This window comes from Vulpes vulpes, chromosome 4 (assembly GCF_048418805.1).
Source record: "Vulpes vulpes isolate BD-2025 chromosome 4, VulVul3, whole genome shotgun sequence".
Lineage (NCBI taxonomy): Eukaryota > Metazoa > Chordata > Mammalia > Carnivora > Canidae > Vulpes > Vulpes vulpes.
In genome coordinates this window covers 58,972,074-59,044,162 of record NC_132783.1, presented here as the reverse complement: position 1 = coordinate 59,044,162, position 72,089 = coordinate 58,972,074, and the positions used below count along the sequence as shown (strand labels likewise).

Sequence of the window (72,089 nt, the reverse complement as noted above, 5' to 3'; positions counted from 1 at the left end):
ATAAGTGATCAGTGAAAGTAAAGGACTAAAGCCAGACATAGCAGCCCAGTCTTTTGCCATTAACAATTCCTCAGATAACGAGCCTCACTTGGTTGAGGTCCAGATGAAGCCAGCACTTCCACAGACCCAAAAACAGCCCCATCACATCAGCCACATCTCCCCACAGGCCCACTGTGCCTTCTCATGAGATCAATGCCAGTGCTTGATGATCAGATCACAGTTTGTATTGTCCCACCTGGGACCCCGGGTGCAGCCCTATGCTGTGCCTGTGAAATCTCAGATTTCCTACAGGCAAAGATGGGTGGTGATGGATGTTTATGACTCCAGAGGGCCACTGTGAAGATTGATGACTTATGTTTTGCAAAGTGTTTTTATCCCCAGATGAGAGCTGCTCCTTCAGCTGGCTGCTGCATGATTAGCATTTGCTTGCTTTAAATTGGTTGCTCTTGCCATATTTCAAGACCCCAAGAAAGACCAAGATTAAAAGAAATGCCCAGGAGTCCACTGATGACTCTTAGATTGCACTTCCCCAGAGGCTGATGGGCTGACAGAGATGGAACACTTCTTTTCAACACCACCTTTACAGAGACACACTGCATCTTGACTTTCAGATGTGGGATCAAGATCACGAAAGTCACATTTGAACCAAGATCTGATGTGCCCCTTGAGGCCACGCTGCAGACTGCCAGCACACTGTTCTGCTTTGGGAACATTTCCAGGCTAATAGCAAAATGATTTCTTATGGGACTGCTGGAGGGGGAAAGACTGAGTGGAAATTTATCTTGCAATTTAGAAAAATAGTAAATAAGTTTGAGTGATAATCACAGAAAATCCAAACTGGTTTAATATGCATGGTTTCTAATAATGTGAAAATTGATTAGAAACTATACTTACTATCTGATTATCTTTAGAAAACCTAGAACAAAGACCAGTTTTGGAATTCTCTATTATTTCAAGACTGATTTTTTGGGGGGTTGGCAATTTGAGCAACTAACACTTTAAAAGATAAAAATAAATTGCATTGATCCAATAAAGAGAAAATAAAATTACTGTATTCCTTTTCCCCTGTGAAGCATTTTCCCTGGCCTTTCAAGTTTTGTTAAAGAATATTAAAAGCATCGAAATGAGCAAGAGGTATAATTTATAATTACGTGACCCATGCACACTCTAAAATGTTTCCGTAGTACCACTAGCACAGGTATGGAAGTCAAACTTGAAGTAGTTACAAGTTCAGTGAAAATCTGCATTTGAGAAGTTCTAATGGCTAGTGGAGTCAGAGTTTTCACAAAATACACAGAGTAAACCCTTGCCCTACAGATAAATTAGCTTTAAATGAATAGCTAGTAATAACGCATGAAGTAGTCACATGAATATTAGCAAAGATTCTTGACTAAATGTACTAAATGTAGAAGTACATTAGGAAAAATGGTGACTTCATCATGGCTTATTTTGAATTTTCAATTTTCTTAATATTTAGTTAAAGTCCAAGTGGCTTAAGGAATAATAATAAGTTTTATAGCCTTTGGCTTCTAGGTTACTCTCAGCAGTCCTCACTGAAGTCTGTATTAAGAATGAAAAAGATAAATTTACAAAGGCTGCCCTTTGACAATATCTCCCTATATTCCTGGATAAATTTCACAGGTGACTAGGAATAATATTGAATGGTTAGGCTTCAATAAGTAAATCAGTGAATATCCTTCTTTTGATCAGCTAAAAAGGAATCAGGAATTATCTGGCACTTAGTTATATTTTTACCATTTAGAAGTAGCAATTTTCACCGAGACACAGAAGCCCTGAAAGTGAGGGACAAAGCTACATCCACTCTATTCCCAGTCACAGTGCTGGGCCACAATATAGGTAGGTACCATGGGAATGACAGATGGGACCAGAGTAATCCAGTAAGCACATAGTCTTAACTAAGAATGTGACTACTACAAGTCCAGTGATAGGGCCTTAATACCAAAGAACCAAGTTGCTACTAACCTAGAAACCCTGGAAAATGGCCAAATAACAATAATAATACTTACCACCTCTTCTTGAGTGTCCACAATATGACAGGCACATTGCAAACATTATTATTATTAATATTCACAACTCCATAAGACCAGAATGACTATCCCCATTTTACAGATAGAAAGTCAAAGACCAAAAAATTAAATCATTTGTCCAGTTCGAAGCAGCACAACACAGGAAAAGCATAATTCAAACACAAGCTACTCTGATAACCAAGCCAATGTACCAGACCTCTCTACAAACTCAGTGAGCCTGAATCCAGAGCTGCAAACACATGTTTATGCATCCTGTATATTTACACACTTGGGTCTATGTCATGGGCATAATCTTTAGGGGAAAAAAGCACAGAAGTCATATAAAAAGGTGATAATATTTTACACAATACATATTGAGAGCTATCATCTGCAAAATTACTTTTGTGACACTTTCCAGGTGTGATAGTCTGCATGTGGTCCTTGAACCATCAGCATTACTTTGAAGCTTGTTATGAATGCCCCACCCCACACCCACTGAATCATATATTCTAGAATAGATCTCAGCAATGTTTAACTAGCCCTCCAGGTGAAAGAGACATATGCTAAAGTCTGAGGACACTTAGGCTTTGACCAGTTCTGATTCGACCTCTGAAGTTAGAGCATGATCACATCCCTGAGGATACCTAAACAAATGTGGGGCTCTGACAGCAAAAGGGTGTCTGACACAGAGTCTCTGAGTCAAATGCTTCAGGAGACCAGAAAAGTTTAGAGGCTACAAGGGAAATGACCTATGACTCAGCCAGCAGCATGGGGAGAGTTTAACAGGACCATAAAAGGCACTTCAAAAAGTGGAAACAAACAAACAAACAAAAAAGTGGAAACAAAATGAGAGAAGGAAGTCACTATAGTTCCTTTAGCCCAGAGCCACTTAACTGATTAGGATTCATTTGTTGCAGATGAAGTAAAAATTCATTTCCCCAAATGTCAATCTAATATACATGAACACCCCCCAAGTCCTTCTTTTTCAATTATAAATATGCCTAAAGGGGAATTGTAATTTTAAAGTACCTCAATGTGAACAAAGCAACTAATTCCCTTGAGGTTATTTTTCATATTTAGATTAACTTAGTGAGACCTTATATTACCAACATCATAGTTTCTCTGTATACCTAAATTATTACTACTTTTCTCAAATGGCCAGTACAAATTTTAATAATAGCTGGGGTAATACTTTCAACTTTGGGGTTTTCTAATGTGAACAAGAAATGAATACCAAAATGTGGCAAATAAATAGGTTACAGATAAGTAAGAGACTGGAGAGAATATTTGTAATACATAGACTAGAAAAGGAATTAATATTCACAATATATAAAGAGCTCCTACCAATAAAAAAGAAAAACAACTTAATAGAAAAATGAGCAAAGGAAGCAAACGGGTCATTCATTCATCATTCAACAAATACTATTTTTTTAGATTCAGTATCATTTGCATCCTGGCTCTATTCTTTCTAGTTGTGTGACCTTTAGCAGTTTTTTTTCTTTTTAAAGTAAACAGAGGGATTGAATTCACGACCCTGAAATCAAGAGCCCCTTGCTTTACTGAGTGGGTGAGCCAGGCACTCCTGGGCTTTAGTACTTTATTTAACCCCTGACTTAGTTTTCTCACCAGTCATAAGCATCCTAATAACAGTACCTACTTCACAGGGTCTTTGTAAGTATAAAAATATACATAAAGTATAAGAAGGCTCAGAAACTGCTAGATATTGCTATTATTATGTTACATATTATATGATTAACACTGCTAGGCACTAGCAATTCTCAAAAGAAAAATAAGTGGAAAAAATAGTAAAAGATGTTTACTAGCAAAGATATGCACAGATGTGTAGGAAAATAGCATTCCCATACTTTGTTAGTATAAACGGGGGGCAAAGGTTGTGGAGCTGGTAGACAGTATCAACTTTAAATGCACATACCCTTCAAAAATAAATAAAATAAAATAAAACAAAATAAAATAAATGCACACACCCTTTGATGTCTAAATTAGAACACTAGGAATTTACCTGAGAGTACTCAACAAAAGCATGAAAATACTCATCACAACATTTTTATAACAAACAAAAAATTGAGGGCCCCCTGGGTGACTCAGTTGGCTAAGTGTCTGCCTTCAGCTCAGATCATGATCTCAGGGTCCTGGGATCAGGTCCCACATCGGGCTCCCTGCTCAGCAGGGGTCTGCTTCTGCTTCTCCCTCTACCCTTCCTCCCTCTTTGTGTTCTCTCTCTCTCTATCTCGCTTGCTCTCTCTCTCTCAAACAAATAAAATCTTTTTTTAAAAACTGGAAATATCCTGAATTCATATACAGAGTTGATTAAAAGAAATAGGGTATTCAAATTCTGGAAAACCCACTGAGAAAAATAAGATAGATGTGTAAGTACTGATATGAAGACATCTTCAAAATATATTGTTTTTCAAAAGAGTGTAATGTGATCTTTTTGTGAACATCTTAAAAGGATTTACACATTATATTGCATATGCATGAAAATTTTCTAGAATAACATGGTCACCTTGGGATGAAGAACTAGAGATTAGGGGTTATGGATGTAAACTAAACTTATTGTGGCAAACATTTCAAATCTATACATACATCAAATCATTATATTGTACACCGTGGACTAATATAGTGTAGTATGTCAGCTATATCAAAATAAAACTAGGAAAAAAAGAGAGAGGAGATTATCATTTTAATTTTTCCTTTTTATACTATTGTAATTTTTCTGGGAATAGATATTATTCTTTCTATGAAATTATGGATTATCTTTTTTCTCTTCTTTGTTTTTCAGTATTTTTTAAATCTGATTTTTAAAAAGCAAATATTTATTCTCTCACACAATTTCCAAGATTCAGAAATCCAAGCACAGCTTATTATGGTGCTTCTAGCAGTGAAGATGCAGGCAAGATGTAGACCGGGGCTACAGACTCACCTAAAGGCTTGGCTGGGACTAGGGATCTGACTACGAGGTCACTGACATGTCTCTTAGCCAGGGGCTTCAGTTCTTCCCTCTGTCGTCCTTCTCACAGGGAAGTTGCCATCTCTTTCACAACATGGTCTCTGTATTTATACACCATTGCTTCTGCTTCATTCCAATTCATTAGAAGTCAACCAGCCCAAATTCATGAAGAAGGGAAGTAGAAGTATTAATAAATTTGTAGACATTTCAAAACCACCACAGAAGGGCAATATTTGGGAGGCAGATTTCAGAGGGGAATGAAGCTAGAATCACAAAATACTGAAGTAGATATGTGGAAAGAATACTGGCCTTGAATCAGGGGAGCTGGTGTCTGTTTCCTGACATACATACAGCCAGCACGTAAAAAATGTTTGTTATATAAATGCATAAATAACTTTTCTGAGATTGCTTCCAAGTCTTTGGCCACGGGCATAAGAGCACATTACCACATTACAGGGCTCTCCAGAGGGCTGAGTGGAATAATGGATAGCAGAGCTCTTTATAAACTCAACACTTATATTCAATGACACCTGGAGGTGAACATGGCCTGGACCATGAAGAAGGGGCTCCAGCGCACAGGAGTCCTAGTCCATCCCACGCATCTCCTCTACCTGTCTAGCACCTAGGACCTTGGGAACAGCTCCGATTCCAGCTCTCTATCTCAGCCTGAGTCCAGACTCCTTACAGTGTCCTACCACCAGTTAGGTGCTAGCAACCTAACATTTTATTTTATGAAACACTACCAAACTCTTCCAGTATTCCCTATCTCAATAAATGGTGACTCCATTTCTCCCACTGTTCAGCCCAAAAACTTGGAGCCGTTCTCAACATCTCTGCCTTTCTCACTCCTCATATCCAGTTCATCAGCAAGTCCTTCTAACTATATTCAGAATCCAGCAGCTTCTCGCCATTTCTATTACTACCACGCCCTGCCAAACATGACACCTGAGATACCAACATGATTTCTTTATATGATTGCAAAAACTTTTTTCAACAAGCCATTTTCCTGGATCTAACATCCACCTCTGGATACAATTTCTTATGCTGCCACCAGCATCATTTGCAAAATTTTCCACAGGTTATAGAACACAGCATTATATAATAACTAGGCATGATGCATGCCTAATGGCACTATATTACAACCATATCATGATAAGCAATCTGTGAGCATCATCTGTCTCCTGCATCCCAAGACCCAGGCCTGACCAAGGTCTACCATGGCATGTAACATCTAGACGTACTAAACTATTCATGATAAGGAGGGGACATTGCCAAACACAGAGGTTTGTAGAGCAGTAAGATAAAGTATACATGGTCCTCTAGGATATTGTTGTATCATCTAATTTAATCAAGCCTTGAACTGCCAGGCTTGGTCATGTCAGATAATAACGACTTTATTGCTTGAACTATTATTATTGGCTTTTCTTTTGCAGCAAAAACATCCTTATCAATATAACAGCCATAACTAAAAAGGGCGGTGGCAACTAAAAATAACAACAAATACAATAGGTCAGTTAAAAATAGGTCATAAAATGATTTTAGAAACCCAGCAGAAGAACAGAATTGATGACACCACCAAAAATCTGAGATCAGGTAAATGTCAGCATTAAATTTAAAGTTCCCAACTACAAAGAGAGAGAGAAAGGTACACCAACTCTTTAGAATAAGAAAACTTTTTCCATAAATATCTCATGGATGCTAATTCCATGAGATATTTATCACAAAAAGATAAAGGACACAGAATAACAAAATGAGGCAGTCTGTCTGTAGCAAAAATTGTTGATGCTTCACCAAATATCCACGTGCTTCTCTCTATTTCCCAGCCCCCATGAATCCAAGTGGATCATGTCACTAATTTTTTTTTAATGGGAAAATTTGTAGCTGCCACTGCTTTATTTAAAACTATCTTTTAGTTCCAGGGCACCTGGATGGCTCAATCAATTAAGTGTCTGATTTCGGCTCAGGTCATGGTCTCAGAGTCCTGGGATCAAGCCCTAAATGGGGCTCCTTGCTGAGGAGGGAGTCTGCTTCTCCTTCTCCCTCTGCCCCTCCCCCAACCTGTGCTCTCTCTGTCTCTCTCAAATAAATAAGTAAAATCCCTAAAAAACAACAACAACAACAACAACAACAACAAACTACGTTTTAGTCCCTGAACTGTGTCAGGTTGTTACTCTTTTTTTAAATTCCATTTAGCAGTTAACATATAGTGTTATATTAGTTTCAACAATTCCATGCATTACTCAGTACTCATGATAAGTTTACTCTTACTCCTATTCACCTATTTCACCCAATCCCCCATCACCTCCCCTATGGCAACCATCAGTTTGTTCTCTATGGTTAAGGGTCTGTTCTTTGGTTTGTCTCTTTTTTCTTAAATTCCACATACGATTAAGATCATATGGTATTTGTCTTTCTCTGACTTATTTCACTTAGCATTATACTCTCTACTTCCATCCATGTTGCAAATGGCAAGATTTCATTCCTTTTTATGACTAACATTCCTATATATATGTGTGTGTGTATATATATATGTATATATATACATACATATAGATAGATATATACATACATATAGATATATATAGATATAACACCTTCTTTATCCATTCATCTATTGATGAACACAGGGATTACTTCTATAATTTGGGTATTGTAAATAATGCTTCAATAAACATAGGGGTGCATGCATCTTTTCAAATTGGTGTTTTTATATTCTTTAGGTAAATAAATACCTAGTAGAATTACTAGATCATACAGTAGTTCTATTTTCAATTTTTTGAGGACCCTCCATTATGTTTTCCACACTCTGCACCAACTTTCATTCCCACCAACAGTGCACAGGGGTTCATTTTTCTCTACATCCTTACCAACACTTGTTGTTTCTGACAGGTGTGAGGTGATCTCATAGTGGTCTTGATTTGCATTTCCCCGATGATGAGTGATGTTGAGCACCTTTTCATGTGTCTGCTGGCCATCTGGTCATCTTCTTTGGAGAAATGTCTGTTCATGTCTTTGGCCCATTTTTTATTGGAGAATTCGGCTTTTTTGATGTTGAGTTCTATAAGTTCTTTATATATTTTGGACACTAACCCTTTATCAGATATGTCATTTGCAAATATCTTCTCCTACTCAACAGGTTGTCTTTTAGTTTTGTTGATGGTTTCCTTTGCTGTGCCGAAGCTTTTTATTTTGAGGTAGTCCTAGTAGTTTATTTTTGCTTTTGTTTCCCTTGCCGGTGGAGTCATATCTAGAAAAATGTTGCTACAGCCTATGTCAGAGAAATTACTGCCTGAGCTCTCTTCTAGGATTTTTATGGTTTCAGGTCTCACAGTTAAGTCTTTAATCCATTTTGAGTTTATTTTTGTGTATGGTGTGATAAAGTGGTTCAGTTTTATTATTTTGCATGGTTGTCCAGTTTTCCCAGCACCATTTGTTGAAGAGACGGTCTTTTCCTATAGCATATTCTTGCCTCCTTTATTGAAGACTAATTAATCATAAAATAATGGGTTTATTTCTGGATTCTCTGTTCTGTTCCACTGATCTACATGTCTGTTTTTGTGTCAGTACCATACTGTTTTGATTACTACAACTTTGAACTATATCTTGAAATATGGGATAGTGATACTTTCATTTTTTCTTCTTTTTCAAGATTGCTTTAGCTATTCAGGGTCTTTGTAGTTCCATACAAATTTTAAGATTATTTGTTCTAATTCTGTGAAAAATGCTGTTGGTATTTTGATAGGGATTACATTCCATTTATAGATGGGTTTGGTAGTATGGACACTTTAACAATATTAGTTCTTCCAATCCATAGAGTATCTTTCCATTTGTATTATCTTTAATTGCTTTCACCAACATTTTATAGTTTTCAGAGTATATGTCTTTCATCACCTTGGTTAAGTTTTTTCATGGTTATTTTATCATTTTTGGTGCAATTGTTAATGGAATTGTCTTAATTTCTCTTCCTGCTACTTCTTAGTAGTATATACTTCTTATATACTTCCTGCTTCTTCTTAGCAGTATATACTTCTTATATACTTATTAGTGTATAGAAATGCAACAGATTTTTGTATATTGATTTTGTATCCTGCAACTTTACTGAATTCATTTATCAGTTCTAGTCATTTTATGGTGGATCTTTTAGGGTTCTCTACATATAATATCATGTCATCTGAAAATAGTGAAAGTTTTACTTGTTCTTTACCAATTTGGATGCCTTTTGTTCCTTTTTCTTCTCTTTTTGCTGTGACTAGGACTTCCAGTACTATGCTGAATAAAAGTGGTGAGAGTAGACATAGTGATTTCATACTTATATATCACACACTAATAAATAAGCTCCTTTTTAAAATTTAAAAATGCTACATCCTTCATCTTTATCCTTTAACTCTGCCTGAATCTATTGGGGTTCAGAGCAAGAAACAGAACCCCACCTTACCTAACGGGGAGTCTGCTTCTCTCTGCCCCTCCCCAATGCTCATGCTCTCTCTCTCTCTATCTCAAATAAATAAATAACATATTTTAAAAAGAAAAGAGAAGAAAAGAAACAGAAGCCCCTAGGAGCACCTGGCTGGCTCAGTCAGTGGAGAATACGATTCTTGATCTTGGGGTTGTGAGTTTGAGCTCTACATTGGGTGTAGAGATTACTTTATAAATAAATGAATATATATATATATATACATATATTTTTTTAAAGAAACATTAGCCCTTCAAGACATGTTAAGCAGAAATGAATTTAATACAAAGAATTAGGCTCTTACAGAATTGTCAAAACAAGTGAGTAAGCTTCCTAAAGTCCAGTCTGGGCAAATCTATAGAGATAGAAGGTAAATGCCTCATTTATTACTAGGGCTGGTGTGGGGGTGTAGGAAGTGACTGTTAATAGGATAAATAACTTCAGGGCACCTGAGTGGCTCAGTCAGTTAAGCCTCTGCCTTGGCTGGGTCCTGATCTCAAGGTCCTGAGATGGGTCTAAGCTCAGTCGGGAGTCTACTTCTCCCTCTCTCTCCAGACTCTCTCATTCTCACTCCCTCTCAAGTAAATAAATAAAATCTTTTAAAAAAATAGACTAAACAACTTCACTGGAACACAGCCCTGTCCAATCGGCTACTATCTGTGGCAGCTTTTGCACTATAAGGAAGAATTGAGTAGTTGTGACACAGACTATGTGATCCTCAAAGTCTTAAAAATTTACTACCTGGCCCTTTAAAAAAAACTCTGCCAACCTCCCTTTTATTCAAACATGCAGTGTTGAACTGTCTGAAATAATATGTAATTTTTCATCTTCTCTTCTTGAAATGAAATTAAATAAGCAAGCACCCAAGGCAAAGATTGAGGCACTGGGGAAAGCAAGTCCTTACCAAGCTGTTGCTCACTCCTAAGAATTGTAAAAATACAGAATGGACCTCCTTGCAAGCTAGAATTTCCCAGCATGCTTCTTTACGAACTTTAAATATTTGAAATCTAAGAGAGATAAACAGTAGTTTTACTTTTAAATGGTAATATTTATAGTACACCGGAAATTGCATCTTTTGCAGCTATTTAAACTTACGATGAGGGCAGCCCGGGTGGCTCAGCGGTTTAGCACCTCCTTCAGGGCATGATCCTGGAGACCTGGATTGAGTCCCGCATCGGGCTCCCTGCATGGAGCCTACTTCTCCCTCTGCCTGTGTCTCTGCCTCTCTCTCTCTGTCTCTCTGTCTCTCATGAATAAATAAATAAAATATTTTAAAAAATAAATTTATGATGAAAAATTTTAGATGTAAACTTAAGAATGTATGTGGAAAACATGGCCAGGTTTGTTGGTTTGTTTGTTGGTTGGTTTCATAATTTTTAGAGAGGACATGCAAGTAAAAAAAGTTGAAAGTCCACTGGCCTAAAGAAGAAAGTCATCTTTGATTTTAAGCAAGAGACTTAGGTAAAGATATAAACTCCCCCTCCCCAACTGAAACTATTAGAATTGCTCTAAAAGTTAGCTATCTTCTTTTATTTGTTTTAAAGATTCATTTATTTTTAAGAGAGAGAGAGAAAGAGCACATGAGCATGGAGGAGAGGGATCGAGGAGCAGAGGAAGAGAAAGAATCTCAAGCAGGCTCTAAAGCCAGTACAGAGCTTGATGCAGGCTTGATCTCATGACCCTGAGCTGAAATCAAGAGTCGGTCACTTAAATGACTGAGTCACCCAGGCACCCCATCCTCTTTTATTATTATTAAGGTTCATAGTGTTTCTGTTCATTCAGTATATCACATAGAGGTTTCCAGAACAAAGTGTATATACAAGTCATTCTGTATATGGATACATAAGTAAAAAGCAAACTAACATTCATTGAGCACCTATTATTTGCCAGGTTGTCTACATCAATCATCTTATTAATTCCTCATAATTAAACTATGCGGGATATATTATTATATTAATACTATTTTTTGGCTATGAAACAAAGCTGATACCAAGTGAGTGTAGGTCATGTACTTAAATTCATACAGCCAAACTAGGATACAAACCAAGACTGACTCCAAAGCCCATGTACTCCCTGCACTACTGAGTTCAGCTTTCTTATATAGCAGGCCTATACTTACATGTATCTGAATCCATGACCTGCAAGGATAATACTTATTTAATAGTGATAATACTTAGTTCCTAAAAATCCCTGGTACTTAGTTCCCCTTCAATCATCAGTTAACAGGAGCAGTCAAACTATGTAACAACCAGTGGGACGCCAGCACTAGCCACTCAGAACTGATGCCCATTCAAAGACAGGTATGGGGTTACCTGGGTTTACCAGCTGAACATCAGCCCTAACTATACCTAAACCCAAAGCATTTTTAGAAAAATTGAAAAGGATAAACCTGTCCAACTACCTCATTTTTCAGATAAAGAAGCTAAAAACTAAGAGATTAACGTCTTGCCAAATATGACACCATTAGTTATTAGCTGGGTGGATTAGAACACCAATCTCCAGAATCTCCCATATTTTAATGATTGATTGATGAGTGTGTGAATGACTGACATAGCTCTGCTTTCTTTCTTTTAGAATCTAAAAGAACTCAGGTAGCTTCATGTTTATAATCTCCAGCACTAGAGCATGAGTATTTCAGGATGGCTTCAAATAAGCAATTAAAAATTCAGAATAAATCTGTGAATGTCTGTTAAATGATTCCAGTCCTGATATCTGTCCTATCTCTCTTTCCTTTGACCTCACATGCACTACTTGCATTTTACCAGTGGAAAACAGTGCATCTTACAATGCATGCAGAAAACTTAGGGATCTTGTTAAATTGCGGTCTGATTCAGTAGGTCTGGGGTAAGAACCAAGATTCTGCATTTTTAATAAGCTCCGAAGTCCAAGTGATGCCAGTGTTGCTGATCAGCAAACCACAGTTTCAGTAGGAGAGACTTAGACAACATTGTATAAGGAGTATTACTTTACACAAAGATTTTCATAAATTACAAAAAAAAAAAAAGATGGAGTTTAGGATTATCCAAATTAAGACAATTTCTAAAATCTATATTTTTGAGCACTGAACTCTAACCAGTAATCAAGTAGCTTCATCTGATATATTGCAAATAGAATTATCACACCTCTTCAGTAAAAAAAAAAAAATCTATCATATGAACATACCTGCCCTGGATTACATTATCTCTTCACTTTAATAAAAGTAATGCTACTGCCTAGACAAATACCTACTAAAAATGCATGCTGCATTTTTCTCATGGAAAGGAATTCATGAGATTCTGTTTCTCTTTTACTTAATTCATTACCGTTTACACTTTCCTAAAAACAACTCTACCACCAAGTGAACAATACAAAAACTAGTCTATGTGATACAATATTCAGGCTTTTTTCAATTCTACCCTCCAACTTCACAGGTTAGTGAAGGATTGATTATTAATTCTGGACTAATTAATAGAGCCCCAGCAAGACTCTCTATTCAAAATGGCCACCCTCAAAAGATAAGCCTAATCAAAGAACCATCTTCCAGTACCTTTTAAACAACGGCATCTGAATAGGACTGACACTGCTGATTAGAGAATGTATAACAACAGGTAAATATTTCCTCTATGATACCAATGATTAGAATACACAGTTAAAGCAATTTTCTAACATGTGAACTCATGCTCAGTATTAATTCACTACCACAGATCTTAAACAATGAAGTAACATGATTTTCACTGCTTTTGTCTTGGGCTTTTATAATTCTATACCTACTTCAAAAATAAGGAAACAGAAACAAGCAATATTATAGGGACATACAATAGGGAGAGCACCAAGGCCCTCCCACTGTGAGGAATGTGTCATGTCCCTCCCCTTGACTCTGTCATGTAATTTATTTTGGCCAACAGGATATTAACAGAGGTAACAAGCAGAGGCTTAGAAAGAGCTTGCTTGACTGAGTTTATTTATTCCTTCTTCTCTGCTATCACAGGATACATGCCTTGAATAGTCTTCCATATTTATCTATCAATTTATAGAATTTGTATTTGGGATTCTTACCTCTATAAATAATTTCCCTCTAAGGACTTTTTTAGCTATATCCTTTATCTGAAAGTATGGATTATTTATCTAAAAGTATGGATTACTCCTGTGATTTCTACTTTGACCCACTGGTTATTTTAGAAATGTGCTATTTAATTTTCATATATTTTGAATTTTGCAAAATTTCTTTTGTTATTGGTTTCTAATTTTATTGATTTGTAGCTATAGGACATATTTAGTAATGATTTCAATCCTTTCAAACTTATTGAGGCTTTTTTTATGGCCCAATATATGGTCTATCCCGTAGAATGTTCCATGTGCACTTGAGAAGAACGTGTGTTCTCCTTGGGGATGGAGTGTCCTACAGTTGTTTATTAGTCTAGTTGGTTTATAGTGTTACACAATTCTTCTATGTCCTTGTTAATTATCTGCTTAGCTATTCCATCTATTACTGAAAGTGGAGCATTAGGGTCTCAACTATTATATTTTAATTTGCTATTTCTTTCCTTCAATTCTAGGAGCTTTAAATTCATAGAATGGGACACTCTGTTGTTATGTGCAGATGTTTATAAGCATGTCTTAGCCCTGGATGGCTCAGCGGTTAAGCATCTGCCTTTGGCCCAGGGCGTGGTCCTGGAGTCCCGGGATGGAGTCCCAGGATGGAGTCCCGGGATGGAGTCCCAGGATGGAGTCCCGGGATGGAGTCCCACATCAGGCTCCCTGCATGGAGCCTGCTTCTCTCTCTACCTATGTCTCTGCCTCTCTCTCTCTCTGTGTCTCTCATGAATAAATAAATAAAATCTTTAAAAAAAAAAAAAGTATGTCTTCCTAATGAATCGTCCCTTTATTCATTATAAAACTTCCTTTGTTTCTAGTAATGTTTTTTGTCTTAGAGTCTTCACATGTATATCTTTTTCCATCCTTTTACTTTCAAACTATTTGTGTCTTTTAATCTAAAATGAGTCTGCTGCAGACAGCATACAGTTGGATCATGTTTTTTAATTCATCCTACCAATCTCTGCCTTTTAATTGGAGTATATAATCCATTTATATTTAATTACTGATAAGATTTACATCTCCCATTTTGCTATTTGTTTTCTACATATCTGATTTTTTAGTTCCTTGATTCCATAACTAACTTTTATGTTAAATAGGTATTTTCTGGTGTACCATTTTAACTCCCTTGTCCATTCTTTTCTTATGCATTTTTTAGTTCGTTTCTTACTGGTTGCCTTGGTGATTATCAGTAATATCTAATTTATACAACCTGATCCTGATTAATACTCACTTAATTTCAGTAGTATATTTTAAAGATTGCTCTAGGGGCACCTGGGTAACTCACTGGTTGAGTGTCTCCCTTTGACTCAAGTCGTGATCGCAGGGTCCTGGAATCGAGTCCTGCATCAGGCTCCCTGTGGGGACCCTGTTTCTCCCTTTGCCTATGTCTCTGCCTCTCTTTCTGTCTCTCATGAATAAATAAAATCTTTTAAAAAATAAAAAATAAATAAAAACTGCTCTAAACAGCTCTCTTCCCCACCACTCCACTACACTGTTATTATCACAAACTATATCTGTATACATTGTGTGCTTATTAACATACATTTATAGTCATAGCTTTATGCACTTGTCCTTTTTTTTTTTTTAAGATTCTATTTATTTATTTATTCATGAGGGACAGAGAGAGACAGAGACACAGGCAGAGGGAGAAGTAGGTTCCATGTGGAGAGCCTGATGTGGGACTCGATCCCAGGACTCCAGGATCATGCCCTGGGCTGAAGGCAGGCACTAAACCGCTAAGCCACCCAGGCATCCATCTGCACTTGTCTTTAAAATCAGATATGGGAGGAAGAAGTAACAAACAAAAGCTACATTTATATTATCATTTAAACTTAACTATGTGCTTACTGATGTTCTTTATTTCTTATGTGGATTTGAGTTACTGTAGAGTGTTCTTTTACTTAATTTTTCTTACAGGGCAGATCTGCAAATGATGAACTCTCTCAGTTCCTGTTATCTGTCAGTGTTTTAATTTTTCCTTGCCAGATGCTGAATTCATGGTTGACAATGATGTTTTTTCTTCCTTTTTTTTCTTTCTTCTTTCTTTCCTTCAGCGTTCTGAATATGTCATTCAACTGGCTTCTGGCTTCTATGGCTTTTGATAAGAAATCAGCTATTAATGTTATTGAGGTTCCTATATATATATATAACAAGGCCCTTCTCTCTTGCTATTTTCTTTTTTTTTAAGATTTTATTCATTTATTCAGAAGAGATACGGAAAGAGAGGCAGAGACAAAGGCAGAGGGAGGGAGATTCCTGGGTGGCTCAGTGGTTTAGCGCCTGCCTTCAGCCTAGGATGTGATCCTGGAGTCCCGGGATTGAGCCCCACATGGGGCTTCCTGCATGGAGCCTGCTTCTCCCTCTGCCTGTGTTTCCGCCTCTCTCTCTCTCTCTCTCATGAATAAATAAATAAAATCTTAAAAAACAAACAAACAAAAAAAAAAAAAAAAAACGAAGGCAGAGGGAGAGGGAAAAGCAAGCTCCCTGCAGGGAGCCTGATGCAGGACTTGATCCCAGGACCCCAGGATCGTGCCCTGAGCCGAAGGCAGACAGTCAACCACTAAGCCACCCAGGTGTCCCTCTCCTGCTATTTTCAAGATTCTCCAGCTTTCAAGTTTCATTACAATATATCTAGGGGTGGATCTCTGTAAGTTTATGTTATATGGATCTGTTTTAACTTCTTGGATGTGTAGATGAATATTTTTCATCAAATTTGTCAAGTTTGCAGCCATTATTTCTTCATGCACTTTTTTTCCCTTTTCTTGCACTCCTCTCCTCTGGGACTTCCATTACGCTTATATTAGTAAACACTTATTGGTGTCCCATTGGTTTGTGAGGCTTTGTTTTACTTTGTTTATTTTTTTTGTTTTGTTCCCTAGACTGAATAATATCAACATATCTATCTTCAAGTTCCCTGATTCTTTTTTCTGCGTGTTCAACTGCTGTTGAGCTCCTCTAGTGATTTTTTTTTTAATTTAGGTTTATATTTGTTTCCTTTTCTTAGTTTCTCTTTATTGATATTCTCTATTTAGTGAAATTACACATTAATTCTTTAGATAGGATTTGCTTTAATTCTTTGGAATATTTAAACTGATTTAAGCTCTTTGTCTTGGGGGGTGCCTGGGTGGCTCAGTCGGTTGAGTGTCTGACTCTTGGTTTCAGCTCAGGTTATGATCTCGGGGTCATGAGATCAAGCCCCATGTCAGGCTCCATGCTCCGTGGGGAGCCTGCTTGAGATTCTCTCCCTCTCTTCCTGCCCCTCCCTCTGTTTGTCCATTTTCTCTCTCTCTCTCTCTCTCATGCTCTCTCTTGAATAAATAAATCTTAAAATAAATAAATAAATACAATAAAGCCTTTGTCTTGTAAATCCAACACCTGGGGTTCCTTAGGAATAATTTCTATTGATCAATTTTTGTCCTTTTATGGAATATATTTTCTTGTTTCTGTGTATGTCTCATGATTTTTTAAGAACCAGACATTTAAAACAATATAATGTGACAACTCTAACAATCAGATCCACCAACCTCACCTACAGAGTTTATTGTTATTGCCACTTATTATAGTAATTACTTGTTTAGTGACTTTTCTGAACTAATTTTGTAAAGTCTATATTCTTTGTCATGTTAGTGTCTCTATTTAGTTAGCTTATTGGTCAACTAATGACTGGACAGAAATATCCTTAAATAGCTGGAATAACTAAATATCCCTGGCTTTGTTGTGAGCAGCTCTGTGTAGGTGTTGGAGCATGCCTTTAAAACTCTGTTCAGGGATGCCTGGGTAGTGCAGCAGTTGAGCATCTGCCTTTGGCTCAGGGCATGATCCCGGAGTCACAGGATCAAGTCCCATATCGGGCTCCTTGCATGGAGCCTGCTTCTCCTGTCTCTGCCTCTCTCTCTGCCTCTCTCTGTGTCTCTCATGAATAAGTAAATAAAATCTTTACAAATAATAATAATGACATAAAATAAAATAAAACTCAGTTCATGGGACACCTGGGTGGTGCAGTTGGTTAAGTTTCCAACTCTTGATTTCGGCTCAGGTCAGGATCTCAGGGTCATGGGATGGAGCCCTGCATCAGGCTCTGCGCTCAGTGCAGTCTGCTTGAGATTCTCTCTCCCTTTCTCTGCCCCTCCCACTTGTGCTCTTTCTCTTTCTATAATAAATAAATAAATATTTAAAAAAAAGAGTGGTTTATAACTCCACCTCAGCCTTCACTTCCTACTTGCATAAAATCTCAAGCTCAATCAGACATGAGAGCTTAGGGCCTTCTCACATCTTTCCCCAGCATGCTCAGAGCTCTTCTATATAACATGGACTTCTAGATTACCACAACTATTTCAGAGCTTTTCAAAGTCCTTACAGACAGTACATTCATCAACTATTCCTTTTGAGCTTTTGGTATACTGTTTCCCCAACAGTTATCCATTACCTAAAGCATTTGCAAGTTGAAATCCTTGCCTATAATTGTTTTGACAATGCCCCCTGTGGGAGGAGAAGGTTTTTAGCACTGAATGAGCTCTGAGTCAGCCTTGTAAGTGAACTCTTCTGGAGAACCACTAGACAGATCACATAATGACAATTCTCTGAGAATGGGGCTTTGAAAGAGTTCCAAATTCATTCTGCCCTCTCTAGTGGCTGCCAAACTGCCCAGGAATATAGACTGTTATTAAGACTACTGCATAACTGGAAAGTGGGAGGTGGGATTAGGGTAAGTTAAATGCCATAGAGGTCACTATTCTTACTAAGATTCAGTCACTTTTCTTGAATAAATGATCTTTGGGTCAGCAGGCCTTTAGTTAACTTCTAGAGTTCTGAAAATTTAATTCTGAAATTTTTTAAAGTATAGATGATATATATTGGTTTCAGCTATACAACACAATGATTAAATAATTGTGTATGTTACAAAATAAATTCTCCCAAAAAAATCGCCTTTTTTTTATTGCTCTTCTGAAGGGGAATATTTTTGGCAGTCCTTTATTTTGCCATTTTTTCTGACATTCTCCCATAACCTTTTTTAAGCCAAAAATAATCCAAACCACGGCTAAGTACTAAAGCACTAGCAGCCAGACACCAGCATTATGGAAATGCAGAGTCAGGAGTTGTAAAGTAATAAAGACATAACAAAAAGCCAGTGTCTTCCATGAAATTGCTCCATAAGGCCCATTCAGAACATCCACTAATTTCCAACACCTCTCTATCCTCCTTTAATTAAACCTGCTCTTCCTTAAACACTAGCACCAAGATGAATGAGAGTGAGCTAGTTCAATCTTATTGATTCCCTGTTTTGTTTAATCACTGGAGTTGCTATTTTGTTTAATTACGAAAGATTGTTTTCAACTATTTCTATTTCAAATACACCTTGACTCAGTTACCATATTTCTGCAGAGAAACGTGCTCTACATTCCAAACAATCAACTTATAAGCTTTTTATACCCAACAGACCTGTTAACAAAGAATGTATACTATTAATGGCTGAAACCTATACTGTGAAAAAATAAGTAGTACAGTTGGTGACCTCTAAAGGTCCTCACCTGGTTTTGAAGGATGGAAGAAGAATTAGGAAAATGTGGGGAAAAAATACAAGAACAAAAGCTTCCAGCCCGGAATCAGCATAATATGATCTCAGATCCGTGAGCAGACTAAATTGGCTATGGTGATGATTAATGTGCAGAGAAGAAGGTTAAATTTAGAGAGATGCTGAGGTTGGGAAAGACAATAGCAGACCTTAAGCAACAGGCAGAGAATTTCATACTTGAGTTGTAAGACAACAGTTCACAACCATTTTATCTCTTCCTCCAATACACCTGAGAGATGCAATCACTGCCAGTGACAGTAGTGGCTCACAATTCAAGAGATTCTCAAATATGGAGTGCCACAGATCTGCTTTTGCAAGACAATGAAGCAGCAAGTGGCATTTTCCCCCACTCTCTAGAAACCCTACAACCTTCTGTCCAGTCTTCATTTGCCTCTCTGATTCCTCATGCAGAGAGAAATCTAACCCCAGCCCTTTCAGTCCCTACCCCCCTCCAAAATGGCTCTGACAGTGGGAATTGTGAATCAAGGCACCCGGTTTCTTCAGTGTTTTTCTGGGACCCTCATCAATGTCCAAACCCTGAATCTGAGCTAAGTGAGCTGACTAAAAGAGAAACTAGCCTGGAGAACATGGGTCTTGTGCGTCTTACTGTGTAACTAACCTAAGGAAAGGGGAAAGTTATGAGAAGCTGCTGAGCAAGGGGGAAAAAAAAAAAAAAGGTGAGAAGAGGCCTTCCAGGGCCTGAATGAGTTACAAAAGAGAACAGGGCAAAGAGAACCAAATGGGGAATGACCTTCTTCCTAGCTCTTACTTCCTCTGTAAAACTCCTCAGTGGCCTTTTTCCTGCTTTCCCAGTACAGCTGCAGCAGCTTGCTCCTTCAAAGCTGTGCTCTGTGCTCCCTCTGCTGGCCCTGACACAGCAATGGGATTTAAAACCAACTATAATAAAACAAGTTGCGTATGGGTGGCCTGCAGAGATGTTTGCCATCTACACATCCTCTTTTTTTTTTTTTTAATTTATGATAGTTACACAGAGAGAGAGAGGGAGGCAGAGACACAGGCAGAGGGAGAAGCAGGCTCCATACACTAGGAGCCCGACGTGGGACTCGATCCCCGGTCTCCAGGATCGCAACCCGGGCCAAAGGCAGGCGCCAAACCGCTGCACCACCCAGGGATCCCCTACACATCCTCTCTTAAACGCTACACTTCCTAGCAAAGATAAGAAGCCAACATCTTTTGTATTAGCAACAATAACAACAACAAATAAAGGTAGGCAACTGGTTAAATAAATACTTCATACTATGAAATGCAGCCACCTAAATTGTGTCCATCACTACACCAGGTGCTAGAGATAAAAAGATTGGTAATACTTGACCTCTGTTCTCAGAAAACTTATTACAGAGTGGAGACCAACAGATAACATATTTCTCAAAAGGAAGAATTTTAGAAAACTTCTGTATCGAGGCACCTGGTGGCTCAGTGGTTGAGCATCTGCCTTTGGCTCAGGGCGTGATCCCAGAGTAATGGGATGGAGTCCCACGTCAGGCTCCCTGCATGGAGCCTGCTTCTCCCTCTGCCTGTGTCTCTGCCCCTCTCTCTGTGTGTCTCTCTCATGAATAAACAAGTAAAATCTAAAAGAAAAGAAAATTTCTGTATCATTTGCCTTGAATGATGATTCAAATATGTTCACTGAATCTACACACAAGCAACTCATGTAGGCCAGGCTGTGCTTTCTTAAATGTGCATCTTAATGGATAGATCTAGTTACATGATAATATGGATTCATAATGATCATAACAGCCATCCACAGTGGTACACCTACTGAGGACCAGTTATATGCTTTGTGTATGTCACCTCATTTTCTTTTCCTTTTTATTTATTTATTTATTTATTTATTTATTTATTTAAGAAAGAGAGAGAGTGAGGGGGGAGAAGCAGAGGGAGAGGGACAAGACGACTCCACACTGACCACAGAGCCGGACATGGAGCTTGATTTCACGAACCTGAGATAATGACCTAAGCTGAAACCAAGAGTCAAACACTCAATCGACTGAGCCACCCAGGCACTCCAAGCTCATTTTCTGAATTAAGTTCAAAAATGAGACTAAGAAATAAACAGGTTCACTGAACAGGCCAATAACCAGGGAGGAAATTGAAGCAGTCATCAAAAACCTCCCAAGACTCAAGAGTCCAGGGCCAGATGGCTTCCCAGGGGAATTCTATCAAACGTTTAAAGAAGAAATCATACCTATTCTACTAAAGCTGTTTGGAAAGATAGAAAGAGATGGAGTTCTTCCAAATTCGTTCTATGAGGCCAGCATCACCTTAATTCCGAAACCAGACAAAGACCCCGCCAAAAAGGAGAATTACAGACCAATATCCCTGATGAACATGGATGCAAAAATTCTCAACAAGATACTAGCCAATAGGATCCAACAACACATTAAGAAAATTATTCACCATGACCAAGTAGGATTTATCCCCGGGACACAAGGCTGGTTCAACACTCGTAAAACCATCAATGTGATTCATCATATCAGCAAGAGAAAAACCAAGAACCATATGATACTCTCATTAGATGCAGAGAAAGCATTTGACAAAATACAGCATCCATTCCTGATCAAAACCCTTCAGAAAAAAAAAAAAACCTCCAGAGTGTTGGGATAGAGGGAACTTTCCTCGACATCTTAAAAGCCATTTACGAAAAGCCCACAGCAAATATCATTCTCAATGGGGAAGCACTGGGAGCCTTTCCCCTAAGATCAGGAACAAGACAGGGATGTCCACTCTCACCACTGCTGTTCAACATAGTTCTGGAAGTCCTCGCCTCAGCAATCAGACAACAAAAAGACATTAAAGGCATTCAAATTGGCAAAGAAGAAGTCAAACTCTCCCTCTTCGCCGATGACATGATACTCTACATAGAAAACCCAAAAGCCTCCACCCCAAGATTGCTAGAACTCATACAGCAATTTGGTAGCGTGGCAGGATACAAAAGCAATGCCCAGAAATCAATGGCATTTCTATACAGTAACAATGAGACTGAAGAAAGAGAAATTAAGGAGTCAATCCCATTTACAATTGCACCCAAAAGCATAAGATACCTAGGAATAAACCTAACCAAAGAGGTAAAGGATCTATACCCTAAAAACTGTAGAACACTTCTGAAAGAAATTGAGGAAGACACAAAGAGATGGAAAAATATTCCATCCTCATGGATTGGCAGAATTAATATTGTGAAAATGTCAATGTTACCCAGGGCAATTTACACGTTTAATGCAATCCCTATCAAAATACCATGGACTTTCTTCAGAGAGTTAGAACAAATTATTTTAAGATTTGTGTGGAATCAGAAAAGACCCCGAATAGCCAGGGGGATTTTAAAAAAGAAAACCATAGCTGGGGGCATCACAATGCCAGATTTCAGGTTGTACTACAAAGCTGTGGTCATCAAGACAGTGTGGTACTGGCACAAAAACAGACACATAGATCAATGGAACAGAATAGAGAACCCAGAAGTGGACCCTGAAATGTATGGTCAACTAATATTCGATAAAGGAGGAAAGACTATCCATTGGAAGAAAGACAGTCTCTTCAATAAATGGTGCTGGGAAAATTGGACATCCACATGCAGAAGAATGAAACTAGACCACTCTCTTTCAACATACACAAAGATAAACTCAAAATGGATGAGAGATCTAAATGTGAGACAAGAGTCCATCAAAATCATAGAAGAGAACACAGGCAACACCCTTTTTGAACTCGGCCACAGTAACTTCTTGCAAGATACATCCACAAAGGCAAAAGAAACAAAAGCAAAAATGAACTATTGGGACTTCATCAAGATAAGAAGCTTTTGCACAGCAAGGGATACAGTCAACAAAACTAAAAGACAACCTACAAAATGGGAGAAGATATTTGCAAATGACATATCAGATAAAGGGCTAGTTTCCAAAATCTATAAAGAACTTATTAAACTCAACACCTGAGAAACAAACAATCCACATGAAATGGGCAAAAGACATGAAGAGAAATCTCACAGAGGAAGACATGGACATGGCCAACATGCACATGAGAAAATGCTCTGCATCACTTGCCATCAGGGAAATACAAATCAAAACCACAATGAGATACCACCTCACACCAGTGAGAATGGGGAAAATTAACAAGGCAGGAAACCACAAATGTTGGAGAGGGAACCCTCTTACACTGTTGGTGGGAATGTGAACTGGTGCAGCCACTCTGGAAAACTGTGTGGAGGTTCCTCAAAGAGTTAAAAATAGACCTGCCCTACGACCCAGCAATTGCACTGTTGGGGATTTACCCCAAAGATTCAGATGCAATGAAACGTCGGGACACCTGCACCCCGATATTTCTAGCAGCAATGTCCACAATAGCCAAACTGTGGAAGGAGCCTCGGTGTCCATCGAAAGATGAATGGATAAAGAAGATGTGGTTTATGTATACAATGGAATATTACTCAGCAATTAGAAATGACAAATACCCACCATTTGCTTCCACGTGGATGGAACTGGAGGGTATTATGCTGAGTGAAGTAAGTCAATCGGAGAAGGACAAACAGTGTATGTTCTCATTCATTTGGGGAATATAAATAATAGTGAAAGGGAATATAAAGGAAGGGAAAAGAAATGTTGGGAAATATCAGGAAGGGAGACAGAACATAAAGACTCCTAACTCTGGGAAACGAACTAGGGGTGGTGGAAGGGGAGAAGGGCGGGTGTTGGAGGGGAATGGGTGACGGGCACTGAGGTGGACACTTGACGGGATGAGCACTGGGTGTTTTTCGGTATGTTGGTAAATTGAACACCAATAAAAATTAATTAAAAAAAAAAAAGAAATAAACAGGTTCAGAAATGCCAAGATTACACAACTAGAAAGTGGCAAAGTCAGCATTACATCCAGGTCTGCTTGACTCCTAAGTCCCTCCAATCTCCTCCCACTACACTATCTTCAATCATTTTCCAGTTTTCACAAATATCATTGCTACCTGAGGTTCCCCTCCACTTGGCTGCTGAATATAATGAAAAAAACTAGTATGAGAGTCAACAATAGTATCCTACATCCTGTTCACATTGAGCATAGCACAATGTGCTGGATGTGTAAAAGCCCATGGCCTTTAGGAGTTTACAATATTATGGAGCAGGGGCTATATGTAAAAGAAACCAAATATAACTGATGAGGGATAGAAGCAGAAAAATATTCAACTTTAGCCCAGAAGGCTTATCTGCACCATTCTGATAAAGATCAAATATGTGCCCGTTGCTACATCCTGAAAGGATCTCATGACTCCTGGGTATCTCACTGATAGATAATATTGAACTGAACGATAAGCACCAGAGAAGTCTTGCGAAAGCAGTTTTACCAGTAGAAATTCAAAGAAGACATTTATGATCTAATACTCCCTGGATGTCCCTACCCCCTTGAGCACTAAGCATATAACCACCAGCTCCATACAGCAAAAGTGCAGCCCTTTCTGCCCATGGGTCCGGTCCCCACGCTACTTAAATAAACTTACTAAGTTGCATCAGACAACATCTCAAGAATTTTTTCTTGGCCATTACACTCAACAACCCCTCATTTCAGTCAACAGATTTTGTACATGCCAGAAATAGGGGCACTTGGCTTTCTCAGTCAGTAAAGGACACCACTTTTAATCTCAGGGTTGTGAGTTCAAGTTCCACTCTGGGTGTGGAGCCTACCTAAAAAAAGGGTGGGGGGGGGATAGTACGTGCCAGAAACAGGCAATTGGAAGACAAAATGGGAAACAAAGTCCATAAACAAGAACAGCCAAAATACTCTAGAATAAACATTTCTAAAAAATTGTCAAGCCTTCATGAAGAAACCTACAGAACTTTTATAGGAAGATATAATAAAGAATAAATAGAAAATCAACCTGTGTTCCTGGATGAGACGAAATATTGCAAATATATTAACTCTTTCCAATTTGTTAAATTTAAAGCAATTCAAGCTACTGTCATTGAATCACTGTGATAACCAGTGCAGAAGAGGACATGTTAATCAAGTCTAACATCCAATTAACAATATTATAGAAGAATTTAGTTTATGGCAAAAGTGGACTTCAAATAAGTGGTTTGAAACAATTGGCAGTACATTTGGGAAAACATATATTTCTCTTGTGACCTCACAAGAGACACAGAAACAAATTACAGCTGGATTAAATATTTAAACATTAAAACAAACAAAAGTAACAAGAAAATAAAAGAAATATTTTCATATGGGAATAGGAAAGGAAGCCTTGCCTAACATGCCACTAAGTTCCATCATCATAATAAAAAGCAGGGACATGGTTAACTAAGTCAGAAACAAAAACATCTGCAAAAGAATAGGCACCAGAAGGAAAAAGAAAATGATAAACTTCAGAGGAAAATATTTGAAATATATGTGATAGTCAAAGAAAACAGTATATTAATTTATTTTTTTGTTTTGTTTTGTTTTTTTACATTTTTATTTATTTATTCCTGAGAGACACAGAGAGGCAGGAACATAGGTTAAGGAAGAAGAAGGCTCCCTCTGGGGAGCCTGATGTGGGACTAGATCCAGGGCCCTGGGATCATGACCTGAGCCGAAGGCAGACGCTCCACCACTGAGCCACCTAGGTGCCCCAGTATATTAATTTTAAAACAAGACAAAAAACAGATTTCGGAAAAAGTAGTATGCATGTGTCTGTTAATATAAAAATGTATCAAGACAGTCAAATATAAGTTAAACTACTACTATTGCTATTCTTAGTGAGTTTTTTATAGGTTGGTAAAAATAGAGAGGCTTTTACTGCTGTATTGTTTGAATTATTACAGTGATTACATGCTGTAAGAAAAAAATATACGCATATTCTCATTTTGAAGAACAACAGTAAGTAAAACAGAAGTCCTTCAGAAGAGAACTTCAATACTGAATAAGTAGCATCCTGAATCAATGAGTACCTGATGCTCTCCAGCTTGTGGAATATTTACAAAGTCTTCAGTGACCTAAGAAACTGGATGATTCAAATTACTATTTAAATGACTATTATTACTATTATTACTATTATTACTATTCAAATTACTATTTAAGTGACTTTCTGGTCTGGGGAGCTAACCTGAAAAAATCTAGCAGTAGATTCGCTAGTCAGTGAAAGTAGTCATAAAGCCAAAACCTTGTGTTAAAAGAAATGGACAATAGTGAACGACCCATTTCTCCTTCCCACAGATCCAGCTTCTCACCACTCATCCTGCTTCGCCCTCAAGGTTTTGTCAAACTATCAAGGGAAAGATAAAAACGCCTGTGATATTTTATACTACCTGCTGCAGGTTTTCATTGTGATTCTCTGCATAAAAATAGAGAACAAAGAAAATGGAGGACGAAGAGGGACAGAGGTGGAAGAGCAGGCAAAGAAGGAAAAGATTCTCTGCTCTTAAAGTTTCAAAATAGGTTCTGGAAAGTCCCTGAAGTATATGAAAAGAAAAGGTTTGGGACAGCAGAAGCCAACATTAACGCCATAAATTGGGAAGAATGCCTGGGGTAGTATTAGGCTCCCTACCTAGAGGCACTGGTGTATCCACAGGCTTGAGGACAGGGTCCAACGGAAGCAATCCAATTAGTCACAGTCCTCACTGGAAGGTGAGGGGTGATAGAGTGTGGTAATGAGAAGACTCTCAGTTAATTGGGGACCCAAAGAGTTGCTGCCCAGGTGAGATAAGGTCTAAGAGCTGCTCCCCACATGACAACAGAATGACAGCATGACAGAAGGGGTGGCACCACGGTGTGTTGGCCAGAGACCTGAGACAGCCCCTGGAGCCCCACACACACACACCTCAAAATGGCATGAGGGAGCAAGGGAAAGTTTTCCTTCCCCCAAAAGGGCTATAAGAGTGGCTGAGACAGAACCAGAGTGCCTAAAGGGTTCTTGAGTTTCCAAGTGGAGTATGTGAACTGATGACCAAAGACAGAAACAGGAGTAGCAGGTGCCACCTTGGAGGGATGGCAATCACGAATCAGATCTCCATCACCACCATGTCCCTTACACACACAGATCCCACTCCTACCCCACATAGAATGAGGAAGGGGTAAATCCTGAGTTAACTGAGGAAAGCTAGCATTGACTAGATTAAGCCTCAGATATCAGGTAAAATGGGGCTCAAAGATAGAGTGGTATAAAAAAAAGATAGAGTGGTGTTATCACTTATGTTTTACATTTCTAGAGGTCTGACTATGTGGGCTGTGCAAAATGAACCCATCATACCTGCTTTACAGGATTGCTTTAACGTGGCAAGGTGAGACCAAGATGGGGGAGGCCCTAGATACATCATTCCAAGCATCAGATGCTTGTTACCATTACTACAGCTCATGATTTCTTTGCCCAATCTCTTTCAGTTCCACTAGTTACTAAACACAAGGGTTACTGCCATGTGGCCAAGTTTATTCAGCTTTATTTTTATCACTAGCAAGAAATATTCCAATGCATTACCTCAGAATTAACATATTTCACTTTCCCACATATAAACAGTGTGAGTAGTGTTTTTAATTCAATGACTCCTGTAACAAAAGACATTCTCTCTAAGCTGATAAGGCACACTGATTCAAGATTTCCTTTAGATAGGAGGATACATGATTCAACAAAGCATTTTTCACAGGAGTTACTGTCCAGACAAGTTCTGCGACCTGCTTGTCAAATCCAATTTGACTGCACTGGGTTAAAATGAACTCCATTGACTACCTGTCTCCACCTCCGCCAATCACCCAGAAGGACATCGATTGGTTTTCCTTTAGAGTTATACTACTGAGAGCAAGAAAGTAATTCTCATTTAATGTATTTATCACACTCAGGGTGCAACTGCTTATCTATAGTATGCTAAGTACTTTGCATAATTACTTAATTTAAACTTGAAGACTACACCCATTTTATAGATTAGGAAACTGAGTCTCAGAAAGGTTAAGTTACAATGAAAGTGCAGAATACATGGCAGTGCCTATATTCAATCCAAGTTCGTCGGATTTCTTTTCACTCTACCACAACACCCTGCTGATGAAAATACATAAACTTATCTGAAGCTTATATATATATTTTTTAAAGTTCTTGTCCAGGAACTCAAGACCTAGGATGACAAATCATTCTATCACTCCTACCCCTCTCCTTTCCTACCCACTCTGCCGCACACCTTTCCTCTGCCACACTACTCACACCCATTCCCTAAACCCACCTGCCTGCTCTCAAGCCTTTACAGAAGCTGTTCCCTCTGCTTAGGCTGCCCTCGCCTTCCTCCTCCCTTAGAGAAATTTCAACCCCTCCGAAGTCGGGGCGGGGCCGGGGGGGGGGGGGCAGCGACTGAGAAGGCTTTGCTCCCTCTCCCCAGGAGAATGGGCTGCCTCCGCCCCAGCTTCTACCTCTTAGTTTATCTTTCCGCATGTCACTCATTGGAATCGGCGTCTGTCTTCACTTGCCTCTGTAGCCACTTCCAGAAAGCACCCCTCAGAGGCACACCTCGGGGCCTGCATCTTAGCATCCTCCCAACTGCGGGAGTTCAATAGCCGCTGGCTGAGTTAATGGATGAATTTTATTTTACTTTTCCTGTTGTGGACTGAATCGTAGGCAGGTAGTACTGTGAAGCAAGCTGGCTCTCAACAAGTGACTTTAAGGATAAGCACGAAGGAGGAAGGTTTCACTCACCCAAGGCCAGTTTTGTTTTGTTTTGTTTACGAAACCCCGCCCCCGTCTCGGCAGAGGCTCCGCCCAGGCCAGGGATGGCCCCGCCTCCTGCCCCCGCCAAGCAATCGCTCCTCGCGCCTGCGCGAGCCCCGCCCCGAGCCCCGGCCCCGCCCCCGGCCCCGCCCGAGCCCCGCCAAGCAATCGCTCCTCGCGCCTGCGCGAGCCCCGCCCCGGCCCCGCCCCCAGCCCCGCCCCAGTCGCCGCCCCGAGGCTGTGGCGGGCGGTTCAGGCCGGCCGGAACCTCTCCTCCGCGGGCCCGCCCGCCATGACGATCACCTACAGCTGTGTCGCTAATGGCCGAGCGGTCCTAGCGGAGCTGGCCCTGGCCGGCGGCTCCTATCAGGTACCCTGGGTCCGGACCTCCGCCCTGGCAGGTTCCGCCTCTTCGAGGGTGGTGCCTGCCGGGCCCGCCCCTCAGGACGCTGCGCCGCCCGGCGGTCGGGGCCGAGGCCGGCGTCTGGGAGCCGCGGCGCCCGCCCGGCGGCGGGTCTCGGGCGAGAGCCCCCGCGCTTCGGGATCGCGGGGCGCAGTGCGCCGCCTAGGGGTGTGGGGTGGTGGTGCGCGCGCCCCACTTGGCGGGCACGAGCAGCCGCGTGCAGCTGCTATTCCAGAGACCCTTGAAGATTTTCTCTCCCCCGCGGGAAAATGACTTGCAGTTCAGCCCAATTTATCGAACATGTGTTAGTTGCATAGTCCCGGGGTAAAGGTGCAGGGGATGCAGCAGTGAAGAGAAGACGCGACCTTGATGGGCTCCTTGTCTCGTTCAGACCAGGGCTATAGAATTTGCCCAACAGTGTGAAAGTCGTCCGGTGGAGATAGGTCGAGACTGCTCCTGCAGCTTCAGGATGGTGGCTGCTTGCGGACCACAGCACAGGTGACTAGGGTGCTTGGCCTAGAAATCTTGTGAGAGTTAGCCTGAGACAGGAAAGGGAAACGGGAACTCGGCTCAGGTGGACCGGCACGGGGTGCTCGTTTGGGGAACCTCAAAACCTAAGCGTGGCGAGAGCACAGGGTCGCGGTGCCGAGGGTCAAGAAAGCGGACAGAGGGGTAGTTAACCTCTAAACCTCTTGACCTAAAGATGAGGTCAAGAAAGCGGACAGGGGGTAGTTAACGAAGGGTCGGTCCTATATTGTGGTTCTTTTTATTGTAGGGAAACTGGGGAGCAATTAAATAGAGGAATAGCAGGATCTGATTCATCTTTGGAAAACTTGGTTTGGTTACAATAGGGAAGGTGGAGTGGAGGGGAGAAAACCAGTTAGCATGGCATTGTCGTTTCTGAAGGAGCTTTAAAGAGCCTGAGCGAAGGGCCGTGACGGTGCAGATGGGAAGGAGGGCGCAGATCCTAGAGAGACTGTAAAACTAACGGAACTGGGCCATGCCTAGAATGATTTTCAGTTTTTTTCTTTTTTTAATTTTTTCCCCCAGGATTATTGAGACCTAATTCACATATGATGGTGTATAAGTTTAAGATGTACTACATGATGATTTATCAAAAAATTTTTTTCAGGTGCCATTAAACAAGATTGAAATTACAGAAGGAGGAGCAGGATTTTGGAGGAGGAAGTCAGAGGGAATGCAGGGGAGGAGAGTATAGTTTGAAACAGGTTGAATTTTGTTGCCTGTTGGAAGTGGCCAATCTAGTTGGGTATTTCTTCCTCCACCTTATTCCCAAAAGATTGAAGTCAAAAAATGTCCAACAGGTAGCACTCAGAGAGTCATGGCTAACAGTTGAAGCTAGTAGAAGAAGGTAGAAAAGTATGAAAGTGAGAAGAGAAGAGGACCAAAAGGCAGAACACTTCAGGGGCAGGATAGAGAAATGGGACACCAAATGAGAGCTGTGGGTCCGAAAAGCCAGAGAAGAAAGTTAAAGGAATGGTTTATGCCCCCAAAGAAGTTGAACAAGACTTAAAAAGTGCTCGTTGGATCCCCAATTAGAAGATGATTGATGATTTTAGGATTAGCAGTTTGGAAAAAAGCAGTAGAGGCAAAAGCCCCATTGCTTGAGGCCAACTGAATGGAAGATGAGGGAATAGGAAGAGTGGAGTTAGACATTCTCACAAGATTTTAGAAGGGAAGTGAGATAGACTAAAAGCTGAAGAAGTATGGTCCAGGAAGGGGCCTTACTTTTTAAAACAGGAAAGACTTTCAATGTATGTTGGCTAATGGAAAGGAGAAAAGGTTTACGATAAAAGAGATGAGGTTATTGGTACAGCAAGACCTGAAGGAACAGAAGGAGTAGAATCCAGTGTAGCAGGGCTCCTGAGTTGCTCAGTTGGTTAAGCATCTGCCTTAGCTCAGGTCATGATCCTGGGGTCCTGGGATTGAGCCTGGCATCAGGCTCCCTGCTCAGTGGGGTGCCTGCATCTCCTCCCTCTCCCTCGGCTCATGCTCACTCTCTCTCTCTCTCTCTCTCTCTAGCTCTCTCTCTCTCTCAAATAAATAAATAAAATCTTGAAATTAAGGGGAAAAAAAGGAATCCAGGGTAGCAGTGAAAATGTGAGTCTTGGAATATCCTCTTTATCTCAGGGAATAGAATAGTGTGGACATAGAGATATAGAACTTGGTCTCCTTCTGGGTTCTCCTCTTTGCCAGTCCCTAAGTGCTATGTTCTTCAGGCTTCTGTCTTCACTACTCCTTTAACTTGTCACATTCATTCACATCCATGGACACCTTTACCTTGATCACCTTCCAAAGTAATCTCTCTCCACAGTTACATCGCCTAACAGAAGAAGTTCAAACATATCATGTCTGGAACTAATTAAATTTCCCAACAGCTTCCTCCTCATCTGTTTCTCATCTTGCTGAGTGGTTCTACTGAGCCGTTCAAGCTGGAAATGAGGAGGCATCTTCCACTTTCTCATCTTCTGCACCTTCATATTTGTTCATTTGCCATCCAGTTCTATCAGTTCTGTCTCCTGCATAGGTGTTGAACACATCTTCTTGCTTCTGAACCTTCTAGGCCCTGATTACTTCCCGCCAGAGTTCTTGAAAATGCCTCCTAGACATGATCTCCCGAACTTCAGCCTTGTCCCTCTCAGAACCGGCCTAAAAGGAAGTATGATGTCACTCTCCTGCTTAAAAACATTTAGTGGTGCCTCATTACATTCAGAATAAAATCCATACTCATTAGCCTGGCATTCGAGACCCTCCTGGTAGGGCTTTTCCACGATTGTCTCCTTCTATTCCCACACATCCTGGTGCTCCTCCAGCTACCCTGAACTTCACACTCGTCTCACCAAGGTCTTTACACCTCCCATTCCCTCTCCATGGAACCCACTTTTCTAAATTTTAGCAATATAACCTCTTTTGTGTTTTGTAACTTTTCTCAAAGCCTCCCTGAAGCCTTCTCTATGCCCAGGCTAATTTACATCCCTTTACCAAAGTACTTACGGGGCTGAATTGGAATCTTTTTCTGATCCCTCGCTGCCATCAGACTCCTTCAGGGCAGGAACTGTCATCTCTATCTTTGCAGTGTACAATGCCTAGTGTATAGTAGATTGTCAACAAACGGTTAAGAAGGGAGAAAAACAGAAAGCTGAAGCAGCTCACAAGCCCAATGGCCTTTCTTTCTGAAGCATGCAGGGAAGTAAGAAAGTAGAAGGACCTGGAGCAGTATGCAGTTGGAGGAAAGGACTAAAGGTTTGGTAAAACTGCTGTGCAGAAGCTGAGCAGTGAGAAGTAAAAGAATGACAAGGAGCTTTAAGGAACAGTTTGGGGTTTTTCTTAGATTTTTATTTTTTTATTTGAGACAGAGAGAGAAAGCACAAGCAGGCAGAGAAGCAGAAGGAGAGGGAGAAGCAGACTCCGTGCTGAGCAGGGAGCCCAATGCAGGCTCCATCCCAGGACCCCAAGATCATGAAGTGAGCCAAAGGCAGACACTTAACTGACTGAGCCACCCAGGCTATCATGTCTTTCCTCTGGGCTAAGTATTAATGTCACAGATATTTTATATTCATTAGAAAAATATTAGTATCTACCAAAGCTTATTCATGAGATCAAATCCACTGCTATTATAGGGTCCTAGAGCTGGACAGGACCCTAGAGAGCATCTTGCCCAATCCTTACATTCTTCATACAAAACACACCCAGACAAGTTACTTTTTTTTTTTTTTTTTTTTTTAGATTTTACTTATTCATGAGAGACACACAGAGAGAGAGAGGCAGAGACACAGGCAAAGGGAGAAGCAGGCTCCATGCAGGGAGCCGATGTAGGACTTGATCCCCGGTCTCCAGGATCACACCCTGGGCCGAAGGCAAGCACTAAACCGCTGAGCCACCCAGGGATCCCGACAAGTCACTTTCTTAAGATGTGCAGCACATTAATTCCAGAAATAGAACTAGAGCCTAGTTTGCCACTGGTTTCACTGCTTCATGTTGCCATTCACTTTGTTTCAAATTTTGCTATGATTTCATTGTGTATATAATCTAAAAGGGGAAAAACAAAACAAAAAAATAATAATAATCTAAAAGGGACACTTGGTGAAAGCTAGGGGAATATGTTTCAGTGGTGATAATACAGTAATTGAAAGTTTATGTATTCCCTTTATTTTTGTGTTTCTTAGGAAATCTTTCCCTGGATTTTTCAGGCAATACCAAGAATTTCAAGTTTTACTTTCTCCTATTAATAAGTTTTACTCAAAAGCTTTTATTTCAAGTGTTATTTTGTGGAAATGGAAAAGTAAATTAGGAATGTGCCTATTGGGGATCCCTGGGTGGCGCAGCGGTTTGGCCCCTGCCTTTGGCCCAGGGCGCGATCCTGGAGACCCGGGATCGAATCCCACATCAGGCTCCCGGTGCATGGAGCCTGCTTCTCCCTCCGCCTGTGTCTCTGCCTCTCTCTCTCTTTCTCTCTCTCTTTGACTATCATAAATAAATAAAAAATTAAAAAAATAATTAAAAAAAAAAAAAGGAATGTGCCTATTTAGGGTGCTTGTGTGACTCAGTTGATTAAGCATCTGACTCTTGGTTTTAGCCCAGGTCATGAGCTCTCAGTTATGAGATCAATCCCGGTGTCAGGTTCCACACCCAATACAGTCTGCTTTTGATTCTTTCTCCTTCTCCCTCTGCCCCTCTCCACTTGTGTGCTTTCTCTCTTTCCCAAATGAAGGAGGGAGAGGGACATCATCTCATAAGTTGTGAGATCAACCCCCCCACACCCCCACACCCCCACCCCCATGCTCTGAGCTCAGCAGGGCATCTGCTTGAGATTCTCTCCCTCTGCCTCTCCACCCACCCCATGCCTGCCCGTACATGTGTGCTCACTCTCTCTCTCTCTCTCTCTCTCACTGTCAAATAAATAAATCTTTAAAAAAAAAAAAAAGAAGAAGAAGAAAAAATGAATGTGACTATTCAAGTCTTCCTAGGTAACTTTCAGGTTCCTTTCATACTTCTAAACTAAATTAATAGGACTCCATACAATTAACTATATTTAAGATATTCTCGATAATCGTTGACATCTCGCACATTTTCCCCCAGAGAATGAGCCTGACAAGATACAGATAAAAGAGATCTTGACAAAAAAAAAAAAAAAAAAGAGATCTTGACAATTCTGTTTCATAGAAAGAAATCAGTGAATAATACTGAATAAAAATTTGTATCTTAATCAAACTAAAGAAAGAAGAATGCAAAGAAAGGAAAAGAGAGAGAGAAAAAAAAGGGGGGGAAGGGAAGAAAAGGAGGAAGGAAGAGAGGAAGAAAGAAAAAAGAGAAAAGGAAAGAGAAAGAAAAAAAGGAAAGGGAGGAAGCAAGAAAAAAAGGAAAAGAAAAGAAGGAAGGAAGAAAGAAAGATAAATGCTTGGGATATTCAGAGAATAAGAGTTAAATACTTTTTTTAAGATTGATTGATTGATTTTAGAGAGGGAGAGAAAGTACAGTTGGGGACAAAAAGAGAAGGAGAGAATCTCAAGCAGACTCCCTGCTAAGCATGGACCACCCCACCTTCCCATCCTCCAACACAAGCTTCAATCTCATGACCCTGAGATCATGATCTGAGCCAAAATCAAGAGTTAGACACTTAACCATGAGCCGCTCAGGTGCCCCAAGGGCTGAATACCTTTTTTTTAAATACTTTTAATCCATTAACATTTTTAGGATGTTTCTAGTCACTGAAAAGATATTTGATTAATAGTGCTTCCTAGCCTTAAAGCCATGTGTAAGGTGTGACTCTAAGATTGATTAGTGCAACCTGTATTTGCGTATTATAAGTATACACAGAAGTATATGTATATCTGTATAATTTTAATATTTTCCTTCAGATTCAAATGAATATTTCATAACTTGCCTCTTACCACACATTCTGACTACCCATTAGTTCTAGTGAACACTTGTTCTTTAATAAACCAATCAGACCATTAGTAAATTTAGGGAGAGGAAAAATTAAAGACATTACAATGTTACACAAAATAAATGCTGATAATTTATTTTTAGGAAGCAGCAGCAACAGTGCTCAGACTAGTGCTTCTTAGAGCTGAACCAAAGACCATAATTCACATGGGAAGGTAAGGTATATTCTTATTTTTTTTAAGATTTTATTTATTTATGAAAGACACACAGAGAAAGAAAGAGACCTTGGCAGAGGGAGAAGCAGGCTCCATGCAAGAAGCCTGATGTGGGACTTGATCCTGGGACTCTGGCATCACACCCTGAGCCAAAGGCAGACACTTAACCACTGAGCCACCCAGGTGTCCTGGTAAGATATATTCTTATAAAAGTCTGCTTTTTAACAATAATAATGACGTGCAACATTAGTTGCACGTGGTCTCAATTGAACCCTCAGAACAGAAAACTTCTGCATATAAAAGTGTAAGATCAAATGAGAGTGATTAATACCAAATTCAGCATAGTGGTTACCTCTGCAATGGGAAGGGAGAAAAATGAAGTTGGGGAAGAGTATACATACAACATTAATTGTATCTGTAAGATTTTAACCAGATGGTGGGTCTAAGGTATTCTTGTTATCTTCTTCTCCACTCTTTTTTAGTATGCCCAAAATATTTCACTAATAAAAAAGAAAACTTCCATTTGAAAAATCTTTAATAAGACCATTCTAAGCTATACTTTGGACATTACATAGTATGGCCTAACCCAGTCTTGACAACATTTTGCTAGTAAAAGAAGAGGTGGGAAATAAGAGCATCTATTACTTTTAGACTCATCATTGTTTTTTTAAGAGTAAGTTTGTTTTAAGCTTTATATTGTAGAATAAAACAAAATATAAAAACTACATCAAGAGAAAATACAGCCTTATTAAGCTTTACAAGGGAACGTCCCCACCAACTGCAGCTACCACCTACGGCAAAAATATGGAATACTGCCAGCCATCCCCAAAACTCCCCACCTTGCATCCTGTCCCATCCACAGCTTCCTTCCTTTCCCCCAAATCAACCACCATTCCAACCCCTATAGTAGTGACTTACCCTGGGTCTTCACTGCCTCACCACCTGAATATGCAACCTCAGACACAAGAGCCTAATCCTACCCAGTTTTTTTTCAATCTCTTTAATCTATATTTCCTCCCTGCATCCTTTTCCTTTCCTTACAGTTCATCATTGAAGATCCTGTAGAGTGTAGAGTTTCCCACATTCTGGTTTCACTGATTTGCATATTCAGAATGCATTTCACAATGTTTTAAGCAGCTGGATCCACAGGCTGGATCCCTTCGGCAAGACTCTGGGTGTTTTTTTCCATCAGATGGTACATGTGTCTGCTTATATCTCCTTTTGACATGCTAAGAGCCAGTGGTATTCCTTGCCTGCACACCATAGAGCCATTCATTTATTGGGGAGTGCAAAATGGTGATATTCTAGTTTGTTCCCTCTTATTAGCCAGCATGATTTCAAAAAGAGATGCTTTCTCATCTACCATTTCCTTGCCTATATTGTGCATTCTAATTGAATCATTTGAAGACCTCTTCCTGAACTCCTGCTTCATATATCCAACTGCCTATTCTGCATCTCTTTTGGATGTCTGATGGACATCTCAAACTCATGTCCAAAACCAAGCCTTCTCCTACAGTCTTCCACATACCACTTTCCAGTTCCTCAGGCCTGAAACCTTTATATTTTTTTTTCCTGAAACCTTTATGATCCTTGACTTTTGTCTCCTTGACATCTAAACCCAATCCATCAACAAATCGTGTTGCCCTTCCCTTCCAAATATATCTAGAATCCGACTGCCTCTAGTACTACTATAGGAACCACACCATCATCATCTCCTGTCTGGGTTACTCCATACAAAGTTAGGTTCATTTTTGTAATTGTGGGTTTTTTTTTTAAGGATTTCTCTCTTAAAATTTGACTTAATAGCATTTTATAATTATGCAAAACATGCATGTGGCTCCAAAGTCAAATTAAGAAAACAGGTTTTCTTTAAGAAGTCTAATTTTCATTCCTTTCCTCTCCACACTGTTCTCTCTTCCCCCTAGACAGGTTATCCTAGACAGATAACCATTTTAACAAAGTTTTCAGTTTGTCATTTTCTTTTTCTTTTATTTTCTATAAGAGACACATGCATATATGTGCATTTCCCTTCAGGGAGTATATGAGAATGATAGACAAATGGTAATACATCATACACACTTTTCCTCCTCTTGCTTTTGTTAGTTATGGTGTATCCTGGACATCAGGTATTCATGGTTTGTTTTTGGGTTTTTTTTTTTTTCATTTTTAAAGGTTGTTTCTGAATGTAACTCACTAATAACATACTAAGCGTAAATGTAAAATATCTCTTCCCTCACACCCAGTATCAATTTACTTCAAATCACATATATAACTTTTAGAGAGATGATAGAATTAGCAACTCGTTTTCAACAAACATTCCTCCCAATTTAGAAATAAAAATATTGGGCAGCCCTGGTGGCTCAGCGGTCTAGCACTGCCTTCAGCCCGGGACCTGATCCTGGAGACCTGGGATCGAGTCCCACGTTGGGCTCCCTGCATGGAGCCTGTTTCTCCCTCTGCCTGTCTCTGCCTCTCTCTCTGTCTGTCTCTCATGAATAAATAAATAAAAATCTTAAAAAAAAGAAATAAAAATATTTTCCAAGTAGAGAGTATGTGTATGAATCAATATCATCATTAAAAATATTTGTAGGGACACCTGGGTGGCTCAGTGGTAATAATAAACAAAATCTTAAAAAATATAAATATTTGTAGCATATTGTATTCATGATATGATATGAAGGATTTACACTGAAAGGGCAGGCACATACTTTAAATTTTCTGCCTCTGGGATTATCTTTTCTCCCTGTTTCTGAGCTTTGTCATTTTGTGTATATCCAGTTTAGCGTTTGACCAAGTCTGTCACCCACTAACCATTTGGATATATAGTGTTCAGAATGACTAGATTAAAAGTCTAGGCACCAAGCAACTATTTTTGTTGCCAGATTTTTAAATTTTCTGGATTGTTGGGCAGTAAAGATAGAGGCACTTTCCAAGAGTTTTCTAGCTTCCTAATATGTGACCCTGAGAAGGCATAAAAGGTCAGATAAGATACACTTTCACATACTGTAGAGGACTTTAATTTCCCCCTCCCCAATTAATCCTGTTCCTCAGAATATTTAGTATTGGCAGTTCATAACTTTTAAATTCTAATCTATCATAATAGAAAGCCAAGAAGTACCAAAATTAAATATGTCTACCTAAAAATACAGGGATAGTAAAAATCAACAAATATAGTATTTTCTATTTGATGAGAATCTTTTTTTTTAAGATTTTATTTGTTTATTCATGAGAGAGAGAGGCAGAGACATAGGCAGAGGGAGAAGCAGGCTCTCTGCAGGAGCTCAATGTGGGACTCGATCCTGGGACCCCAGGATCATGCCCCGAGTCAAAGGCAGATGTTCAACCACTGAGCCACTCAAGGCATTCTTATTTGATGAGAATCTTGATTCAGTCTTGTAATGAGTGATATCTACCAAAGCCATTTTAAATATAGATAGATAAATAGATGGATAGACTTTTCTCTCCATTGTATTTCATTTTTATTGATGAAATTTTAAATACATATTCTAATTTTATAGTTTTTATTTAACATAATTTCTCACATGTATGAAAGATTTTCTAATTCTCATTATAAAAAGTTACATAGCTTGTACACTACTACTGAGAGCTTGAAAATAAAATTAGATTCTCTGCGAGGGTATTTAAATTTCTCCAATGTTATCATGTAAATGAATGTATTCTTTTCAAGCTTTGTCTATCATACTCTCTTTATTGATGGAATCACTTACCTATGTGCTACAGACAATGCCTTGGATACCATAACACCATCTGCATTTCTTACAAATGTAAGTAATTTCTTATACTACTTTAAGAACTTTTTCAATTATTGAAAGTATGAGGTCTTTGTTTTATAGTATGTTAGTAATAGTGTCACTAACCAAAAGCAGATCACTTATTTGTCTATAAAAGAGAGCTATTAATGACCTTCAGAGATTTCTCCTTTTTTTTTTTGACCTTCAGAGATTTCTTACACCTATTCTTCATCTGCCGTTTCCACACTTCTCCCGACCGTAAAGCAACGTCTGCAAAAGACTACCTCACAAATCTATTAGACTCTCTCTTTGTATTTATTTTATTCTTTAAAAATAAGAGAAATTAAACTTTACTTAATATACCTTTTCAATAGCATGTATATTTAATTTACTTTTTTTTTAAATTTTTTTTTTATTTTTATTTATTTATGATAGTCACAGAGAGAGAGAGAGAGAGGCAGAGACACAGGCAGAGGGAGAAGCAGGCTCCATGCACCGGGAGCCCGATGTGGGATTCGATCCTGGGTCTCCAGGATCGCGCCCTGGGCCAAAGGCAGGCGCCAAACTGCTGCGCCACCCAGGGATCCCTGTATATTTAATTTACAAATGGGGCGCCTGGGTGGCTCAGTTGGTTAAGCATCCAACTCTCGATTTTGGCAGGTCATGATCGCAGGATCATGGGATCCCTATATCAAGCTCCCCACCCAGCAGGGAGTCTGCTTGGGATTCTCTCTCTGCCTCTTTCCCATTTGTGCATGCTCGCTCTCGCTCTCGCTCTCTCTCCCTCTCTAAATAAATATTTTTTAGAATAAATAACAAATAAATAAATTAAAATCACTAATGGAAAAATTAGTCAGCAATGCTATATAGTTACTAACAGTTATTCTCCAGTCATATTCATGAATCATGCATATATCTTGTTAGTGAATTGTCTTGCTTTAACAAAACTCAAACTGTAACCAGATATAGAATCAAGGATTATAAGGACTAATATTGTAATTCACTCTTCAGATACACCTTGATAATTGCTAGAGTCTAGATGGTAAACACTGTTAGCAATTTAAGTGACTATCCTCTAATTTTTTTCTCCCTCTGCTATTATGAGAAAACATCCCAACTTTACCATCTTTCCAAAACCAGATGATACCAAACTGCCAACCACATAAATTTTACCACTGTTTCTGGGGAATACAATATTGAGTACAAACAACTGCAAGAATTCCTTCTTGAGACTTTGAAACGTCCTATAACAACCATAAGCCTTTGAAAGATAGTATCATGACATTTAGTTGGGATTGTTTCATTATCACTGAATGGATTTTGAGGGGAGGAGCAGGAGGGCAAAATGAGAAACACTTATTTTAGAAAATATCATGGAATCCCATCTTTCTTTGTCTGCCAGAGGTGAGCATCTGCTCTTCCCCTCAAGCCCTCAGGCATACAAAAGACTCAAAGTGGTATCTGTGGACTCTCTGTATGAGGTTGTGATCTGTACTACAGCAGTGGAGAAGACTGGGAAGGCACAGTTTTCATAAATACTGCACCTTTGATTAGAAAGGACACCCTGCCACCAAAAAGCTAGAAATAGTGTGGAAATGGAATATTCTTTTATTTCACATTTCTGCCAGACTTTGCTTCAAATAAGCATTTGCTCTGTAATTCTCCAGTTGAAATTATCTATGTAGGTTAAATATTTCTATTAATGTCCCCAGGTTAGTGATACTTTTCTGAGAAATCCTTTGATGTCGCAAGAACATTTTTCTCCTTCAAATGCCGTTGCTGCAGATTTTCAACAAGTATTAGGAAAGTATATGGTATGTAACCTCCAACTGTACTCCTCAGCATTATATTATAGCTGAGAAAATAGTTTGGAGTTAGGAGATAAGAGCTATAAAGATGAGTGAGAATTGAAAACTTCTACCTTTATATAATGGTAAGGAATGATATCCTCAATATATTGATCAGTGAATAAAACAAGATAGAGAAAGTATGTATGGCATACTATTATTTGTTTACCATTCTTATTTGCAACCATTTAAGAAAGAGGGAATAAATACAAATATCTGTATTTGTTTGTTACAGTAAAAAAAAAAAAAAAAAGAGGGGGGGGGGTCAAAAAAAAAGGATAAACCAAAAACATTTTAATCATTGCCTATGTAAGGATAGGGGACAGGAATAGAAACTAGGCCTCCCTGAATGAAACTTGTTTTGCAGATTTGACTTTGGAACCATGTAAGTATTTTATATAATCATAAAATACTATTACATTAAATATATTTTTTAAAGATTTTATTTATTTATTCATGAGAGACACAGAGATAGAGAGGCAGAGACACAGGCAGAGGGAGAAGCAGGCTCCACGCAGGGAGCCTGACGCGGGACTCAATCCCGGGACTCCCAAGATCACGCCCTGGGCCAAAGGCAGGCGCCAAACCACTGAGCCACTCAGGGATCCCCTATTACATTAAATATTTAAAAATAGTCCCTAGAGTGAAATAAGACAATCATAAGAGGACAAATACTATGTGATTCTACTTATATGAAATACCTAACGTAGTGAGATTTATAGAGACAAAAAGTAGAATGATTGTTGCCGGACCCTGGGGGAAAGGGATGAAGAGAAATTAGTATTTAATGGGTACAGAGTTTCAGTCTGGGAACATGGAAAAAGTTCTGGAGATGGTGGTGGTGATAATTGCACAACAATGTGAATATATTTAATGCCACTGAACTATACAATTAAAAATCTATACAATTACAATTATAAATTTTGCTATATATATTTTACCATAATAATTTTTTTAATTTTAAAAAGTAATGCCTAGGGATCCCTGGGTGGCGCAGCGGTTTGGCACCTGCCTTTGGCCCAGGGCACGATCCTGGAGACCCGGGATCGAATCCCACGTCGGGCTCCCAGTGAATGGAGCCTGCTTCTCCCTCTGCCTGTGTCTCTGCCTCTCTCTCTGTGTGTGTGACTATCATAAAAAAAAAAAAAAAAAGAATGAAATGGCTGTTTAAAAATAAATAAATAAAAAAAAATAAAAAATAAAAAGTAATGCCTAAAACTCAAAAAAAAGAACCTTATTGTGTATCAAGTTGATGGCTTAAAAACAGAAAAATTTATTTCAAGCAACTTTAAAACACAATAATTTAATTGTATATTCCTAGTGAGATTATACCTTAATAACAAAAGAACTAAAAATCTTAAAGTATTTCTTTTCAAGTGTCACATTGGTATTGCTATTCTAAAATTGGTTTATATAGATATGTTACTTTCAGTAATAAAGTTAATGTCATTAGGAATCAAGATATTCAGCAAGAGTTGCAAATATAAAGTCAAAGAATTAAGTAAAACCTTATCCCAAATTTTAATTGAAAATTAGTATTTTTTTAAGATTTTATTTATTTATTCATGGTAGACAGAGAGAGAGAGAGAGAGAGAGAGAGGCAGAGACACAGGAAGAGGGAAAAACAGGCTCCATGCAGGGAGCCTGATGTGGGACTTGATCCCAGGTCTCCAGGATCACACCCCAGGCTGAAGGCGGCGCTAAACCTCTGGGCCACCGGGGCTACCCAAAAATTAGTATTTTTAAAAGAAAACCAAATTTTGAAATTTTTTAATTGAAAATGGAATATCGAAAGTTTTTTCTTTTTAAATAAAAAGATTTTATTTTTAAGTAATCTCTACACTCGACATGGGTCTCAAACTCATGGCCCCAATATCAAGAGTTGCATGCTCCATCACTGAGCCAGCCAGGTGCCCCCAAAATTTTTTCATTGAAAATATATCACATGATGTATTTTCTCTTTTAAAAAAATCTATTTTCTAGCCTATTGAAAACCATTAGAAATAATGACCAACCCAGAAGCAATGTGCCCCTTTAGCATCTAGATTATTGTCTCTAAATACCATTTTACACTAAAAGGAACCAGGCCTGATTGCAGGAATCAGGCAGGAAATGTATAAACCAGAAGCATTTTGTCATACCAGAAGCAATGAAGCTTCAAAGTTCACTGTGCTGATGTCAAAAGACTTAGGAGCTAATTTGAAGAGGCTAACACTAGTCAATAATAGAATAACTTGAGCATCAAAAAGAGTAATAACTGCAGTGGATTGTAGCACATCAAATGTGTTAAATTCCTTGAGTTTCAAGATACTATCAAAGACAAAATAATCCCTCATCAGTCAACTCTGGAAGATACTGAAGATCCACTTCATCATTCCGAAAACCAATAAATAAAAGACTCAACCATTTTTTCTGACTTTCCTATATGAACTATACCTCAAAGAAAACAAGTAATTGACTAGGGAAAAGGTGGGGTTTTTTTGGTCTTTATAGAAGTATTCTAGCTTTCATAAACAAAGAAGAGGTGATAAATTTCACTATTTTATAATCCCTGATGAAATAATGGATCTAGGCAGTCATCATTGATGACTGAAAAAAATTAGGTGTGGGATGCCTGGGTGGCTAAGTGGTTGTCTGCCTGCCTTTGGCCCATGTCATGATCCCGAGATCCAGGATCGAGTCCCGCATCAGGCTCCCCATGAGAATCCTGCTTCTCCCTCTGCCTATGTCTCTGCTTCTCTCTCTCAGTCTGTGTCTCTCATGAATAAGTAAATAAATAATATTTTTTAAAAATTAGGTGAAAAGCTGATGAGGAACTTCATAACAGATTAAATGGGCTCAAAACACCTAAACCCATTTATTCCTAAATTCACAATAAGGGGTGATTGATCATTAATTATGTTTCTTAATATTACACAATCAGTGGTATACAGCACACATCTGAAGTATGCTTGCCCAAAACATCAAACTTGAATATGAGCAAGCCTTTATATCTACCAGTTTATAGGAAATAGATCAGTGACCACATTAAATGATCCCACAGCAACACAATCAGCAAAATCCAGAATATAAGAAAATCTACAAGGGAGATAATCCAATTTCTTCAGCAAATAAATTGCAACAGGGAGAAAGTTAAAGAGAAGTCATAGATTAAAAGAGATTTACACATATCAACTAAATGTGGACTTTGGATTCTGATCAACAAAACAAATATTTTTTTTTTAAACTGATTTTTTTAATAAATTTGTACACAAACTGAATGTTTGATGATATTAAGGAATCTATGTAGATGTGATAATGTTGTCTTATTTTTAAGAAAATTGAGGTCATATCTTTTAGAGATACAAACTGAAGCATTTACAGATTAAAATGATGTAATGTCTGGGATTTGCTTTGAAATAATATATTTGGGGAAGGGGGTAATCAGTAGTACAATTGAAACAAGATTGACCATGTGTTGATACTAGGTGATGGATACATAGAGATTGATTATACTGTTCATTCTACATTTGTATATGTTTTACTTTTCCATAATAAAATATTCTAAGTATACCTGTTTTAGTTTTCTATCTCTAGATCTAACAAATTCTACAAATCAGCAGCCTAAAACAGCACACACTTATCACATAGTTCATATGGGGCAGGAATCTAGGCCCCACTTAACAGGTTCTCTTCTCAGAGTCTCAGAAAACTACAGCGAGTGTCCTCAGCGAGGCTGTGTTCTCATCCAGAAGATCTGGGGAAGATTCTGCTTCCAGGCTCATTCAGAGCCCGTTGCAGAATTCATTTCCCTAGAGCTGTGCCAGGGTTGCAGCTTTTTGCTGGCTGTTGGCCAGGGTCCTAGAAACTGATAACAGTGCCTTGCCATTTTGCCACTCTCAGTATGGTCACTTGCTTCTCAAGGCAGAAGGCATCTCCCTACTCCAGTTTACTAAGTATTATATAATGTGACATGATCACAGGAGTGACATCCCATCACCTTTGCAATTAGTTGGAAGCAAGTCATACTTGGTTGGGTGGGGGGTGGGGGGTGACAAGGATGTGACGCATTGGGCAGTCACCATAGGACACCACAATGCCTGAAAAATAATTAAGGATAGATGCTTTTATATTAAATTCATACATTTTCTTATGAATTCTGCATATTCAGTATAGCCAAAATATATTAGTGGTATAGCTCCTTGAAAACTAGTTACCATGAGAAAATATGCACATTTTAAGCAGTTAACACATCTGACATCAAAGAAATTTCTGTTTAACATTTATAAACTAATCTGGTAAGCATTAAATATGTAGAAAATTTTATAAAAGTTGTTGAATTTCTTACACAATAGTTAACAAAATAAAAATACTTTTGAGAGATTTAAATATATGTGTGTGTGTGTGTGTGTGTGTGTATAGAAGCTGAATGTCAATGAACTATGAATACATTTTCTTAGCAAAACTTAAATGATTCCTTTAGGTTAAAAAAGACTAAGCATTTTTTAAAAGGACAGAAAGAGAAAAAAAGGAACAAAAAGAAAAAACCATTCATCTTAACCTGATTATATCTGCAAAGACCTTATTTCCAGATAAGGTCACATTCAGGGGTATCTGATGTTAGGAATTGAACATATCTTTCTGAGGGGAACACAATTCACCTAGCAAACTCCTCTTTCTACATTTACCCAGTGAGCTCCTCGCAGAACAATTGTAAGTTGTATGGGCCCATAACCAGCAAGATCAGAGTTCTGTTTAGAACAGAACTAAAGAACACCCAGAACAGACTGGGTGGCTCAGTCAATTGAACATCTGCCTTTGGCTCAGGTCATGATCCCAGGATTCTGGGATCAAGCCCCACATCGGGCTCCCTGCTCAGCGGGGAGTCTGCTTCTCCCCGTCTCCCCTCTGCTCCTACTCTCTATCTCTCCCTTTCAAATAAATAAATCATATCTTTTTTTTAATTTTTATTTATTTATGATAGTCACAGAGAGATAGAGAGAGAGGCAGAGAGAGAAGCAGGCTCCATGCACCGGGAGCCCGACATGGGATTCGATCCCCGGTCTCCAGGATCGCGCCCTGGGCCAAAGGCAGGCGCCAAACCGCTGCGCCACCCAGGGATCCCTAAATCATATCTTTTTTAAAAAGTACTTTATATAGTGGTTTGGGAATTAAATGAGTTAATATGTGTGAAATGCTTAAAACAGTACCTGGCACATGCTAAGTGTTCAATAAGTTATTATTTAATATGGTTCTGCAACTGCGGCTTACTTTTTTAACATAACACTCTATTGTAGAGATCGTTTTTATTAATACAGATAAAATAGAAGACAAAAATAGGAACAAAGGACAAGAACAATAAATGGAAAACAGTAACAAATATGGTAGATATTAGATCAACTATATCAATAATTACTTTAAAAAGTTAGTGATCTAAGTCAAGAGACAGAGATTGTCAGGTTGGATCAAAAAACTGTCAAGAGAATGAGAAGACAAGTCACAGACTGGGGAAAAAATATTTACAAAAGACACATTATTGGGACTCCAGGGTAGCTCAGTTGGTTAAACATCTGCCTTCGGCTCCAGTAATGATCCCAGGGTCCTGGGATCAAGCCCTGTGTTGAGCTCCCAGCTCAGCAATGAGTCTGCTTCTCCCTCTCCCCCTGTTCATGCTCACTCACTCTTTCTCTCTCACTTGCTCATTCTCTCTCCAATAAATAAAATCTTTTTTAAAAGAGACATCTGTTACCCAGAATACACAAAGAACTCTGAAAACTCAACAATAAGATGATAACCTGATTAAAAATTGGGCCAAAGGAGCACCTGGCTGGCTCAGTAGGTGGGTCATGTGACTCTTGATCTTAGGGTTGTGGTTTTGAGCCCCATATTGGATGTAGAGATTACTTTAAAAAAAATAGTCTCTTTAAAAAATGAGCCAGTGACCTGAGTAGATGCCTCACCAAAGATCTACAAGTGGCAAACAAACATGAAAAGATGCTCAACATCATACATCATTAGGGAATTGCAAATTAAACCAACAATAAAATACTCCTACACACCTATTAGAAGGGCCAAAATTCAAAACACTGGCAACACCTAATACTGACAAGGAGGTGGCAAAATAGTTACTCATACTCACTGCTGATGGGAATGCATAATGGTACAGTCACTTTGGAAGACAGTTTGGCAGTCTCTTACAAAACTAAACATATTCTTACCATACAATCCAGCAATCACACCCTTGGTGTTTACATAAGTTGAAAAATTAGTCCACACAAAAATCTGTATTCAAGTATTAAAGCAGCTTTATTAATAATTGCCAAAACATGGAAGCAACCAAAATGTCTTTCCATAGGTAAATGGATAAACTTGTGGTACATCCAAACAACTGACTATGATTCAACACTAAAAAGAAATGAGTAATCAAGCCCTGAAAAGATATGGGAGAATCTTAAGTGCATATCACTAAGTGAAAGAAGCCAATACGAAAAGGCTACTTGATTCCAACTATATGACATTCTGGAAAAAACAAAGCTATGGTGACAGTAAAAAGAGCGATTGCTGCCAGGGCTTAGGTGCATGAATCAATGGAGCACAAAGGATTTTAACGCCAGTAAAACTGTTCTGTATGATACTATCCTGGTGGATACATGTCATACATTGACCAAACTCTAATGTAAACTATGGGCTTTGGGTAATGATGTGTCCATGTAGGATCATCCATTGGAGCAAATGTACCACTCTGGCATGGGATGTTGATAGAAATCTAGGGTGAAGGAGGTGGAGGGGATAAGGGTATGTGAGAACTCTATACTTTACACTCAATTTTATTGTGATCCTAAAATTTCTCTTTAAAAATCTATGTATATAAATAAACAAATTAAAAAAAAAAAAGAGTTCCACCACTGATTGAATACATTGAAATATTGCTCTCCCGTCCACCTCTTCCCTTTTCTTAGCAAGATTAAGGTGGGACAATCTGAAGCTTATTTGATTCCTTATGCTGAAAAACAAGTGAAATGTACCTTTGATACTTTTGTTCAATTTGTACAACATATTATAGATTTTAATTATAGAAAATATTATTTATATTATATTTCATTTCTATATAGATGAAATACAATAAAAATCAAGATGGTAGCTCAATATCTACATTGAAGAGTCAAGTAACTGACGTAAAAAATATTATGTCCCAAAACATTGATGAAATTTTGGAAAGCGAAAAAAGATTGAATATCTACACTGATAGAACCGGTTATCTCCAAACAACTGTAAGTGATGCTCTCTTGTCTTGGTATCTAAATAGTGTTCTAAGCCTTGAGACAAATGGCTAAAAGCAAATGCATTCCAGGGATACTGTGAGATAATCCTATGTCGCCAAACTGTGGCTTTATCAAAAAAATTATTAGAATGCAACTAAAGTATTTTTTTAATTATAAAACAATGAAAATTTTAAAACCCATTAAAGTAGTAGGTGGCTATTTGTATAACATATATTTCTTACATTAATAAATACACAGGTTAATCAACAAATAAATTTCAAGGACCAAAAAAAAGAGGGAGAACTAACCAAAAAATGGGTTGAGAAAGTTACCAACTGCAATGTGCGGGCCTTATTTGGAATTTAATTCAAACAAATTATAAAAATGAAAATTTATAACTTCATGAGATAATTAGATGTTTGAACTCTGACTGGATATTAGATGACATTAAGGAATATTACTAGTTTTTAACTGTGATAATGGTATTGTGGTTATGCTTTAAAAAGAGTCATTACTTATTAGAGATACATATTAAAATATTTTGAGTCAATTTATATGATGTCTGAGATTAGCTTCAGAATAATTCAGGAATAGAATAGGGTATAAATGAAACAAAATTGGCCATAAATTGATAACTGTTAAAACTGGATGTTGAAGGTGCCTGGGTGGCTCAGTTGGTTGAGCGTCTGCCTTCAGCTCAGGTCATGATCCAGGAGTCCTGGGATTGAGCCCTGTGTCAGGCTGTCTACTAAACAGGGAATCTGCTCCTCCTTCTCCCTCTGTCCCCCCACCCAGCTCATGCACTCTCTCTCTCTCAAACAAATAAATAAAATATTCAAACACCCAGATATTGGGCAGCCCAGGTGTCTCAGCGGTTTAGCGCCGCCTTCAGCCCAGGGCGTGATCCTGGAGACCCGGGATTGAGTCCCACATCAGGCTCTCTGCATGGAGCCTGCTCCTCCCTCTGCCTGTGTCTGTTCCTCTGTGTGTGTGTGTGTGTGTGTGTGTGTGTGTCATGAATAAATAAAATCTTAAAAAAATAAAAAATAATAAATAATAAAAACCCAGATATTTGGGCACCCAGGTGCTAGGTGGTTGAGCATCTGCCTTTGGCTCCGGTCATGATCCCAGGGTCCTGGGACCAGGTCCCAAATCAGGCTCCCAGCAGGGAGCCTGCTTCTTTCTCTGCCTGTGTCTCTGCCTCTCTGTGTCTCTCATGAATAAATAAATAAAATCTTTTTTTAAAAAAATGGATGTTGAATATATAAGGGGTTCATTATCCCATTCTGTCAACTTCTGTATATATTCAAAATTCTCTCAATCAGTAATAGTTAATTACCTTAGGGCATTTTAAATTTTATTTTTTACAGATTTTTTTCTAGAATACCTTCTAGTTCCATCCACATCACTGCCAATGGCAAGATTTCCAGTTTTTGATGGCTGCGTAGTATTCCACTGTGTGTGTGTGTGTGTGTGTGTGTGTGTGTGTGTGTGTGTGTATCATCTTTATCCATTCATCTATCAACAAACATCTGGGATCTCTCCATAGTTTGGGTATTATGAACATTGCTGCTATAAACATTGGGGTGCAGGTGCCCCTTTGGATCACTACATTTGTATCTTTGGGTTAAATACCCAGTAGTGCAATTGTTGGGTCATAGGGTAGCTCTATTTTCAACTTTTTCAGGAACCTCAATACTGTTTTCCACAGTGGTGGCACCAGCTTGCATTCCCACCAACAGTATAGGAGACTTCCCCCTTCTCCACACCCTCACCAACATCTGTCGTTTACTGACTTGCTCACTTTTGCCATTCTGACTGGTGTGAGGTGGTATCTCAGTGTAGTTTTGGTTTATATTTCCCTGAGTGATGTTGAGCATTAAAAAAAATGTGTGTGTCTATTGGACATTTGTATGTCTTCTTTGGAGAAATGGCTGTTCATGTCTTCTGCCCATTTCTTGATTGGATTATTTTTTCTTTCCATGTTGAGTTTTATAAATTCTTTATAGATCTTGGATACTAGCCCTTTATCTGATCTGTCATTTGCAAATATCTTCTCCCATTTTGTTGGTTGTCTTTTGGTTTTGTCGACTGTTTCCTTTGCTGTGCAAAAGCTTTTTATCTTGATGAAGTCCCAATAATTTATTTCTGCCTTTTGTTTCCCTTGCCTTTGTAGACATACCTAGCAAGAAGTTGATGCAGCCGAGGTCACAGAGGTTGCTGCCTGTGGTCTCCTCTAGGATTTTGATGGATTCCTGTCTCACATTTAGATCTTTCATTATTTTTTTAGTGTATTTTTGTGTATGATGTAGGAAATGATCTAGTTTCATTCTTCTTCATGTGGCTATCCAATTTTGCCAACACTATTTGTTGAAGAAACTGTTTTTTTTCCCCCATTGGATATTCTTTCCTGTTTTGTCAAAGATAAGTTGACCATAGAGTTGGGGGTCCATTTCTGGGTTCCCTTTTCTGTTGCATTGATCTATGTGTCTATTTTTGTGCCAGTACCATACTGTCTTGATGATTACAGCTTTGTAATAGAGCTTGAAGTCCATCCAGTTTTGGTTTTTTCAACATTCCTTTGGCTATTCAGGGTCTTTTCTGGTTCCATACAAATTTTAGGATTATTTGGGGTGTCTGGGTGACTCAGCGGTTGAGCGGCTGCCTTTCGCTCAGGTAGTGATCTCAGGGCTCTGGGATCGAGTCCCACATCAGGCTCCCCATAGGGAGCCTGCTTCTCCTTCTACCTGTGTCTCTGCCTCTCTTTGTGTCTTTCATGAATAAATAAAATCTTTTTTAAAAAATTAGGATTATTTGTTTCAGCTCTGTGAAAAAAGTTGATGGTATTTTGATAGAGATTGCTAATTTTTTCACTTTTAGAAACAATTTATTAAGATATTACTTACATAAAATAATATTCACCCACTTTGTAGACTTTGATAAATTGTGGTACTTGTGTATAATTGTGTAACCACAATCAGGTTATAGAATAGCTCTGTCATTTTTTTTAATATTTTTTATTTATTTAACAGAAAGAGAGAGCACAAGCAGGGAGAACAATAGAAGGAGAGGGAGAAGCAGGCTCCCCCACTGAGCAAGGAACCTGATGTGGGGCTCAATCCCAGGACCCTGAGATCATGACCTGAGCTGAAGGCAGACGCTTAACCAACTGAGCCACCCAGGCACCCCTAGCTCTTTGATCTTAAAATTTTTCTCATGCCCTTTGCAGTTAACTCTTCCCTCATTCCCGGCCCCAGCCCACCACTGAACTGTTTTCTGTCCCTATGCTGTTGCCTTTTCTACTTTTGGCAATAAACTTTCCTAAGTTTGTTGGAAATGGTCCTTTCTCCATTATATATTCATGCCTCCATTGTCGTAGATTAATTGACCATATAACTGTGGGTTTATTTCTGGGTTCTCTATTCTGTTCTATTGATCCATGTGTCTGTTTTTGTGCAAATACCATACTTTTTGAATAGTATAACTTATATGTGGAATCTAAAAAATAAAACAAATGAACAAACAAAACAGAAACAGACTCATAAATACAAAGAACAGACTGGTTGTTGCCAGAGAGGAGGGTTTGGGAAGAATGAGCAAAATAGATGAAAGGGAGGGGTGCCTGGGTGGCTCATTTGGTTAAGCGTCTGCCTTCAGCTCAGGTCATGATCCCAGGGTCCTGGAATTGAGTGAGCCCCACATCAGGTTCCTTGCTCCTTGGGGGAGCCTGCTTCTCCCTCTCCTTCTGTTGTTCTCCCTGCTTCTGCTCTCTCTTTCTGTTAAATAAATAAAAAATCTTTTAAAAAATGACAGAGCTATTCTATAACCTTGGCTTTTGCTCAGATCATGATCTCAGGGTCATAAGATCAAGCCCCACATAGGGCTCACACTCAGTGTGGAGTCTGCTTGAGATTCTTTCCCTCTCCCTATCCCTCCCCTTCTGTTCCACTCCTGCTCTCTCTCTCTCTCTCAAATTAATTAATTAATTGATTGATTAATTAATAAGATTATTTAAAAAATAGGTGAGGGAATAAGAGTACAAACTTTCACTTATAAAACGAATCACAGAGGGGTACCTAGGTAGCTCAGGCAATTAAGCATCTGACTCTTGATTTTGGCTCAGGTCATGATATCAGAGTTGTGAGATGGAGCCCCGACTCAGGTCCATGCTGGGCATAGAATCTGTTTAAGATTCTTTCTCCCGGGGATCCCTGGGTGGCGCAGCGGTTTGGCACCTGCCTTTGGCCCAGGACACGATCCTGGAGACCCGGGATCGAGTCCCACGTCGGGCTCCCGGTGCATGGAGCCTGCTTCTCCCTCTGCCTGTGTCTCTGCCTCTCTCTCTCTCTCTGTGTGACTATCCTAAAAATAATAATAATAATAAAATAAAAAATAAAAAAAAAAGATTTGACTATGTCAAATCTATAAAAAAAAAAAAAAAAAAAAAAAGATTCTTTCTCCCTGGGCAGGTTTAGTGCCTTCAGCCCAGGGCATGATCCTGGAGACCTGGGATTGAGTCCCACTTCAGGCTTCCTGCATGGAGCCTGCTTCTCCCTCTGCCTGTGTCTCTGCCTCTCTCTCTCTGTGTGTGTCTCTCATTAATAAATAAATAAAATCTTTAAAAAAAACAAAAAGATTTTCTCCCACCCTATCCCTCTCACCTCCCTCCTTCTAAAGAAAAAAATCACAGAGATGAAAAGTATAGCATAGGGAATACAGTCAATAATATTGTAATGATGTTTCATGGTTATTGGTGGTGGCTACACTTATGGTGAGTATTAAATAATGTACACAATTGTAATATCACCATGTTGTACACCTGAAACTAATAGAACACTGCATGTCAACTATCCTTCAATAATAAAAAATTAATAAGATAAAGTAAAATGTATTATATATAGCCTTCATTATTTTTTAATATTTATTTATTTATTTTTAGAGAGAAGAGAGTGCATTCAAGAGAGCAGGGGAAAGGGCAGAGGGAGAGAAGTCTCAAGCAGACTCTCAGCTGAGCACAGAGCCCGACTTGGGGCACAAGCTCACAGCCTTGGGAAAACGACCTGTGCCAAAAATCAAGAGTTAGATACTTAACTGATGGAGCCACCCGGCCACCCCTATCTATAGTCTTCTTAAACCCTCCCATCATGCGCCTTTGACCACACAGGGTAGAGTCCAACCCCCCTAACATAAGGAGCTTCTTCTGACTATATTTCTGGTCATATCACCAAGAGAACAATCTAGCAATTTATAAATTTCAAAAAATAACAAACTATTTGTAGGTCTCCAAAATACGTGTTGCATTATTTTACACCTTAATACATGCTGTTCCGTCTCTTTCCTTGCCCTAAAAACTTCTACTCACTCATCAAAACCCAAATCAAGGGTCATCTCCTCATTGCCCAGATTGAGTTTATCACTCTCTTATCTCTGCCATCCCTGCAACTTTTATTGATTGATTTATTCAAAAAATATATTTTGAGGATCTGCTGTCTGCCAGGCTCTATATGAAGAATTAAGAATATTTTTAAAGATTTTATTTATTTGACAGAGAAACCACACATACAGGGGGAGAGGGAGAAGCAGACTCCCCAAGGAGCCCAATGTGGGGCTCCATCTCAGAACCCCAGGATCATGACCTGAGCTGAAGGCAGACATTTGACCAACTGATGCACCAAGGCACCCCTGAAGAATTAAGAATATAATGATGAGGGGTGCCTCAGTGGCTCAGTTGGTTGAGCCACTGCCTTTAGCTCAGATCATGATCCCATGGTCCTGGGATCGAGCCCAATGTCCGGCTCCCTGCGCAACCTAGAGCCTGCTTCTCCCTCTCCCACTGCCTGCTGCTCCCTCTGCTTGTGCACTCTCTCTCTCTCTCTCTCTCTCTCTCTCTAATAGATAAATAAAATTTTTTTAAAAAAAGATTATAATGATGAGTAGTTATTTACAACCCTAGCAAATAAGCCCTCAGTGTTAGTTAATACTATTTATTTGAGCAAAGCACCCTCTACATCATTTTTATAGCAGGAAAAAGATAAGGTCACATTCGTTTATATAACCTATAAAGGAGAATTAATAAAGTAAATCATTATCTAAGATTGTATTCGTATTTTATGAAAGTTATAACTCAAGAACTCAGATAATATTGTCCAAGCCATTTAGATTCATTCAAAATTCATTAGTAAATGTTCTTCAGGGGCCATTATAATGTACAAAATACTATGTTGGTCATCTTTAGAAATAAAAGAATAAAATGAGATGTTTGCCACAGTTTAATCTACTGCAGAAGACAGATTTGTATAAATTAACTGCAGTATTAAGTGTGGGCTAAGTGTCACAATAGGTGGATAAAGGATAACAGTCAAACAATGGAGAACTGACAGCATTACATTCTTACAAAGCACTTTGAAATGGCAGTCATAAAATTCTGCCATCAGTATTACCTCATTCGGTTATATTAGGAAGCATGTATGGGGCACCTGGCTGGCTCAGTCAGAAGAGCACATGGCTCTTGATCTCCAGGTCATGAGTTTGAGCCCCACACTGGGTGTAGAGATTACTTAAACAAATTTTTTTAAATAAAAAATTTTTTAAAAGGAAGCATTTGCTACATGATCAGAGGCCATAGTTGGGAATCAAAACTATTTTATTATAAACATTCATTTCGGGGCAGCCTGGGTAGCTCAGCAGTTTAGCGCCGCCTTCAGTCCAGGGCCTGATCCAGGAGACCCGGGATCAAGTCCCACGTCAGGCTCCCTGCATGAAGTCTGCTTCTCCCTCTGCCTGTGTCTCTGCCTCTCTCTCTCTCTCTCTCTCTCTCTCTGTGTGTGTGTGTGTGTCTCTCATGAATAAATAAATAAAAAGCTTTTAAAAAAATTCACTTCAAGCACATGAAAAAACTTTCAGAATAATATACCTAATGCCCCTGTAATCATCAGCCTACTTTATCTAACCTAATATTTTGCCATATTTTATCAGGGCCTTTGTTTTTAAAAGAAATAAATTAAACATATAATTAAAATTTCTGTGTACCTTTCCTAAGCCCATTCTACTCCCACACCAGAACCACTATCATGAATTCGATATGAAGCATCTGTATGCATGCTTTGATTCCTCTGATATGTATCTATAGGTACATATGTATCTACATTCTTGGTTTGCATATTTAGCTTTATATCTGTGACATTATAATGTACATATAATGAACTAAAACCTGAGTTTTTAGTTCAACATTTAGTTTATGAACTGTATTAATTTGAGCACATTTAGATCTAATTTACCAATTTAACTTCTGACAGTATATCATTACTATCTAAATAAACACAATGTACTTTTCTCCTTTAACAAACATTAATGTAGATTTCAACTATTATGAACAATATTGCCTTAAACACCCTTATTCATGTCTCTTGGTACACTTTTGCAAAACTGTTTTTTTTAGATTGATTGATTATTTATTTATTTATTTATTTATTTATTTATTTATTTGTTTTTAGATTTATTTTTTTATTTGACAGTGCAAGCACATGCATGAATGAGCAGGGGGAGAGACAGAGAGAGGGACAAGCTGATCACAGGGCCTGATCCTGGCCTGATTTCAGGACGCTGAGATCATGACCAAGCCGGAGAAAGTCAGACACCCAACTGTCTGAGCCACCCAGGTGCCCCTGAAAAACTATTTCTAAGACAATGATCTATAGAGTTTTTTGATCTTGCATACTTATTTGTAAAACATTCTTGAGAATGAATTTAAATATGTATATCTAAATTATATATTCTTCAATAACATTATATATTATAAAGCACATGAAAAATAGAAATTCAAAGAATGAGATGCAGACAAAATAAAATATTAAATAATTTGCTTTTATAAGAAGATTAAACCTGTTGCTCTGATTTTTTTTAAGATTTCATTTATTTATTCGTGAGAGGTACAGAGACAGGGAGAAGCAGGCTTCTCGCAGAAAGCCCGACGTGGGACTCAATCCCAGAACCCCAGGATCACGCCCTGAGTCAAAGGCAGATGCTCAACTGCTGAACCACCCAGGTGTCCCTGTTTCTCTCTGATTAAGGAAAATATTAAGGGGCTGGGTGGCTCAGTGGTTGAGCATCTGCCTGTGGCTCAGGTCATGATCCCAGGGTCCTAGGACTGAGACCCATATCAGGCTTCCCATAGGGAACCTGCTTCTCCCTCTGCCTATGTCTCTGCCTCTCTGTGTGTGCGTCTCTCATGAATAAGTAAATAAAATCTTTTTTAAAAAATAGAAAAGAAAAAAATTAATAATAATGTATTTTAATGATAGTAATTCTGATTAAAAGTCAGATCTGGTTACAATCACTATTTATCTATAAATATGGCAGGTGGAGTACTCAACTACAAGCAAAAATATGTCCTCTTTGCCATGCTTTTGTTGTTTATGTTTGCCTTATTGGTATAATTTTGCTTAAGTTTATTTATCTATTTAAGTAATCTCTACACTCAACATGGGCCTCAAACTCATGACCCTGAGATCAAGAGGTGCATGCTCGGGGGATCCCTGGGTGGTGCAGCGGTTTAGCGCCTGCCTTTGGCCCAGGGTGCAATCCTGGAGACCCGGGATTGAATCCCACATCGGGCTCCCGGTGCATGGAGCCTGCTTCTCCCTCTGCCTATGTCTTTCTCTCTGTGACTGTCATAAATAAATAAAAATTTAAAAAAAAAAACTTTAAAAAAAATCCTTTAAAAAAAAAAAGAGAGTTGCATGCTCTTCTGGCTGAGCCAGCCGGGTACCCTTTGTTGGTAGAATTTTTAAGCCATATGTCTACCTTTTAGTTTAAATAATATAGGTTGCCTGGGTGGCTCTGTTAGTTAAGCATCCAACTCTTGATTTCAGCTGAGGTCATGATCTCAGGATTGTAAAATCGTACCTCATGGCAGGCTCCACAGTGGGCTTGGAGCCTGTTTAAGATTCTCTTTCTCCCTCTCCCTTTGCCCCTCCACCCAACTCTGCGTGCAAGCACTCTCTCTTAAAAAAACAGTTGCCAAATATTTGAATAGGTAATGAATAAGAGAATAAAAATATGTTTTTAAAAAAAAGAACTCCTTCCTTCCTTTCCCCAGGCTATGAAGATATTTATACTGTTTCCCAAAAGTTTTAAATTTTGCTGCTTAAACATAGATCTTTAAAACATCTGGAATTTTATTTTTGCATATAGTATGAAGTAGGAATCAAAATTTTATTATTTTCTGTTCAAAACACCAGTTTTCCCAAACACCATTTATTGGATAGCTCAGGCTTCCCCATTTGGTTTGTAATGAAATCCTGCCCTATATTTTCATTCTTTTAATTTATATAATGTATTTTATTCTACAGGTCTATTTACCCTTAGACCAGTACTATACTTACTTTGGTTTTATAAATCTTAATATCTTACACTGCAAGATACTTTCTACTTTTTGAAAATTGTTTTGGCAAGTCTGCTTTCTCTTTCAGTGAAGTTTAGAATCTCAGGTTATACACACGCACAAAAAATTGTTGGGATATTACTTGGAATTACATTTATATGGGGAGAATTGACATCTTTAAAATATTATTTTCCCACCTCTGAACATGCTATGTCTCTTTTCATTTTTCTAGGTCTCTTTCAAAATCTTTTTGGGGGTGCCTAGGTGCCTCAGTCAGTTAAGCATCTGCCTTCAACTCAGGTCATGATCCCTAAGTGCTGGGATAGAGCACCATATGGGGCTCCCTGCTCAGCGGAGAGTCTGCTTCTCCTTCTGCTCCTCACCCCACTCAGGCTCTTTCACTTCTTTCTCTCTCTCTCAAATAAATAAAATCTTTTTTTTTTTAATCTTTTTTAATTAATAGGAGCACAATTTTTGCATATTAATTTTGTATCTTAAATCTCAGTGAACTCTCATGGTAATATTTATCTATGGATTTCTTTGCATTTTCTACATAGACATTTTATCATATATAAATAATGACTGAATTTTTTCATCCTTTCCAACACATATATATATATTTTTAAGATTTTATTTTTGGTCTCTGCCTGCTGCTCCCCTTCCTTGTGTTTTCTCCCTCTCTCTCCATCAAATAAATAAATACAATCTTAAAAAAAAAAAAAAGATTTTAAAGTAATCTTTACACCCAACATGGGACTGGAACACACAACCCCAAGATCAAGAATCACATGCTTTACTGAGCCAGTCAGGTGTCCTTTTGTTTGCTTGTTTTACTTGTCTTACTATGTTAGCTAGCAATGCCAGGATAATGTTGAATAGAAATGGTAATATCTGAAATACTTGTTTTGTTCCCCACTTAAAAATTAATATTTCTAATGCTTCCCAATTAAGTATTAAATTTACATTCAGATTTTGATACTTTTTAACAAGTAATAAAACCTCCTCTATTCCTCATTTGCTAAGACATTTTTTCATGAAAGTAGGTTGATTTGTATCAAATGCTATTTTCACATTGAGATAGTGATTTTTCCTCTTAAACCTGTTACTATGATAAATTGCCCATTAAATGTTTGTATATGTTGTAGAATTCAGTGTTATAATTTTACCTTTGCTGCCTCAAAAGACTGACTCTAGCAACGTATAAAAAAATGTATACTCGGGGGCGGCCCCGGCGGCGCAGCGGTTTAGCGCCGCCTGCAGCCTGGGGGGTGTGGTCCTGGAGACCCGGGATCGAGTCCCGCGTCGGGCCCCCTGCGTGGAGCCTGCTTCTCTCTCTGCTTGTGTCTCTGTCTCTATCTCTCTATGAATACATAAACTTAAAAAAAAAAATCTTAAAAGAAAAAGTATAGTCGGACAGCCCTGGTGGCTCTGGTTTAGCGCCACCTTCAGCCCAGGGCCTGATCCTGGAGACCCGGAATGGAGTCCCACGTCGGGCTCCCTGCATGGAGCCTGCTTCTCCCTCTGCCTGTGTCTCTGCCTCTCTCTGTCTGTCATGAATAAATAAATAAAAATCTTAAAAAATATATATGCTCTATGCCATGTGAGGTTGTATTCTTATATAATTTTTATAGTCTATCTTGTGCCTATATTTGGTTTCATTTTCTCATTCTTAAACTCTTAATTTTTTAATCAAGGTTTTTTTTTTTTTAGTCTTTTCAAAGGACCAGATTTTGGTTTACTTATAATTCTGTTCAAAACTTAGTTGATTTCTAATCTTTTTTTGCTCTGAGTCCTTTCCAAGTGACTGTAGCCACATGTAAAGTTCTTTTCTGGACAAAATTCTGAAGCCTGGCTATTTCTTTCCTTCCTTGCCCTCATGCCTCCCTCTCAATTTAAGGACAACTACCTTGAGGCCATTAGGCTTGAATAGGAAGCTTATTATACCCTTAATCTGATCTCTGTTGCAGGGCAGAATCTTTTTTTCCTCATTGAGGTAAAACTGACATTTTAAAGTATACAATTCAGTGGTGTTTAGTACATTCAAATATTGTATACCCAACACCTTATTAGTTCCAAAACATTCTTGTCCCCCAAAATGAAAGCCTCATTCCCATAATCAATTATTCTGCAGCCCCTAGGAACCACTAATTTGCTTTGTTTCATGGATTTACTTATTCTGGCTATCTCATATAAATGGAATCACACAATCTATTATCTTTTATGTCTGGCTTCTTTTACTTAGCATGATGTTTTCAAAGTTCATCCATGTTATAACATGCATCAGTAATTCATTCTTTTTTGTGGCTGAATAATACCCCATTATATGGATATACCTCTATTTCTTTATCATTCATCATCAGTTGGTGGATGTTTGGGTTTCTATCTTTTGGCTATTGTGAGTAATGCTGCCCTGAACATTCAAACAAAAGTACAAACTTTTGTTTGAATATTTGTTTTCAATTCCTTTGTGTGTATACATAGGAATGGAATTACTGTCACATGGTAATTCTGTGTTTAACTTTTTGATGTAGCTTCCAAACTATTTTCTGTAGTGACTGAACCCAGTAACATAAGAGGGTAGCCACAAATACCCACGAGTAGTGTAAGAGGGTTCCGATTTTTCCCCATCTTCTCCAACACTTGTTATTTTCCTATCTTTTTAAAATTATACTCATCCTAATGGGTATAAGCCAGCATTTCATTTTCTTTTTTAATTAGCATCTCATTTTAATTTGCATTTCCTCAGTGATTAATGATGTTGAACATCTTATCACATGCTTATGGGCCATTTGTAGATCTTTTTTTTGGAGAAAGTCTATTCAAGTCCTTTGCCCATTTTTTAATAGGTTTGGGGGTTTTTTGTTATTGAGGAAGGGCAGAATCTGAATGGAAATTAGTTATTAAAGAGCTTTTCTTTTATAAAAAAATATTTATTTATTTAATCATGAGAGACACAGAGAGACAGAGACACAGGCAGAGGGAGAAGCAGGCCCTTCACAGGAGCCCAGTGTGGGACTCGATCCCGGATCCCATAATCACTACCTGAGCCACCCAGGCATCCCTATTAGAGCTTTTCAATCTTATTTCCTATTATTTGGACCAAAAAAACATCAGCTTACCCAGTCTTTCAGTGTTTCACATTTCTGCACCCTCTTTATTTCTTTTTCATTTCTTTTTGCAAACCAGCCATTTGGTACCTTGATAAATACAGCCAGCAACAAGAACTCATACCACTACCATTCTATTTTCCAACATTTTCTTCCAAAGGGAGATGCAATAGACAATTTGTATACCTTCCAAGTTGTCACAGGTGATAATAAAACTATCAAATATTTTACTCTGGAGAGCACAGTTCTTTTTCTTTCCAGGCTCTAATAGCAGTTTGTTCACTTACCTACCCTGACAGTTAAGCCAATGCCACATTTTAGATTCTTGTGAAAACATCTCATCCTACTATCAATTGCAAAATTAGATAAACACTAGCTGTACCAACATACCTCAAGTTTTCAGTATTTTTTAATTAAATAGAGGTTTATTTCTGGTTGTATAAGTAGAATCTAAGACAGGTTTTCAGTGGGCGTACTTTCACGTGGTAATCCAGGAACCCAAGCTTTTTCCATTTTGTGACTCTCCCATTGCCTTGGGCCTCAGAGTCTTTCAGTTTCAGGTGGCAGTTGGTTAAACAGGGAGCGGAGGAAGCACATTTGCATATAGCCACTTTAGCCCCAAAGTGACACCCATCACTTCTACTCACAACCTATTGGGGTAAGAATTAGTCTTACAGCTTTGTATAAGTGCAAGAGGCAGAGAGGGACACAGCATAGGGTGGGGTGAGGAGCCTGAAAAATGGGTCTGTGATTGAAGAGTCTCTTGCCAGCAACAATTCTACATTATGGAAGGGAACTCAAGTCTTCAGTGGATGGTTGGCTGTCTTTATCACATCTGCACTAAAGGAAATTCTAAAGGAATTATTTTAGGTAGTTGGAAATTTATCTCACAGGGAAAGTCCGAGTTTCAGCAAAAATTTAAAGAGCAGAGAAAGTTGTAGAAAACATTAAATGAATACAAGTGGTGAGAAGTGGTTGGATTCTAGATATACTCTGAAGGTGGAGCAAATTGGAGTTGCTGACAGACTGAATGTATGGTAAGAGATAGTTAAGGAAGACTCCAGTTTTGAGCTTAGTTAGCAGGAAGGATGAAAATTCAATATAGTACCATTCATCTCCTCATGTAAGCCCAAAGCTTAGCCTGCTATGCCTATGAGCAGTGAAAGAAACCCCAAGCCCTTAGATGACAGAAGCCAACATCCTCACCCTCCCAAATCCAGAGAAGCTGCACTGCAGTTTTTCACAGCTTTCCTAGGTTCCTGCACCAGGCCTTACTCTTACTTTCTTCCAAATTCAGCTATGAATGTAAGTTTGCTTATATATTTTCTCTAGCACTTCTGAGTAGTAATAGTGGCAGGAGGGTAATGGGGTTACTTAATCCACCATATTGCTAGATTTATTAACTTTTCATTAGATTATATGTCTTTCTTATGGCAAAAGTGGCAACATCTAAATCCCACAAAAATGGGTCACCTGGGTGGCTCAGTGGTTGAGCATCTGTCTTTGGCTCAGGTCGTGATCCCAGGGTCCTGGGATCGCGTCCTGCATCAGGCTCCCCATAGGGAGCCTGCTTCTCTCTCTGCCTATATCTCTGCTTCTCTGTGTCTCATGAATAAATAAAATCTTTAAAAAAAAAATCTTAAAAAAAATAAAAATAAAAAATCCTACAAAAATATGGCAAAAAAATTTGAAGTTTTATTTCACTTTACTGCCTTACCTTCCAAACAAATCTCTTTTATGCATATATGATTACATGAAGAAAAATTATTTCCTCTTTGAAGACAGTTGAAGAGAAGCAACTCCATAAAATACATTTGACTGAAGTATTTTACAGTTTTTCTCACATTTTCACACAGATAGTACATAATCATTCTCATTAAACCTCCATATTTTGCCTAGTGAAATTAGTTTTCTCTCTTTTCCCTTGGTCTCTATGTAAGAGACTCTACTGAATGTTTTTAGGAAGTCGATTTGGCTTATCAAAAACTTTAGCTTATCAAAAACTAAATCAACAAGCTTTTCAGTCAGCCTACAGGTAAATAGGGGTCATGGATTTTAATCTGGCAGATTAAACAGGTACATTTATCCTGGTATACTCTCATAACTCCAATAAAATGATAAGTTAAGCAATTAGGGATTTTAATGTATAAATCACTAGGACAAAAAACAAGAGAGAGGCACCTGGGTGGCTCAGTTGTTTAAGATTCTGACTCTTGATTTTGGCTCAGGTCATGGTGTCAGGGCAGTGGGATTTAGGCTCCACACTCTATAGGAAGTCTACTTGGGATTCTTTTCCCCTCTGTCTCTCCCTCCCTTTGCCCCTGACCCCATTAACACTCTCCCTCTCTCTAAAATAAAATGAATACATCTAAAACACACACACACACACAAAAGACAACAGGTAAGAAATGTCAACAATTTTGGAAGCTAGAAAATGGATTATGAGTACTTGTTAGCCTTAGTAGAGCAAAAAACTCAAAACACATTTGCAGAAGATACTAAGCAAAAGATACTAAGATGCAATGTGATCCAGGCCATAGAACCTTGGAAAGGACCAGAAATTGGAGATACATGGTACTTGTAAAAGTAGACATGCAATATAAGTCTAGAAACAAGAGCCTGGGTACAAAGTCTTTCAAAGGAACAAGTTACCTTTAGAGCCCTTTTCCTACTTTTTACAGCCACATTGCTTCCTCTCCTTAACCCTGACAAAAGATGTTATTATCTAAAAACAATAGACCAAAGAGGCTCTAAACTCAGACACCGTGTGCAATTAAGGCCAGAGTGATCAACAATATTAAAATTAGATGGATTAAGTGAAAAATCTTTTTTTTAAGTGAAAAATCTTACCCTGAATATTACATTTTGATATGGTGACCACTCCCCCAACCTCTGTCTTCAGAAGGTAATACATCCTGAAACAATAATAAAAAGCTATATGCAAGCTTATTCGTAGAACAAAAGAAATCTTTTGGAAATTAAAACAGTAAAAATTTAAAATTCAGTAGAATTATTGTAATATAGAGATATTCTCTCAGAAAGGAGAGCAAAAAGAGAGGAAAGATAAGAAAGACAGTGAATCAGTCTAAGAGATCCAACATATGAATAATGGGAGTTTCAGAAAAAAAAAAAAAAGCAATCAAAAGAGAGAAAATCAGAGTAATACAAGAAAAATTCCTAGAACTAAGTAGCATGAGTTCCCACATTGAATGAACAAAACAAGAACCATAGCAGGAGACGTAATCCTGAAATTAAAGAACATCAAAAAGGAAGAAAGAGGGATCCCTGGGTGGCGCAGCGGTTTGGCGCCTGCCTTTGGCCCAGGGCGCGATCCTGGAAACCCAGGATCGAATCCCACGTCAGGCTCCCGGTGCATGGAGCCTGCTTCTCCCTCTGCCTGTGTCTCTGCCTCTCTCTCTCTCTCTGTGACTATAATAAATAAATTTAAAAAATTAAAAAAGAAAAAAAGATTGTCAAAAAGGAAGAAAGATTTTAAATGTTTTCAGCGGGTAGCCTGGGTGGCTTAGCGATTGAGCCTCTGCCTTTGCCTCAGGGCATGATCCCGGAGTCCCAGGATCGAGTCATTGGGCTTTCTGCATGGAGCCTGCTTCTCCCTCTGCCTATGTCTCTGTCTCTGTATCTGTCTCTCTCTCTCTCTCTGTCTCACTCTCTCATGAATAAATAAAAGCTTTTAAAAAAATGTTTTCAGAGAGGAAAAAAAAGATTTCGCAGTTAGAATACCACATTTCTCACTATCAATATACAGGTGCTAAAGAAAAATAGAATGTTCTATGTTATGCACTGTTGCCAATACAGCAGTGAGTGAAACATACCAAAATCCCTGCCTTCATGGAGCCTCCATTCTCGACAATCATTAAGTAAAATTTACATAACGTGGGGCACCTGGGTGACTCAGTCAGGCATCCATTTCTTGATTTCAGTTCAGGCCATGATCAAGCCCTGTGTCATGTTCCATTGCTGAGAGCAAAGCCCATTTAAAATTCTCTTTCCCTTTCTTAAAAAAAATAAAATTTTTTTAAATTACATAATGCTAGATAAGTACTTTAGAGAAAGATAACATATTGAAGGGGAATATTTTCTAGGATGGAGATGAGGGGTAGCATTTTCTTTTAAGGTTTATTTATTCATGAGAGACAAGAGGGAGAGGCAGAGACATAGGCAGAGGGAGAAGCAGGCTCCATGCAGGGAGCCTGATGTGAGACTTGATCCCAAGGACCCCAGGATCATGACCTGAGCCAAAGGCAGACACTCAACCACTGAGCCACCCAGGCATCCTGGAGGGGAGTTAGTTTTTATTATTTATTTGTTTGTTTATTTATTATCATTTGTTTATTTATTTATTATTTATTTATTATTTATTTATTTATGAGAGTGTGAGCAAGGAGCAGAGGAAAAATCTCAAGAAGACTTTGACCTGAGTACAGAGCCCAACATGGGCCTCCATCTCATGACCCTGAGATCATGACTTGAGCTGAAATCAAGAGTTGGCCAATTAACCAACTGAGCTACCCAGGCTCCCCATGGTGGGGGGGGGGGGGGGGGGGCAAGCGATAGCTATTTTAAATAGGGTTGTAAGGGATAGTGGCATTTAAATAAAATCATAAATTGAAGACAAGGAAACTGCAGCTCAAAGAGTAACTTGGTCAAGTTACTCTTCAATTAACATGGAGTTAATAAAGCTAATAAAAGTACAGTTGAATATAATAAGGAAGGCACCTGGAATCTTGGTGCATCATATTATAAAAGCTGTTCAGACTTATTTGGTCAAAACCAAGCTAAATCTGTTCTTTTAGACAGTTCCAAGAAGTATTGGGAGTGTGCTCATTAATCCAGGTACAGAAAGAAAACATTAAATTTGTGTGTATATTTATTTCAGGCCAAAGAATCTCAAAAACCAAGAAAGATTCTTAGGAGGATATGGTGGAAACACTTCAAGAAGATCATAATCATCACTGTGGTAATTCTCCTTTCAATCATCATCATTCTTTTAAGTACAAATGTAATACCAACCTGACCCTTTCTCTCACCATGCCCAGCAGTTACCAATAAATGGTTATATGTAAACGTAGAGTTCCACAACCAACAATTATGAAGGCATTCTCTGGTGGAAGCCTGGAACAGAAGAGGGTTGCAAGTTTTTCCTTGTCCCTTCAGTGTGCCTTATTGACTCTTGCCCTTGTACCTCTTCCATTTCTGTAATTCCGTTTGTTTTTTTTCCCCACTGCACTAGCTACTCCCCCAGCCTCCTTTCCCTTTCTTAAGATTAAGAACACAAACGGGGGAATGAGACCACTGAAGTTTAACTCTCCACTCAGCCACATACCATCTAGGTGACTTTGGACAAGTAATTTAACCTGCGCCCGTTCCTCATGTGTAAAATGGAGCTAATAATAATACCACATAGAATTATATCTACCATATAGTAAATGTTATTTAAGTGTTAACTCTTATTTGATAGGGAAAAAACAATTGCATTTGTGGCATTAATTAAATCTCTATTATCTTACTCCTTACTCAGAAGAAAAATGACTGTGATCTTGACTGTGATCTTATAATTCCCTTAGGAGTCTTAACATAAGTACACAATCCAGAAATAGACATTTACCTCTTCTACATATTCTTTAATTTGAAATGACAATTCAAGCCATTGTTTTATACTAGCCATTTCTTTGGGTAAAAATTTTTAAATTAGGAAGCTATATTATTTCTCTAATAAATCACAGGTCCTCTTTTGCCTGTTTTTTTTTCACATGATATTTAATCCAATAACCTCAAATCGCTAAGAATTCTAATAACTAAGTATCCACCTTCACTTTGCAGTTGGTAACAAGGTTTCCCAAGTTCTGTTTCCTAAGTGGGAACTTGAGGTCTAAAGTCAATTTTAAAAGTCATTTAGAAAAAAAAATAAAATAAAATAAAATAAAAAGTCATTTAGCAGGGTGCCTGGGTGGCATCAATTAAGCCAACCTGCCGTTGGCTCAGGTGATGATCTTGGAGTCCTAGGATCCAGCCCCTCTGGGCTCCCTGCTCAAGCAGGGAGTGGGCTTCTCCCCCTCCACAACCCTCACACTCTTCTCTCAAATCAAATCTTTTTTAAAAAATTAAAATTAAAATAATTTAGTGGTCATTTAGTGATCCATGGGGAAGAATAAAAGAACAGGGGTTCCTGTCTGCGAGAGAACACATTTTAATTCTGATAATGATCAAGTATCAACATTTTTTTTTTTTAAGTATCAACATTTTAATTAGGCACCAAGCTTCTTGTTTCTCCAGCACAATATCACCTTTCAATTTACCAAATACTTTTTTAAAGATTTTAAGTGTTAGAAACTTTGGAGTTTCTGTAATTTATATCCAGAAAAAAATAGGTGATGTATTGAATATATACTCTGATATAAGGTACTAACTGCTTTGGGTGAGGAGTGTCTCATTAATCTTACAATGACATAAAGAGGTAAAAACTATTAAGTATAATGTTAAAGCACATAGAACAATGGCTAGCACATTAGTCCTACGTAAATGTTTGTTCATATTATCTTTATTTTGTAGATGAGAAAATACCACGTTAAATGACATGTTCAGGGTCACACAGCTAGGAAACAGATTCACTAATTCAAATATTGGCTGTAGTATATATGAAACCTGTATCCCGGGCACCCCTGGTGGCGCAGCGGTTTAGCGCCGCCTGCAGCCCAGGGCGTGATCCTGGAGACCCTGGACCGAGTCCCACGTCAGGCTCTCTATATGATGCCTGCTTCTCCCTCTGCCTGTGTCTCTGCCTGTGTCTGTCTCTATGAATAAATAAATAAAATCTTTAAAATAAAAATAAAAAAAGAAACCTGTATTCTTTTTTTTTTTTTTTTATGATAGTCACAGAGAGAGAGAGAGGCAGAGACACAGGCAGAGGGAGAAGCAGGCTCCATGCACCAGGAGCCTGATGTGGGATTCGATCCCGGGTCTCCAGGATGGCACCCTGGGCCAAAGGCAGGCGCCAAACCGCTGCGCCACCCAGGGATCCCCAGAAACCTGTATTCTTAACTCAAAGTATATCACCTGATCCCGTCTAAGTTAATTGCAGGCCAGATAAGACACATGAATATTTTTGCTTTTTGTAGGTTAGTAGATTGTTCTGGAGAGGGTGGGGAGAGACAGGAATTTGAAGAGGGAGTATTGGGAGAAAAGGAATTGTCATGGATTTTTCTATTAATTTTTGAGGCCTATATACTGTATCTCCTAACATATCTGTAATTTATAATTATGTATAAAATATATGCGGGGCAGCTGGGTGGCTCAGTCATTTAAGCCATCTGCCTTCGGCCCAGGTCATGATCTCGGGATCCTGGGATCAAGCCCCAAGTTGGGCTCCCTGCTCAATGAGGAGCCTGCTTCTTTCTCTCACTCTGCTTGTGTGTACTCTCTTGAAAAAATAAAGTCTTTAAAATATGTGTTTCTTGATTGTCCTAAGTACTAGTATAAATATTGCTAGAAGTCATGAACTTTAAAGATCACCTAATCTTCCCTCTCCCCAATTTTATATAATAGGGTGCCAATACCCAGGAAACTAAAAATGAAAAACTTGTGCAAGCCCCTCTCCACTTGCAGTACTTAAGTAAAGCACAGGCTATCACCCTGGTTCCAGGCAGTAAGTCTCATATAATGCCTATGTTCCTAGGCAGTCTTAGAGCTTAAGGGTTAAGAAGAAAAAAGCACTTGTTTAATAAGGAGTGTTTACCTATTTGTACTACATTTGTCAGATAATACCTAAGTAGAAAGAAAAAAATATTAAGGCAACCTTAGACTTTTCATTCATTTCTGCATTCAAATATTATTCAGCTCCTACTGTGCACTCAAACAGTCCTAACATTACGATTTATTTTGTTACACATTGATAGAGACAACTGTTTGAGAAATTAGTGGCTATATATAGAAGTATAAGAAATGGACCTAATCCCAATGAAAGTTTACATTCCAGTCGAGGAGGCAAGACTTAGAAAAATCATAAACACATTTGCAACATCTACTTAAGTGTACATTGCCTGGCAGAGAATAAATTCAAGATAATGATCAACACCAGCTCCAGTCACTGAAGATTATTTCATGGGTTTTAAGTGTGATAGTAATTGGATCTTACTAGAAATTGAATTTATCTCCATAAGTAAAGGCAGTCAACAGTAAGTTATGTGATTGAAGTTACTATGTGCCAGTAGATTATTTAATACAACCCTGAGGTAGGGACTATTTCTATTTTAGAGATGAGAAAACTGAAGGATAAGCAGTGTCACTTGCCTGATTCCACTGGGCCAGTAAGAGGAAAAGATCAACAAATGAAGACACCACTTCCTGTGGGGGTACAGAAGGTGGACTAGGCCTTGGGAGTCCAATTGTACACTCAGTCCTCAAATGGCCTGCAGCAGAGGTCAGCCTGTAGTTCTCTTCATTTCCCACACACTCTAGGGGTGCTTTAATTCATTCCTTTGACACTGTCTTCTCTAGCAAGTAACCTCTTCTGAATTCCTAACCATTTTCCAACTCTCTACTGGATACACCCACTTAGATATCATGCAAACACTTTAAACTTTAAATCCCCAAACTACATATCCTTCCTCCTTTCCCCACAATAATGCTTACTTGACCTTATTTACTTCTAAAGGGATCACGCTATTTTGTAATCCAGACTGCTTTAGACCACTTTGCTCATCTCAGATTACTTACCAAATTCAAGGGACTTCTATAACAAATCTCCTGAAGGTTCATTACCAGGGAAGCCCAGAAGAGTTTACAAAAGCAAAGAGGGGAGTCCTGGCAGGTACCCAGGCAAACTTTAAAAAGGGCACTCATCCTATCATGGGCAGTTATGTATGTCTACTCCACATGAGCCTGGCCATATTATATTCTTCATATTCCGACTGCCCAGCACATATAGGCATTAACACTTTTCATATGCATGATTTCCATAGCTCTTAAACAGTTATAAAACACAAAGCTTTAGCCTTCAACCATCAATCATCAGATTTACGAAAACAATACAGATGCCTGGGCTCTACCTCCTGAAGATTCTACTTAAAGCTGGGATGGGGCCTCGAAGTGTGTTTAACCTCACAATCAAGTTGAGAACCACTAATCCCAAAGCACTTTCACATGCCTATCTAACATCCATGAGGAACACAGAATTCTGTTCGAAAACTGATGCTTAGGGAAGTTAAATTTTACTTGCCCAACATCACAGGGTAAATGACAAAGAGCTGGATCTCATTCATTTGAAATAATCTATGCCACTGGAACGTATTAACGAGAAATTGTTTTTAAGCCTGGTATATAGAATGCCCCACACATTTTTAAAAATCTGAAAAAGGATTTTAAACTGGTTTCAAAATTTCATATTCTCATTATAGAATCACTGAACCTAAAATAACAAAACCCATCATTTAATTTGACCTGATTTTTAGAAAAAAAAAAAAAAAAAAAGGCAAATCACAAGCTGGTTATAGACAGAGGTCATATGGGGCGAAGCAGAACTGCTCACCAAACCATGACCTGCCAGAATGGCAACCCCTCTCTTGGCAGGCCAGCAATAGGACTGAATCATATTTCTTAGAGTTCTCAAGGGACACAAACATAGGAAATGGAATAGTGAAATGATGTTATATTAGGCTTCCTCTGAATTTACACTGATAATGAGTACCTTAGCTAACATTAGTGCTACTGTACACATCTAATCCAATTTGCCATCCTCTGAAAAATATACACAAGTCTGCATAAATAGTAGATGACTACCAACACTTTTAATGGTCTTACCACATTTGACAGCAAACCCAGTAGAGGCCAGAGAATGAACATCGCCATATAGAATCCTCCTTCTCTATTCTTCCTAGCATTCTGGAGAAAACCAGAAATTACCCTTTTTTCTTCCATTAAATTCAGTGACTCCTCAAACTTAGAACATTATTTGACCATTATGCCCAATCTAATTTTCAAAAGAATCCCATCATTTAACACTTATGACATTTTAAACATCATAGTTGTCTTACCTTTTAAACTAAGAAAATAAGACCTGTTATTTGATAGTATTCATCCAATAGTGGAAAGCTTAAATTTAAAAAAAAAAAAAAAGAAAAAGAAAAAGAAAAAGACAGTGCAAAAAATGCATGAGTGCTGTAAGAGTTTAATTGTAAGACAAAAGCACTACATTATAATTTGAACATAAGTAAATCTTCCAGAAAGAAAACTTAGTGCAAATTAAAACTCCACTAAAGCCCACTATAAACTTAGTATGAAAACTCTAAAAAGGCTTCTAGAAATGGAAACACTTGGTTCTAACAATTTGCTGAGGGAGAATATGTCTTGAAAGTGTTAAGTGATACAGAGAATATCATGTTAGTTTAAAATCAAGTCAACCAGGTACTAAAGAAAAAAAAAAAGACATGCTGATAGGTCTTAACACATAAAACTAATTGACTAGTAGTAGCATGCTTTATATATCAATGATTGTAGAAGCAGTGTACAACAAATTACTGAGCATTTCAGTTTTATTGCCTTAGCCAATTTCTTAACTACACTGTAATAATCAAAGAGCCATCTTCCAATTTTTATTTTTAAAGGGTTCCATTTCATCAATGAGATTAGCAAGTGTCTTCTAAAAATGTGATTAATCCCTGTGTAACCCAAGGCCATCTATACAACCAAAAAAAGTGCAATCATATTATTCCCTTTCTGGAGTACTTACTCAAAACATAACTTCTATGACATGTTAAATGTCGCTTTTGGGTACTGACATTAACAGACCTCTTAAGTTTCTTCCAATATTTTATTTGAGAAATAAAAGATCGAGAAATGTAACCTTGCAAATTCTAAAGTGCAAATACAATATAGCCTATCCCATTACAAAATAAAATGCATACTAATTAACTGTGCAGTAAACTATCAAGTGACTTATCAAAACAGAATTAAAAATCCAATAGCTTCTATCACTGTCCTCCTCTAAAGCTTATCTGTACTTTCTCTGAAGACTTTAAGGAATTCTTCTCATGACTACTAACGTAACTGATTTGGATTGCTATTAACAAAGAACACCTTGCTCTTACTTAGGATCTAATTCCTATGAAGCAATACTTTTTAATAGCAAAATAATTTTGTAAGGTTCTTTTTTCATGCCCTTAATTAAAGCACTCCTGTCCCCCGCAATTTACAGGGCTTACTGGGGCAAATTAACACTTAGCAGTTACCCACAGCTCAGTCTTCCTAAATTGCATAGTCCTTGGATACCAGTCATTAGCTAAGACTACTATACTACAGCCATTCAAGATAGGAGACTGCTGAAATACTTGAGAATCTTAAAGATGCCAAAGACAGTGGAGCAATATGTAACCAGACCACCACAAGATAATAGCAAAAGTCAATTTCAGAGTTGCTAATTACCAATTCATAATGGAATGGATGAGTGACATCAGTGACAAACCAAAGAGGCA

General features: G+C 38.5%; 1 protein-coding gene across 4 annotated transcripts; it reads left to right on the top strand.

The window, feature by feature from the left end:
• The first annotated feature begins 28,977 nt into the window (after positions 1–28,977).
• Positions 28,978–65,688, top strand: LOC112919622 (uncharacterized). 4 transcript variants are annotated; one of them, XM_072755847.1, is made up of 6 exons: positions 28,978–29,119; positions 35,204–35,274; positions 38,963–39,059; positions 40,739–40,840; positions 47,965–48,123; positions 65,501–65,688. In XM_072755847.1, the coding sequence occupies exons 1-6, from the start codon at positions 29,042–29,044 to the stop codon at positions 65,636–65,638; spliced, it is 645 nt and encodes a 214-aa protein (XP_072611948.1). In that variant the 5' UTR covers positions 28,978–29,041; the 3' UTR covers positions 65,639–65,688. The 4 variants fall into 4 exon arrangements, 3 of the variants coding, with proteins under 3 accessions (XP_072611948.1, XP_072611947.1, XP_072611949.1); XM_072755846.1 differs by lacking the exon at positions 65,501–65,688 and adding an exon at positions 53,054–53,768 and having other exon boundaries at positions 29,017–29,119; XR_003234930.2 differs by lacking the exon at positions 28,978–29,119 and adding an exon at positions 29,203–29,650.
• The last annotated feature ends 6,401 nt before the right edge of the window (positions 65,689–72,089 follow it).

What these genes read in the sequence shown, in the direction of transcription:
- LOC112919622 (XM_072755846.1), top strand. Translation starts at nt 29,042, where the DNA reads ATGACGATCACCTACAGCTGTGTCGCTAATGGCCGAGCGGTCCTAGCG. An exon ending in AAGTATTAGGAAAGTATATG is followed by an intron (nt 40,841 to 47,964) that starts GTATGTAACCTC and finishes ATTTCTATATAG; the next exon opens with ATGAAATACAATAAAAATCA. An exon ending in CCGGTTATCTCCAAACAACT is followed by an intron (nt 48,124 to 53,053) that starts GTAAGTGATGCT and finishes ATTTATTTTTAG; the next exon opens with AGAGAAGAGAGTGCATTCAA.